This window comes from Strix uralensis, chromosome 33 (assembly GCF_047716275.1).
Source record: "Strix uralensis isolate ZFMK-TIS-50842 chromosome 33, bStrUra1, whole genome shotgun sequence".
NCBI classification, from domain to species: Eukaryota; Metazoa; Chordata; class Aves; order Strigiformes; family Strigidae; genus Strix; species Strix uralensis.
The window spans coordinates 550,700-617,875 of record NC_134004.1 but is presented as its reverse complement, the minus strand read 5'-3'; the positions used below and the strand labels follow the sequence as shown (position 1 = coordinate 617,875).

Sequence of the window (67,176 nt, the reverse complement as noted above, 5' to 3'; positions counted from 1 at the left end):
CGACATTTTAAAACAAAAACGCGCTTCTATATTGCTCTAAGATTTCTTTGGGGCTCCTAAAGATTGCTCATCTGAACTCCCCTGTCATCCTCTCCCTGCGTCATCATGAATTCAGGAGAGCATCCTGCCCCGCAGCCTGACGTTGTCCCAAAGCAAGGCCTTCACAAAGCATTTGGAATAGGAGCTTCTCCCATCCCTGCAGCCCAGAGTGGGCTGGGGGTGGGGTCATCTCTTGCAGCCCCTTACCTTCAGCCTGTGCTCCTTCCTGTTCACAATAACGGCAGTGATCTGCTGGTCCATGAAGATCAAGATGGTGCAGAGCAGAGCTGGGATGAGCGCAGCCAACACTGTCCACCAAGGGTTGGGTCCTATGGGGTTGATGAACCACCCACGGTCGTCTCTGGTAGGCTGCAACAAAGCTCACACCTCAGCATCATCTCCCAGCCCAGCCCCTTCGCTGGCTTTGATTTTCCCTCCCTGCCTGTGTCAGAGCATCTCCCAGCCCTGGCTTCACGTCACCCTCTCCCGGGGGGTTCAGCAGCGCCAGCGTCCTCTGCTGTGCAAGCACCTACAGATACTTCTGCTGTAGGTATCTAGTCTGGGGATGTCTTCTCATTTCCAGAAGGAAACGATGCGTTCGGGGGTGGAAGAAGAGATGGTCACACCACCAGCACCTCCTCCAGACTCAGCCCTGTCCTGCCCCGGCATCCCCTTGGGGCATCCCCAAGAGCTGAAACCAGCTCCGTGCCAAACCCCCCCGTTACCTTGAACATATGGGGAACGTGGAGCTTCGGGGACGGGATCCCAACCATGAAGTCCATGAGCACCATGACGACGATGGTGAGGAAAACAGCAAAGTCACTTACTGTGGACCGTACCTGGGGCAAGAAACCAGAGCTGAGAGAGGCATCGCAAACGGGGCCCTAACATGAGGTGGAAGAGTTGGGGACATCAACAACGTGAGGGCTGGTTAACAAACCCCCCCCCCCTCTGCAGACATGCAGCCAAATCCCTTGGTCAGGTGCTGCTGCTGTGCTTGTCCCTGGGAGATCTGGCGTTTAATTGGGTGGAAAAGGGCTGTTTGGATTCAGACCTTTAAAAAACTAAATTAAGAAATAAGGAAACAGATGTCTGCCACTACAGCCACGCTCACTGCTAAAATGGGAATAAGGCACCGAGGCACCGCTTGTTCCTCATTTGAACCAACTTTCCCCTTGAGCATATGATGTACAGAAGCAGATCTCCTGCAGGTGACTCAGCTTCTCCAGAGCCTTGTAGATGAAGATGAGGCAGATGAGGGAGGCGAAGGCTTCATCGGTGAAGCGGGTGATGTAGCACACCAGAGAGCTGGTGTCAGTGGCCACCAGCGCTATGCAGAAGAGGCCTCTGTGTGCTGCCTCCTCCAGGCATGGCCCTAAAAACACGGACTTGTAGGAGCTTTTTCTTCCCATACCCAAATAAAACAGCTCATAACATCACCTATATTGTACACAACGTGAGGCGGGAAGTATTTACTACAGGGAGAGAGAGATGAGGGTTTCAGACCAGAAAAACAAACCTCCTGCTTCCTTCCTGTTGTTCCTTTCTAAAAACGAAGAGGGATTTCTAAACTGGGTGAGGAAAAAAAAAAACCCAAACCCTGCACTTCTTATCACAGCCAGTTTCGGTCTCCAAACGCGATACCTGCAGGACTCACTAGATGGCACTTGGCCACAAGACATGGCCACCAACAACCTCCAAAGGCCCTCAGCAGCCTGCAAGGGCAAAGCTTCATCTTCAGCCCTTCCAGGCTCCAGCTTCCCTTGGTGCAAGGGCACTTCCCACCAAACACACCGTTTTTCTCCTTGCAAAAGCCAAGGGCTGAGAGCTGACGCCCTCCTCGCCTGAAGTACCACCGCCGGCGCTGCACCAAGAGCAGCTGTGCCTTAAAAGCCGAAGGAGAACTACAGGGGCAAACAGAAAAAAGTCCTTTGGCTTCTCTTTTCCCCTTGCCACCGGGGCTGCGGAAGGGCATTGCCAGGATTACTGTGTTCAAAGCAAGAAAATCCCAGCCACTGGGTCTCACACTTGGGTCACAACTGCGACTGTGAAAGGGCCTCCTGGAAGCACTTGGTGGCACCGGTTAACTTGGTGGGCAAGAGGATAAAATGCTCCTGTCTGGAGATGAGTTTGCTGGTCCCCGAGTACTCATTTCAGACTGTGCACTAGATTCACAGACTTTAATCATTATATCTCCTTTAAAACAAAATAGGCCCCCAGGTGACTTGTGCGGGCAGAGATGATTACAGCTACAGCACAGACACAGCGCTGAGGTCAGAGAAACGACAGCCCATCTCTGCTCTACCCAGTCTGACTCAACCGGTGAATTTACACCTCCCTCATGCCCAGAACAGCTCCTGTAACCCCCAGAAGAAGGGAAATGGCAGATTCACCTGTTAAAGCTCTTCCCCTTCCTGTGAGCAATGGGACCAGTCACTGGACCAGAGACAGAGAGCCTGTCCCTGCTGCAGCCCCCAGCTCCTGAAGGTCATCTAAGGAGACCTGGGGGTCCAAATTTTGCCTCTTCTGAATCACAAGTACCGAGGGATTTCTGCCAGGCCGAGCAGCTCCCACCGCATCTCCTGGCTGTGCTGGGTCCATTGACCTAACTGGGAGGGACTGTTCAAAACCTGCCCCAGGGACCCAGAGATTCCCCAGCGGGCAGGGGCGGGGCTGTGCAAATGAGGGACCCCAACAGCTGCTGTCACCCCGCTGCCATCCCTCAGCCCTCACAGCACCGACTGCTGCAACACACCAACCCCTTGCGGGGTGACGCCCCTCCCTGCTCACCTCGAGGACACGAGCTCTGGGGACAGCATGGGCTGGAACCTGGATGTGGCGTCCTGGCTCCTAGAGGGTGAGATGTGCACGGTCATCTCTGCTGAGAGAGAAAAAAACGGCATTAGAAACCCTCCACCTGACACAACAAGAGCTTTAACTCAGTTAAACCAGACACAGATGCTTCTATGAACTTCTGACCGTAGGTTTTAAGAACAATACACACTTTACACTGCTATGATTAATTGGAAGAAATCACACTAGATAATCTGAATGGCACTTGAAAGAGGGTTTAATGTTTAAGCAAGCTGGGAGGGGATTTTGTCAGCCAGGAATCCATCAGCAAGCATGTGGATCTTCAAGGGAACCCCTTTTTGTAACATTGAATGGAGATTTTTAATTATAAAGCCATTCACTCCAAAAAGGAGGAGATTATTCACTGTATCTAGCACACAGCTATTCACACACATCCTATTTTTTAATTTTTCTTTTTAATTAAAAAAACCCCAAGTGCCACTGAACAGTATTCCAGATGGAAGGCAAGTGTGGGTAATCCTTCCAGAAATACTGGCAGCTCAAAGCAATTGTCCTCCTGCCTCACAGAGCATCCCCAAAGAAGACTGAGCTCCCCAACAGGTCTTGCCCGGCTGCAGTCCCTCCCCAGGAAGCCCAAAGACAAACATGATGCTGTGATGACACACAGGGACACCGTGGGACACGGGGGGGACATGGGGACGGCCTCACATGGGGACACTGGGAGAGCTGGGGGCTCCCGACGCATGTTGTGATGATGGGGATGAGCTGGTGGAGACTGGGGACATGGAGGGACACAGAGAAGGACACAGGGGGTTTACAGCAGCCCTGGGTGACCAGGACAGGCTGGTGACATCCCCCAGAGGAAGGGACACCACCCCCCAGACTCACATATTTCTCCAGGGAGAGGGTGGGGTTGTCCATCAGAGCCTTCACCATCCCCATGAGGTAAATGAGCAGCACCAGGTTGTTCTGCACTATGTTAACATGGACCTGGGGGAAAGGGGGGCACCAAAAAGTGTGTGTGGGTGTCACAAGGGCCACCCCACCTTTGGGACACACCTGTGTCACCCTACATGTTGGGGACACCCCTGGGACTCACCCCCTACCAGATGAAGGTGCTGAAACGTGGAAGCATCCGATAGAGACCGGGGTCAGCGGCGATGCTCTGGAGGAGAGCTTGATGGGGGGGGGGGGGACACATGGGGATGTCACCCCAAGGGACAAGGGGACACCCCAAGTGACGAGGCAGGGGGGTGGGGACATGGTGGGGGGGCAACAGGGATCCATAAATACGATATTGAAGGTGGGAGGAGAGCGAGAGGCCACCAACCCAAGAGGTCAGTGTTCAGTTGGGGACACCAGGATGTCCCCAAAAAAGGGGTTGGGGACCCCCTGAGATTTTGGGGACACGGGGGGGGACACTGATGGCGCGTTTGGCCTGGCAGGAGCCCACGCAGGCCTCGGGGATCTCCTTGTAGCAGAGCTGCTGCTCTACCCAGAGCTCGTGGGCTCGGGGCTTGGGGTTTGAGGCGCAGCGGGGTCCCCTCCAGCAAGGGCCCCTCCTTCTCCTGCCCTGCAGTACGGCTCGGCCAGCGGTGAGTGAGGCCGGCGGGGGGGAAGGCTGGGCCGGACAAGGGCCGGGGCAGAAGCTCTGGCTCCTGAGGGGGGTTTCTACAGCCGGGGCGAGGGCACAGCTGCTGCGGGGAGCGCCTGGGGCAGGGCAGGTGCTGCCCTCGGGGCTGGGCACAGGGGTGTCGGGGCTGCCAGCCACGGCCAGTGCCCGGGGGCTGTGGGGAGATGTCCCTGTCCCTGCAGCGCTCACCACCCTCCCCCTTACTGCCTCTCAGCTCCCTTGGCCCCTTTCCCACCGGGCCCCAGCCCTGGCATATTCTCCCCTGCTGCTCCAGCCACCACCTCCCTCCCACCCAGCCCCACTGAGCCCCTCTCCCCCTCCTCCTCCAGACCATGGTTGTGGGACTCACACGCATCCTGACCCTGCTGAGCATCGCGCAATACGCCCTGAGAGCTGGTGACCGGGAAGATGCGGCCACACAAGAGCTCCTGCGGCAGCGCAAGGAGCAGCAGGAGATGACCTGGCTGATGGAGAAGATGGAGCAGAGCAGCCAGGAGCGGCGCGGCCTCGCTCCGGAAGGCCTGCTCCTCGCTGCCTGCCAGCACTGGTGGTTCTGGGCCTCTGCCGACGCCCTGCTCGTGCTTTTTGGGCTCTACTGGCTGCCCAGGCAGAGCAGCGCTGACGGTGACAGCGGCAGCCAGTGGGGAAGCTCCAGCGGTGCCGAGGAGCAGAGAGAGGAGGATGAGGCCTGGGAGGGCAAAGCAGAGCCCAGTGACACCTTGGGTGGAGACAAGCCTCTGGATAAGGCAGGGACCTCTGCTGCACCTGCCAAGCCCTCCCCAAGAACTTTCTGACGGGGCCGCATCCAGCCTTGGGACAGGGCAGCGCCTACGAGTGCCCCCAGAACAACATCCCCAAGCGCCTCCTGCTCGCGCCCCTGAGACCACCCCTCGGGCACCCCACGCTCACAGTTGTGGTGCTCCTCCTGCTTGGAGGCGCAGGATCTACCCCAAGTAAATACCGAATAAATGAGCTTGTTTTAAGAAATCCTGTGTCTGTGAGCATCCGGGCAGCACTTTGTTGGGGAATGTCACCCCTTGGCTCCATCTCTGCTCTGTAACAAACAGATGAAGTTTGTTCTTGAACTTACGTTTGCAGTGGTTACACTTAGACATTTAGTGCCTCCTTCTCTTCTCTCTCTTCTGGTGGTCTCCACATCCCCTCCTCCCCACTTCCTTTCTCACGGTGCCAACCACCCCTGTCCTTGCTCCAAAGGCCGCCGCTGAAATCAGCTGTTCCATCCCTGGGTCTGGCTTTTTCTGGCTGCCGGGCATCTGGCTGAGATCAGCCCACCACAAGTGGTTCCCTTCTTTTCCTCAGGGAAAGAGCACAGAAGGCACAAACAAAAGTAATCGTATTAGTAGTGAGCAGAGTACCAGTAGGCAAGGATCTCTGAAATTCCGTGATGTGCTGAGAATCTAGAAAATGTCTCTTCATCCTCAAAAAGAGAATTAATGAGCTGTGTAGTGCTGGAGGGACAGGACAAAGCCTGCAGAAGCACCTTCCACTGCCTTGGGCTGCAGCAGGGGTGACAGCTCGGCACCCACAGGCTCTTCGTCCTCACACCCGGAGAGGCAGGTGATGGAGATGGCTTGTGCCAGCTTCAGCGATCTCTGCCTGGAGGGGACAGTCTGTGACGTGACCATCAGTATGGACGGCGTCGAGTCCGAGGCTCACAAGATTGTCCCCTGTAGCTGCAGCGACTATTTCAGGCCAGTGCTGGACGCAGGAGGGGATGGGGACAGACGGCATTTCCTGGCCTGGGTCACAGTGCCTGGGGGTATCTCCAGCGCTTCCCCCAGCACTAAGCTCTCACCCAGCAGCTCCCGTGGTCCTGGTCCCTCCCTGGGCACCAGAATTCATCCCAGCCCAGGACCTCCCAGCAGCTCTGAGGCAGTGCCTGACGAGCCCCGAGGCGGTGCCGGGCTCACCCGCCCTCGGGCTCCAGGTTTTCCTTCCCCACACGACGCCGTTACTCGCTGCTGCTCTTGCTGAAGTGAGGGGACCCCTTGCCCTGTCGCTCTCTGGCCGCAGCTGGACGTTGTGACTCCTTTTTCAGCCCCCAGCTCGTCAAACAGGCACTAACCCACTCCCCGGCCTCCAGCATGGCTACATTGCCCACGCTGGTGCCCAGGGAAGGCAGCTCAGGGGATCATGGGGTCCAGGCTTAACCCAGCAAAGCTGTTTTTTCCCCCATCGCTGCTTTGGTTTTTCAGGGCTTTGTTCAACGCCGAGAAGACAGTATATAAAATCCCCGGCACATCACCCGACACGATGAGGCTCATCATCGCCTACGCCTACACCGGGACAGCGCCGGTCACGGCCGACAGCATGGAAGCTTTGCTGATCGCAGCAGAGCGGTTCAATGACACGGGCATCGTCGGGCTGTGCTGCGAGTTCCTCCAATCCCAGCTCTGCTTGGAAAATTGCATCAGCATCTGGAGGCTCACGGGGTGTTACCGCTGCCCCGCCCTGCGAGACGCGGCTGACGTGTTCATCCTCTGTCACTTCGCGGAGATGACCCGGGGGTCCGCGGAGCTGCTCGACCTCTCCGTCCCCGGGATCAGGCTCCTCGTCGAGCAGGCCGAGCGCGGCAGGACACGAGCCGAGGCTGTCGAGAGGTGGGTCGCTCACGACCCGCCGAGCCGCCGGCAGTGCTGCACACCGCCACAGCGCCGCTCCCCAGTGCTGCCATAACGTGGCAGCGATCCCAGACAACGTCTTTTCTCCTGTTTTTCTCTACTTTGCTGAATTTCACCTCTTTGACCCACACTGGAACATGACATGATAAGTCCATATGGTGGTTTCTGTTGTGTGGGATTTTTTTCCCTTCTTTTAAATCAACTAGAACACACCCCATGAGAGGAATAATTGCTTGGAGGTTTGGTAGGTTGTTCTTGTGTATTTGTGCCATGACGAGCAGCACCTTCCACTAACAGGTTACAGCCCTTTCTCCACTGGTGCCTCTGGTAGCAACCACAGCAATCCTCACTGCACACAGCCTGAGCTTTCTCCTGAAAAGCCCGTGGGGTAACACAGGGAAAACACAACGATAACGGCTTGAACACTCCTCACTGGCCGAGAATCCGGTCGCAGTCTCAAGAGATGGTCTGTATTTCCTTTTCTCAGAGTGTTTACAAACCCCTGAATCTCCAGTGTCGCCGTCAGTCAAAGCCGGCGAGAGGCCCCACTGCCGGCCCTTGGAGAAAGCCAGAGCAGGGACCAAACCCAGCCCAGGTCAGCAGGGGAAGCCCAGGAGATCACAACAGACCCAGATGCTGAGTTACTAACAGACCTGGCAAACCCATCACTGCCCTGTCATAGAGTCACAGGGTGGTTTGGGCTGGAAGGGACCTCAAAGCCCATCCAGTCCCACCCCCTGCCCCGGGCAGGGCCACCTTCCACTAGCCCAGGTTGCCCAAAGCCCCGTCCAACCTGGCCTTGAACCCTTCCAGGGAGGGGGCAGCCACAGCTTCTCTGGGCAACCTGTGCCAGGGCCTCCCCACCCTCACAGGGAAGAATTTCTGCCTTAGATCTCATCTAAATCTCCCCTCTTTCAGTTTAAAACTGTCACCCCTCATCCTATCCCTACACTCCTGATAACGAGTCCCTCCCCCCTTTCCTGTAGCCCCTTTCAGCCCTGGGAGGCCGCTCTAAGGTCTCCCCGGAGCCTTCCCTTCTCCAGCTGAACCCCCCAACTCTCTCAGCCTGTCCTCACAGGGGGGTGCTCCAGCCCCCCCGAGCATCTTCGTGGCCTCCTCTGGCCCCACTTGAGCTGGGGGACCCCCTCTGGGGGCCCAGAGCTGGACCCAGCACTGCAGGGGGGTCTCCCCAGAGCGGAGCAGAGGGGGAGAATCCCCCCCCTCGCCCTGCTGCCCACACTGCTCTGGGTGCAGCCCAGCACACGGGTGGCTTTCTGGGCTGCGAGTGCACATTGCTGGCTCACAGTCACTGTCCATGACAAGCTCGGTTTCTTACATGAAATGTGTCTTTAAGTCATTTAATCTTTCTATAGTCATTTCCCCATCTACAAAGGCACATAACAAACCTTACTGTCCTTTATAAAGTGCTTTGCCCTCTATGGATGAGAAGGACTGTATGAAAAAAGTCACATTTTTATCACTATTTTTCCTATTAACCTAAGATCAGCAAGACGATTTGTCAAATGATGTGTTTAATGACACATACTTATCAAAAGTAAGTAGTGCCGCTGGCAGAAAAGCCCCGTATACTGCTTGCTACAGTTGATCATACTGACAAAAACAAGGCTTGTTTAATACAGAAATGTTCCTGATAAATTCTGGAACTTCCCCACAGAGCAAAAGCTTTGTATAATCCCTTAAGGAGGAGCAGAAGAGCAACCCAGGACGGACACTACCCAATTTAAAGTTGATACGATTCAGGGCTCACCCATCACGAGCGTGAAAACACATCCGACACGTTTTCCCTGCAGGAGCTCCATGAGCACAGACAGCACCAACAACCTCTTCCACTGCTTTCAGCACATGGAGAAAGAAACACCCAGATTTGGATAAATCCATCAGCAGCCCAGCTGTTCAGGAAAAGCCAGGCTGCCAAACTCACTGTCGAGAGAAGCAACGGGCTAAGGCAGTCAGAGGGTGAGCGTGGACGTTACAAACTGCTGCTATGAACCGCTCCGCTGTGAAATCCAGTCGATGTACAGCCTGTGACTGGGTTCATCACGCTGTGTTTGTGCCACATCGAAGAGAGGAGCTGAGAAGATGTAAAACCAAGGGAGGAGGTGTTGCTTTCACAGCTAAGCTGCTGAATTGGGGAAGATACATGGACCTTCGGTGCCCTTAATCTGTGAGCAGAGCAAATTTTTACACTTACTGAATCAAACCGTACACACCACACAGCTTTATACCTTGAGCTCAGTTTCTGACCGAGTCATGTTCACCACTAAGTGCAGCCAGATTTCTTTATCATCAGGCACGATGGACAGCACTTGCCATCTTCAAAGCACACACCGATGTGAAGGGATGTTGCCTGCAGGAAACGAGACCAGGGACACCCAGCACAGTGACTGCAACGCCAAAACAAGCAGTGACACGGGGTGGGAACAGCTGGCCAGGGAGCAGCCCTGCAGGAACAGGCCTGGGAGCTGCAGGGAATCAGGAGCTGGGTGTACACCGTGTCTCATTAAATGACAGCAAAGGTCCACGGGATGTCCGAGCCGGTGCAGAGCCTCCAAGGCACGAGCAGCCACCCCTCAGCTCTGCCCAGCACTGAGGAGGCCGCTGGGCACTCGGCTCCACAGGAGCGAGCTCACGGGCTGAATGACCAGCAATCTAGGAAGTACCATGGACACGTAGAAGTTTGGAGCCAACGGAGCCATCCAGCCTTTGGAGGAACTGGGCTCTGCATTTCTGCAGCAGAGGACCAAAGAGATGGAACACAGCACAAAGACAGCCAGAAAGCTGAGGAGCAGCAGCTCTGCTGAACGTCGGCCGTGAGCGAGACGGGAAACAGCAGATTTCAACAGCAGCAGGGATGCTGCAGGTTAGAGCTCAGGGCAAACTTTCTGGTGTAAAGGCTGATGAAGCACTGGCAGAGGGTGCTTACAGGAGAGGTGGAGACTTTTGAGGATTTAACAACACCTTGCAAGAACACGAGCAGATCTGACCCTGCTTGAGGCCAGGAGGCCAGACGAGGGGACAGCCCACGGCCCCGTCCAAGCCCACGGAGCTGCGTGTGGCAGCCCTGAGCCTCCCCACGGGGCCCTGCAGAGACACTGCAGAAGGACAGAGCTCAGATTTTGCCAGCACGCTGGAAGAATGTTCTGTCCTTCATACAGTGATCTCTTTGCTGTCTTCCCAGTGGTTTCTCAAGGATGAGGGAAGGGCCTGTTCATCACATCACGGGCCTCGTGCCTCCCTCTGCTGCGCAACCCAGAGAAAGGCACGGGTGTGCAGAAACCGTTTCCCGAGATCCTGCTGCTCTGAAACATTCCTGTGGGCCGACCTGGAGTACTGCCCCAGCATCCATACTGTTTATAAGACAGAACTTATAAAGAGATTCATTTCAGGTGGATGAGACAATTACTACTGAAGAAAAGCCCAACCTGATGGTGACTGAGGCAGCGATGTTTTGGGAGAGGCCCCTGCCGTGAGCTGGAGGCGTCTGGGGAAGGAACGAAGAGTATGGACAGAGTGACGCCCTGCAGCCTCTCCCCGCTGCTCCAGTGCCCGTGGACAGTCAGCAGCAGGCGGGGGCCACCACGGTGGGGCACAGGGTGGGGCAGGGAAAGGCACCAGGAGAAGGGGGAGAAAGCAGCACCTGGAGACAGGGTCAGGGAAACAGGAATTTATTTTCTTGGACTTGAATAAAGCCCTGCTGCAGCCCTGCTAGTGCTGCCGGCGGGGCGGCCTCTTGCAGGGCTGGGGAGAGTCCTGGGGGCCGGGGGCCCTCCTCTTCAGGGGACGCCTGGGCCTCCCGCTCGAGCAGTTCCTGCGCTGCCTGGGAGCAGAGGGACCTGCCGCCACCGCCTGCCCCGGCTCCTCCTGGGGCTGCTCCTGCTCTGCCGGGACGGGCGCAGATGGGGGGCGGCCGGGACCCCCACAGAGGGTGGCTTCCTCCTCCCTGTCAGATCTCTCAGGGCTGCTGGAGGAGGTCGCGTAGGTGTTGGCAGTCCCGCAGCGGGAGCTGCTGCAGCCAGAGTTGGTGGCGCTGGAGCTGCCCTCGGAGCTGTCGTCCTCCTCCCCCAGAGCCGGGGAGCACGGCAGGGTCCAGATGTCCTCGCTGCAGCTCTCGATGGCGTCGATGATGCCACGGACCAGAGGGGCTGCGTGTTCCCCGAGGACAGGCTGCAGCTCCCGGACCATGGCCTCCGCAGCCGGGCCGTGGACGCACAGGGCGTGCAGGATGTTGCCCTCTGAACGCTGTACCTGCCACCACTGGGACCCATAGATCGCCTGAAGCTCCCGGCGCAGCCAGAACAGCACGGGATCGAGGAAATATTCTTGTGTTTGGAAGAATCCTGCCCAGCCCTCGGGCAGGATGCCACCCACAGCCTCTGGCTCTGCAGCCCCCTGCTCATCTGGGGACAGTGTCCCCTGCGGAGAGGATGGAGGGGAAGCCACAGGGCGATGGGGGCTGTTTTCGGCCAGGCGGCTGGGAGCTGTGTCGGCCTGGCTGCTGGCTTCGGGCGATCCTTGGAGGAGCGTGATGGCACACTCTCGATAGCCATTGCCTCCCGGCACAGCGAACCGCACCGACTCTACCGGTCTCCTGCAGAGCGGGCACTCTGCCTTCACATCTGCCCACTGCAGGATGCAGCCCAGGCAGAACCGGTGGCAGCAGGGAATCACATAAGCGGCGTCATCTCGCTCATCGCGGCAGATGGGGCAGATCTGCTCTGACTCCATGGCCACGTTCACGTGCTGCAGCGGGGTGGGGAGTGCTGAGGACGAGGAGCTGCTCCCGCTCACTGGTGCCGGCGCCGCCAAAAGGTGTCCTGTGCTGCCAAAGTGAGAGTGGCCCCGGTCACTGGCTGTCCCAGCGAGGGGAGGGAGGGGAGGAAGAAATGCCCAGGCCCCTGGCGAAGGACACCCTCCCGGCTCCCCAAGTCCAATCACCTGCCCCAGGGCCGCCCCGGGGGGACGCTCCCCCACACAGCTCACCTCCGCTGCCGCGAGCGCGCCCGGCGGTGCCCGGCTGCCTGACCCAGGCAGGGCTGGGGAAACACAGGGGATGGCTCCGGGACGGGCACTGAGAGCTGCCGCCGGCAGCCCCCAGAGCACAACCCAGCACCCGGAGCAGCCTGGCTCGACCCTCCAGACCTCGCAGACACGCTCGGCAGGAGTCCAGGCAGGAGCCAGACTGGGCCGGGCGCAGGCAGAGCCTGCAGGGAGGGATGTGAGGTCACATTCCATTGCTTGCTGACGTCACAGCCCACTGCACAGTGACGTGACAGTGGGTTGCCTGCCAGTATTCTGGAAGAATACTTTTTTTAAAAAAATGGTGGATTTGAACAGGATTATTGGATTGGCCAAGTTATGCCAAGCTTTGAAAAACAGTTAAAGCCTGGCTTTAACACCCTGCTTTGTGCATTTCCAACCTCTGACCCGTGGATCACACCACCCACCTCCAGCTCGCAGAGGGAGAGATCCTGGTGCTCCTTTTTGTGATAACACTGGCTACGAAACCAGTGCTGGCACCTGTGAGATCTGAAACCTTGCCACGGTACCACATTCAATAAACAGATTAAAGTCTTTGTTTAACCAGGCAGCAACGCTTCGACTTACCATTTCCCCCACACCTCGAATTAACCCCCTCCAGAATTTGCTCTGCTTTCCTGCATTTTCTGCATTGGTCACGATTTGCTCCTGTCCCAGAGCAGGCAGAAACCCCCAGCAGAGACACAGTCCCGGTGCTGTGAGCTAACGGCATGCCAGCCGGGCCAGGAACGTTTGGATCACAGATTTCCCCGAACGGCCCGCGCCTCCGCTCCCTTTCTCCCCACGCGCTGCCCTCTGACCCACACTCGCTGCTGCCGCGTCTCCCACACGTGGCACTTGCCTCACCTCAGCCACCTACGGCCGATTCGGCTTTCCCGTGTGGGCCAAAACGCAGCGCGCAGAGTAATGAGGTGAAGGACAGCACGAGTGTGTGCACCTGGAGTCGTGTGCCACAGCAGCTCTGAGCTGATATGCCAGCAGATGTCACAGCCTCCCCTAACATTCTTGGTCATCCCCAGGATTTTCCTCCAACTTCTCCTTCCTTTAGCTTCCATTTCTTTGCTCTTAGAAAAACACTTTGTGCAGCACAACCAGAGCTCCTGACTAGTTTTTCCTTTATTCGACCTATATCACTCTACAGGAGATCAACCCTGACTTCTGAGCTCTCCTTACCTTCGTGAAGACCCACAGTAAGAACGTCGTTGTCTGAACAGGGAAAAGTGCTCCACAATGACACATCCTTTGCAATGCTGTGAAAGAGTTGGGTTCAGCCAGAGCATTTGTGAGCACCAAAGGACACTGCAGTATAGAAAATGTCCTTCTAGGTAATAAGGAAAGAGTTATTTCCTTACGGGGGAGCCGTGTTCCCCCATCTGGCTGTGCCTGCAGCACCCCCAGCTTACCCCAGCGATGTGCGCACCCACAGCTCCTTCAGCGCCCGGGAGCTGCAGCAAGAGAAGAAACAGCGTCAGGCCCCGCTGCCCCCCAGCCCCTGGGCAGAGGCAGGTGCCTGCACAGTGTGGAGCAGTTTGCTAACAACTGGCTACGTGAGAAAGGGCACAGCACCGCTGACAACGGCGACGTGATGGGAAAATACCGAAAAGTATCAAAGAAGAACAAAGAACAGAAGCAAGACTATGTAGAAGGCCTTGCAGAAATCATAAGGGGTGGGATTGGTATTTAACCTTAGCAACCAAGGTATCTAACCTTAGCAACCTATAGGGAGCTCGCTTTTGCAATATGTATGAACTGATTATTGTAGATATAAAAGAAGTGTGAGTACTAATAAAGTTGAGCCTTTGTGCATTAAATGATGGCTGGGCTCCCTCTGCGTTCTTTCAACAAATGGTGACCCCGACGTGATACGTGCCAAAGGACGTATAAGGCGCCACGAAGGATAAAGACCAGTGAAGGTGGTTCAGGTCCTTAAGCAGCGAGGACGGCGAAAGGCGACTGAAATAAGAGAAAAGGCCCGCGCCCTGGGTGTCATAAGAGGTGAACCCTGCTGATACGTGCTGCCGAGACCTGGAAAGGCTGCAACGGAAAAAATTCAGGTATGGACAGGCAAGCAGCATATGATTTATTTGCATCCTGGCTGACACAACGCCGGGTTGAGGGAATAGATGTAAAAAAGGATCTTCAGGGGCTTTTAGCTTATGGGGTAGAGCAAGGTTGTTTTATTAATCCACATGCAGTTCATGAGTTATCGGAATGGCGAAAATTTGGAGATAAATTATGGGAATTAACATTGAACGATGATAAGACAGCAAAAAGGTTGGGAAAGTTATGGAGGGTGGTTCATAATGAATTGCTAAGGTATCAGGCTGAAAAAAGAGCTGCACAGGGCGCAGTTGCGGCAAAAGAGAAAAACACCAGATATGGGGAGGAGGAAACTAGGTGGCCATTTCGGGCATCCAACCAACCCACATGGCAACGGCAAGTTGTTGCTCCTTGCAAACGGGTGGGGAAAAGAAAATGTAAGCTTGCTCTGTAAGGATGAAAGTTGCACAGCCCCAAGTGGGGCTAAAATCAGACAGCTTTTACGGGATGGGGTTTTGGAAACTGTAGTTGGACTGTTGCCAGCGTGGCATGGGGACTGTCGGGGGGGGAGACTGGTTTAGCTCTTTAAAAAGGAGGGGAGGCAAAAACAAAAGGCTTGGAGGAAGGGAAAGGTGCCAAGCCTGGGTTTTCTTGCTGCTGTTCCTCTGTGATGCCCCTGTACGTCCCGTCCACGCTGCCTTCCCGTGCCTGGCCCTGAGCATGGGCCTGTGCTTGCTGCTCCAACGTGCCGTCTCCTCCTCCCCAGAGAGAAAATGTCCCAGTGGAGGAGAGCCCCGACCTCCCCATTGAAAATAAACTTTGATTCCCGTGGAGGTATAAGCATTAAGCCAGTGAACCGCAATGGGTGTGGAGCTGGGTGGCTGTGGTACCAGTCCTATTGCTGCCCTGCCCCTAAAATGCAATTATTTGCCTTCTAATACAGGACAAGTTTGGTTTTTTCCTTTTTATTTTCCTCTATGTGAGAGGAGAGAGCCGGGCTGGACTCCACGGCCTCCTGGCAGGGACCAGGACCAGGGGCTGGGGTTGTTTTCAGCACGTGCCTGGCATCTCTCCAGTTTAGAAAGAAAGAAAGAAACCCACCCTGGGAGGAAAATGGTGCCAGGTTTAATGAAGAGGGGCTGGGTCCCACTCCACGGGGCTCTGCGTCTCCCCTGGCCTCGGGGAGCTGCAAAATGTTGGCAGCTGCCTTGTCAGCAAACCAGGCTTCCCCAGCGTGCCCCAGCACAGCCGTCTTCTCCCTTTGAAGCTTTGTTTTAGCTATTTACAGGGCTAGCATTTTTAATTTGTTTATTTATTTAAAAAATTAAAGGCAAGCTGAAGTCTTGCTCAGTACCGTGCCTGCGGGCCATCTAAAAGGTATTTGTACCCCCTGGGGCTGGCGGGGAGACCCAGCGCTTGGCTGCCCCCTTCACCCACCAGAAACCCACGGCTGGCTCCTTATTTTGGGAGGATTTAGTATTTCCCTGTGCAGAGGAAAATTCTGTTGGGGGAAACCCCCAGTGCCTGGCGCTGCTTTAGGACTCAAACCCAAACTGTCCTTGCAGTGACCTGCGCTGCTTTAGTGGGCAGCAACCCCCCTTCCCAGCGATGCGGGATGGGTGCTGGGTGTTTTCCTCATCTTTGGTGCCTTAAAACAGCTCCCCCAGTCTCCCGTGGGCCCCTTCCCAAAGTGCATGGGAATCCCAAAGGGGTGTAAAAGGATAATAAATAAGGTGCTGGCCCATTTTTTTTTAATTATTATTTTATTTTCTCCCAGTGCGCTACATTTAGAAATATAGGAATTATTTTTGTTTTGGAGATGCTGAAATAAATATATTTTATTGTAAGAGATGATCTAGTTTGGAAATGCTCCATGTTGTAAATAAAACTGAGGGGAAAAAAAAAAATCCGTTAAGCAAACCTGTGTTATTTATCACTTTGAATCTTTGTGTGAGTTTTTTTGGTTGGGTTTGTTGTTGGTTTTTTTTTTTTGTAAATTGATTTATTTTGGGTTCATTCTGTGGAACTCAAATAACATAAATTGGTGTCGTCACCTCGTGGGTCCTGACCGTGAAGTGTTGCTGTTGACTGACGGGTTCCACCCGCCACAGCCGTGACTGTCTGATTTCTCTCTTGTCACCATTGACCATAATTGGAAAATAAAACAATAAAAGTCTTTGTTTGTCTCGCTGTGCCGCTCCGGTGTCTTTTGAAGGGTGGAGTCGGAGGCATTTTTGGAGCTTTTGAAGGGGGTTTTGGAGGTGCTGCTGTGGGGTCATTCATCTCCCTGGGGTCTGGGTCAGGAACTCCGCTCGGGGGAGAGGAGGTTTGGGGAAGAAAACGTGGTTTCAGGCAGAGGGCGGCATCCCGGACCCTCCCGGCTGCAGGTGCCCAGAGCTGGGGCTGTGTCCCGGGTGAAATGTCGCCAGCAGCCGCACGGCCGGCGCTGCCCTGTCACAGGGACCCCCGGCGGCGGGAGCGAAGGGCTGAGGGGGGACGGGCGCGGGACCGGGCTCCTCTGAGGGCAATGGCGCATCCCGACGGTTTTCCCGCCTGGGCCGGCAAGGCCGAGCAACCGACACCCGGGGCCGGGGGGTTCCCGCGGGGAGGGAGGGCCCTTGTGACAACCACCCCTCGCACGAGGGTCCTGCACAGCCACCCCCGTCCCCCGGGTCCCCGCACACCCGCCGCCATAACACGGCGGTCCCCGCTCGGCCCCGCCTGGCGGGAGGCGCCGTGCGCATGCGCGCCCCGAGGCGGGACTACAACTCCCGGCGTGCCCCGCGCGGGCGGCCAGTGGAGCCGCGCGCTGATTGGCCGCGGCGAATATTTGAAAAGGGCGGGAACCGCCCCCAGGCGGTGGCCGCGGAGCAGCGTGAGGGTGAGTGCTGGGGGCTGTGGGCTCTGAGGGGATCGGGGAGTGGGATTGGGGGGGCTGTGGGCACTGAGGGGATCGGGAAGTGGGGCTGGAGGGGCTGTGAACCTTGAGGGGATTGGGGGGGGGCTGTGGGCTCTGAGGGGATCGGGGAGTCGGGCCGGGGGGGGCCTGCGAACCTTGAGGGGATCGGGGAGTGGAGCTGGGGGGGCTGTGAGCCTTGCGTGGATTGGGGAGTGGGGCTGGGGGGGGCTGTGAGCCTTGAGGGGATCGGGGAGTGGGATTGGGGGGGCTGTGGCCTCTGAGGGGATCGGGGAGTGGAGCTGGGGGGGCTGTGAGCCTTGCGGGGATTGGGGAGTGGGGCTGGGGGGGGGCTGTGAGCCCTGAGGGGATCGGGGAGTGGGATTGGGGGCGCTGTGGTCTCTGAGGGAATCGGGGTGTGGGGCTGGGGGCCGCTGTGAGCCTTGAGGGGATTGGGGAGTCGGGTTGGGGGGGTGCTGTGAGCCTTGAGGTGATTGGGGAGTGTGGCTGGGGGGGCTGCGAACCTTGAGAGAATCGAGGTGTGGGGCTGGGGGGAGCTGTGAGCCTTGAGGGAATCGAGGTGTGGGGCTGGGGGGAGCTGTGAGCCCTGAGGGGATCGGGGAGTGGGCCCGGGGGGGGCTGTGAGCCCTGAGGGGATCGGGGAGTGGGCCCGGGGGGGGCTGTGAGCCTTGAGGGGATCGGGGAGGGGGGCTGGGGGGGGCTGTGAGCCCTGAGGGGAGTGGGGCTGGGGGGGGCTGTGAGCCTTGAGGGGATCGAGGAATGGGGCTGGGGGGCGCTGTGAGCCTTGAGGGGATCGGGGAGTGGGGTTGGGGGCGCTGTGAGCCTTGAGGGGATGGGGGAGTGGGATTGGGGGGGCTGTGAGCCTTGAGGGGATCAGGGAGTGGGGCCGGGGGGGGCTGTGAGCCCTGAGGGGATCGGGGAGTGGGACTGGGGGGGCTGTGGCCTCTGAGGGGATCGGGGAGTGGGGCTGGGGGGGCTGTGAGCCTTGTGGGGATCGAGGAGTGGGATTGGGGGGGCTGTGGTCTCTGAGGGAATCGGGGTGTGGGGCTGGGGGCCACTGTGAGCCTTGAGGGGACTGGGGAGTCGGGTTGGGGGGGTGCTGTGAGCCTTGAGGTGATTGGGGAGTGGGGCTGGGGGGGGCTGTGAGCCCTGAGGGGATTGGGGAGTGGGGCGGGGGGGGGGCTGCGAACCTTGAGGGAATCGAGGTGTGGGGCTGGGGGGAGCTGTGAGCCTTGAGGGAATCGGGGAGTGGGCCCGGGGGGGGGGCTGTGAGCCTTGAGGGGATCAGGGAGTGGGATTGGGGGGGGCTCTGGTCCCTCTCGGGGTTGGGGAGTGGATCTTCGGGTCCTGGGTGCACTGGGGAGTGGGGCTGGGGGTTCCCAGGGAGCTGGAGAATGGGGGGGGGGGGGCACGCTGTGAGCACTGAGGGGGAGCCTGGGGAGTGGCTCTGGGAGTTTCCTGTGAGCTGTGGGGGGGGGGTCTCACACCTTTCCTTTCCTGCCCCAGTCGCCAGCCTGGTGTCACACCTGAAGCTCCTCTGAGGAGCTGATTTTGCTGCTGCGATGCAGAGCTGGGAGGGCACAGAGGAGCTGCTGGCCGAGCTGGGGGTGAGCCGGGGACCGGGGGGGAGCTCTGCTGGGGGGGGGGAATCCCTCCCCCGGGGCGCCCTGACACCCTCCCCTCCCCAGGAACGCCTCTCGTGCTCCCTGGAAGATGCCTCCGACAGCAGCCAGGCCTCCCGCCTGCGGAAGAGCCAGGTCTGTGACCAAGTCCTGCGGATTTGCATCGAGCAGATGGCCCAGCCCGGGGGCTGCCCGCCCCAGGTCACCAGCCTGGTGGCCGTAGCCGAGGCAGCATGCCAGGGCTACCTGAGAGCCGTGCCACAGCCTGCTCCCTTCTGTCTGGAGAAGATCCGCTACCACCTGCTGAGGACCACGGCCGGCCAGGGCAGCGGCGATGCCTGCTGGAGCAGCAGGTACCAGAGCTTGGGTTGAGCTCCCCTGCGACCCCTTCCCTCCCTGCCAGACCTCCCTGGGTGTAGCTGGGGCCCTGCAGCTGAAACTGCAGCTCGGTGACCTGGCCCAGGGCACCGGCCGTGCCCAGGCTGTCCCCCAGCGCTGCACAGGGCTCTGCCCAGGAGGCAGCTCTCCAGGGCTGGCAAGGGAGCATTGAGGGGGTTGGGACAGGGGGATGCTCCGGGATGTGCTGGGGAAGGCCGGGGGAGCTGTCCCCGGGCGCCCTGGGGAGGGGGGGGGGCAGGCAGTGGGGTGGGGATGGGGGATGTCCTGGGGGTATTGGGGTGGGGGCTGGGGGATGCACTGGGGACACTGGGGAGGGGGCCGGGGATGAGCCCAGCAGATGCTGGAGGAAGCAGCGAGGATGCACTGGGGGGGCACTGGGAGGGTCTGGGTGGTTCCTCCCCCGTGCACCTTGGAATGTCCCCTGGTCCCTGTCCCAGTGTGTCCCTGTGCTGTCATCGTTCCTGGGTGCTGGCCCTGCCTGGCCCCTGGCCCTGCAGCGGTGATGAGCTTCAGGCCACTGCTGGGGACCCTCCTGGTCACCCTCCCCCTGTGCTGGCTGCCACCAGGGACAGGGACATCTCCCCCCATGCACAGGGGGGTGCAGGTCCACAGGCCACCCCCCTCAGGGGACACAGGCAGTCCCCAGCCCTGTCCCCGTGTGGCCGTGGGTCGCTTCTGCCACTGCCTGGCCAGGGGCCAGGAGGCCACAGCTCACACCAGGGGGGACCTGGCAGCCTGGGGACCCCCGGGAAGGGTGGCAGGGGTGGGGGATCACCCCCTCAGGGCCTGCAGCACCCCAGAGACCCTACAACAAGGTGTAGCATCAACTGTTTTATTACTGGTGCGGTGTCTGTGGGTGTGTCCCCATCATCCCCATCCTGCTCCCCCGGCCGGTCAGGGTCCTGCCTGCCCCTGGGGATGTAACATGGTTGTTTCCAACGTCTCATCCCAGGTATCAAATCCAGAAGGAGCTGGCCTGCAAGAAACATTTCACACAGCAACCCGTGAGGACAGGAACTGATGCCACCAAGCGCACCAGCACAAGGCACAGGGGGGCCGGGGAACCAAAGCTCAGCGTAAGCACGAGAGGTTGTGCTGGCTGATGAGTTTTGGGAGGCAAACCTGAGAGCTGCAGAGCAACAGCTCCAAGCAAAGGCTCCTGATGGTGCTTCCAGCCCCGAGCCCCCAGCAAGCGTTACCTCTTCCCCTTCGGCTTCATTCTTGGCACCGTCCAAGAACTTCCCTTCTGGCATAAGGTCATCCAGAAAGCTGAGCTCCCGCTTCGAGAAGCAGAAATCCATCACTTTCCGGACAAAAACGAGAGCCAAAACCTTCACGAGGAAGAGGGAAGATGCGGTGAGGCCAGAGATGAGGCTACATCTCCCTCCAGCGCTGCAAACATCCCGCTGCCAAGCGGCACTGGCTCTTACCATCATGGGGAAGATGATGGCGGCACGGGACACCTTGATGGCCCAGAGCAGGACGAGGCAGATCAGCTGGATCACGGTGAATAAATGCACCTTTCGCAAGGGGACGTGCCGCAGGTAGATGAAATCCGGCTGGTGTTTTGCCGGCATCCAAAACAGCTTCAGGCGGTCAAAGAACTGCAAAATAAAAGTGAGAAGTGGCCACCTTGGGACTGCGGGAAGTTTCTGGCCCTGTTGAGATGTGGGGGCAGTTTTCAGGACCTCACGTGCCATGAGAAATCCTGGATCCCACTATGTTCCTCCTGGGAGCAGCACCCACTTCCCCTTCACTCCATCTATAAACCAGCTTCCCATGAGGGCTGCCCACCAAATTGCCATTATTCCACGCTGGTCTATTAACAGCCTTTTGTGGCCCACGGAATCCCCCCCAGCAAGGATTTCCACCAGTGGGAGAAACTGCCTTCCCTTTGCACTGAATTCCCCCATTTTCACGGAGGTGAAATACCAGGGAGCCGACACGCCGCACAAGAGTCCGTACCTGAATTCCTCTGAGCGACGACACACCCATGTAGAGAAAGACGCCATAAAGCACCGGCATTGGTATAAACTGAAAACAAAGAATGCAGTCATTTGGGGGTTTAAATTGCATTTTCAGTATTACCCCTCTCTTCTACAGGCACTGCCTAAAATTGCCTAAAGCTTTCCACTTTCCACAGGGTTAGAGGTGTGTCGGATTCTCCCCATCGGATCACAAAGATCATCAAGCCCGTGACCCTCTGCTCTCGTATCCCCAGAAACTTGGGTTGTTCTCCCGGAGCTGAGCACTCGGACTCTACTTTGAGGCTGTTCACGTGGGTGATGGACAGGACGGTCGCAGCCACAAACCAGGGCAGCCCCATCACGGAGCAGACCCCGAGCATCACGGCCACGATGAAAAGGTCCAGGTGGTACCCGCATCCTTTCTGCAGGGAGCAAAACAAGAGATACAGCATCCCGCGGCACAAGAGCCAGGACAACATCGCAAGTCAGGCTCAAACCCTACTTGAGCACAAGCCAACTGCTTGAAAGTTTAAAACAAGAATTGGAAACCACTAAGGATGTAGCCAGCCTCTGCGCAAGCACCTTGCAGCCAGATCTGGCAGGAGTTCAGACAAAGTGGGTTTGGAGAGACTGGTTTTTTCATTCATAAAGAAATTTCCGCCACTTGCAAGTACGATGTGACTCTGAGTTACCCCCGGCAGCGCATCAAAGCAATTCCTTCCCCCAGCCGCTGCCGACATTTTAAAACAAAAACGCGCTTCTATATTGCTCTAAGATTTCTTTGGGGCTCCAAAAGATTGCTCATCTGAACTCCCCTGTCATTCTCTCCCTGCATCATCATGAATTCAGGAGAGCATCCTGCCCCGCAGCCTGACGTTGTCCCAAAGCAAGGCCTTCACAAAGCATTTGGAATAGGAGCTTCTCCCATCCCTGCAGCCCAGAGTGGGCTGGGGGTGGGGTCATCTCTTGCAGCCCCTTACCTTCAGCCTGTGCTCCTTCCTGTTCACAGTAACGGCAGTGGCCTGCTGGTCCATGAAGATCAAGATGGTGCAGAGCAGAGCTGGGATGAGCGCAGCCAACACCGTCCACCAAGGGTTGGGTCCTATGGGGTTGATGAACCACCCACGGTCGTCTCTGGTAGGCTGCAACAAAGCTCACACCTCAGCATCATCTCCCAGCCCAGCCCCTTCGCTGGCTTTGATTTTCCCTCCCTGCCTGTGTCAGAGCATCTCCCAGCCCTGGCTTCACGTCACCCTCTCCCGGGGGGTTCAGCAGCGCCAGCGTCCTCTGCTGTGCAAGCACCTACAGATACTTCTGCTGTAGGTATCTAGTCTGGGGATGTCTTCTCATTTCCAGAAGGAAACGATGCGTTCGGGGGTGGAAGAAGAGATGGTCACACCACCAGCACCTCCTCCAGACTCAGCCCTGTCCTGCCCCGACATCCCCTTGGGGCATCCCCAAGAGCTGAAACCAGCTCCGTGCCAAACCCCCCCGTTACCTTGAACATATGGGGAACGTGGAGCTTCGGGGACGGGATCCCAACCATGAAGTCCATGAGCACCATGACGACGATGGTGAGGAAAACAGCAAAGTCACTTACTGTGGACCGTACCTGGGGCAAGAAACCAGAGCTGAGAGAGGCATCGCAAACGGGGCCCTAACATGAGGTGGAAGAGTTGGGGACATCAACAACGTGAGGGCTGGTTAACAAACCCCCCCCCCCTCTGCAGACATGCAGCCAAATCCCTTGGTCAGGTGCTGCTGCTGTGCTTGTCCCTGGGAGATCTGGCGTTTAATTGGGTGGAAAAGGGCTGTTTGGATTCAGACCTTTAAAAAACTAAATTAAGAAATAAGGAAACAGATGTCTGCCACTACAGCCACGCTCACTGCTAAAATGGGAATAAGGCACCGAGGCACCGCTTGTTCCTCATTTGAACCAACTTTCCCCTTGAGCATATGATGTACAGAAGCAGATCTCCTGCAGGTGACTCAGCTTCTCCAGAGCCTTGTAGATGAAGATGAGGCAGATGAGGGAGGCGAAGGCTTCATCGGTGAAGCGGGTGATGTAGCACACCAGAGAGCTGGTGTCAGTGGCCACCAGCACTATGCAGAAGAGGCCTCTGTGTGCTGCCTCCTCCAGGCATGGCCCTAAAAACACGGACTTGTAGGAGCTTTTTCTTCCCATACCCAAATAAAACAGCTCATAACATCACCTATATTGTACACAACGTGAGGCGGGAAGTATTTACTACAGGGAGAGAGAGATGAGGGTTTCAGACCAGAAAAACAAACCTCCTGCTTCCTTCCTGTTGTTCCTTTCTAAAAACGAAGAGGGATTTCTAAACTGGGTGAGGAAAAAAAAAAACCCAAACCCTGCACTTCTTATCACAGCCAGTTTCGGTCTCCAAACGCGATACCTGCAGGACTCACTAGATGGCACTTGGCCACAAGACATGGCCACCAACAACCTCCAAAGGCCCTCAGCAGCCTGCAAGGGCAAAGCTTCATCTTCAGCCCTTCCAGGCTCCAGCTTCCCTTGGTGCAAGGGCACTTCCCACCAAACACACCGTTTTTCTCCTTGCAAAAGCCAAGGGCTGAGAGCTGACGCCCTCCTCGCCTGAAGTACCACCGCCGGCGCTGCACCAAGAGCAGCTGTGCCTTAAAAGCCGAAGGAGAACTACAGGGGCAAACAGAAAAAAGTCCTTTGGCTTCTCTTTTCCCCTTGCCACCGGGGCTGCGGAAGGGCATTGCCAGGATTACTGTGTTCAAAGCAAGAAAATCCCAGCCACTGGGTCTCACACTTGGGTCACAACTGCGACTGTGAAAGGGCCTCCTGGAAGCACTTGGTGGCACCGGTTAACTTGGTGGGCAAGAGGATAAAATGCTCCTGTCTGGAGATGAGTTTGCTGGTCCCCGAGTACTCATTTCAGACTGTGCACTAGATTCACAGACTTTAATCATTATATCTCCTTTAAAACAAAATAGGCCCCCAGGTGACTTGTGCGGGCAGAGATGATTACAGCTACAGCACAGACACAGCGCTGAGGTCAGAGAAACGACAGCCCATCTCTGCTCTACCCAGTCTGACTCAACCGGTGAATTTACACCTCCCTCATGCCCAGAACAGCTCCTGTAACCCCCAGAAGAAGGGAAATGGCAGATTCACCTGTTAAAGCTCTTCCCCTTCCTGTGAGCAATGGGACCAGTCACTGGACCAGAGACAGAGAGCCTGTCCCTGCTGCAGCCCCCAGCTCCTGAAGGTCATCTAAGGAGACCTGGGGGTCCAAATTTTGCCTCTTCTGAATCACAAGTACCGAGGGATTTCTGCCAGGCCGAGCAGCTCCCACCGCATCTCCTGGCTGTGCTGGGTCCATTGACCTAACTGGGAGGGACTGTTCAAAACCTGCCCCAGGGACCCAGAGATTCCCCAGCGGGCAGGGGCGGGGCTGTGCAAATGAGGGACCCCAACAGCTGCTGTCACCCCGCTGCCATCCCTCAGCCCTCACAGCACCGACTGCTGCAACACACCAACCCCTTGCGGGGTGACGCCCCTCCCTGCTCACCTCGAGGACACGAGCTCTGGGGACAGCATGGGCTGGAACCTGGATGTGGCGTCCTGGCTCCTAGAGGGTGAGATGTGCACGGTCATCTCTGCTGAGAGAGAAAAAAACGGCATTAGAAACCCTCCACCTGACACAACAAGAGCTTTAACTCAGTTAAACCAGACACAGATGCTTCTATGAACTTCTGACCGTAGGTTTTAAGAACAATACACACTTTACACTGCTATGATTAATTGGAAGAAATCACACTAGATAATCTGAATGGCACTTGAAAGAGGGTTTAATGTTTAAGCAAGCTGGGAGGGGATTTTGTCAGCCAGGAATCCATCAGCAAGCATGTGGATCTTCAAGGGAACCCCTTTTTGTAACATTGAATGGAGATTTTTAATTATAAAGCCATTCACTCCAAAAAGGAGGAGATTATTCACTGTATCTAGCACACAGCTATTCACACACATCCTATTTTTTAATTTTTCTTTTTAATTAAAAAAACCCCAAGTGCCACTGAACAGTATTCCAGATGGAAGGCAAGTGTGGGTAATCCTTCCAGAAATACTGGCAGCTCAAAGCAATTGTCCTCCTGCCTCACAGAGCATCCCCAAAGAAGACTGAGCTCCCCAACAGGTCTTGCCCGGCTGCAGTCCCTCCCCAGGAAGCCCAAAGACAAACATGATGCTGTGATGACACACAGGGACACCGTGGGACACGGGGGGGACATGGGGACGGCCTCACATGGGGACACTGGGAGAGCTGGGGGCTCCCGACGCATGTTGTGATGATGGGGATGAGCTGGTGGAGACTGGGGACATGGAGGGACACAGAGAAGGACACAGGGGGTTTACAGCAGCCCTGGGTGACCAGGACAGGCTGGTGACATCCCCCAGAGGAAGGGACACCACCCCCCAGACTCACATATTTCTCCAGGGAGAGGGTGGGGTTGTCCATCAGAGCCTTCACCATCCCCATGAGGTAAATGAGCAGCACCAGGTTGTTCTGCACTATGTTAACATGGACCTGGGGGAAAGGGGGGCACCAAAAAGTGTGTGTGGGTGTCACAAGGGCCACCCCACCTTTGGGACACACCTGTGTCACCCTACATGTTGGGGACACCCCTGGGACTCACCCCCTACCAGATGAAGGTGCTGAAACGTGGAAGCATCCGATAGAGACCGGGGTCAGCGGCGATGCTCTGGAGGAGAGCTTGATGGGGGGGGGGGGGACACATGGGGATGTCACCCCAAGGGACAAGGGGACACCCCAAGTGACGAGGCAGGGGGGTGGGGACATGGTGGGGGGGCAACAGGGATCCATAAATACGATATTGAAGGTGGGAGGAGAGCGAGAGGCCACCAACCCAAGAGGTCAGTGTTCAGTTGGGGACACCAGGATGTCCCCAAAAAAGGGGTTGGGGACCCCCTGAGATTTTGGGGACACGGGGGGGGACACTGATGGCGCGTTTGGCCTGGCAGGAGCCCACGCAGGCCTCGGGGATCTCCTTGTAGCAGAGCTGCTGCTCTACCCAGAGCTCGTGGGCTCGGGGCTTGGGGTTTGAGGCGCAGCGGGGTCCCCTCCAGCAAGGGCCCCTCCTTCTCCTGCCCTGCAGTACGGCTCGGCCAGCGGTGAGTGAGGCCGGCGGGGGGGAAGGCTGGGCCGGACAAGGGCCGGGGCAGAAGCTCTGGCTCCTGAGGGGGGTTTCTACAGCCGGGGCGAGGGCACAGCTGCTGCGGGGAGCGCCTGGGGCAGGGCAGGTGCTGCCCTCGGGGCTGGGCACAGGGGTGTCGGGGCTGCCAGCCACGGCCAGTGCCCGGGGGCTGTGGGGAGATGTCCCTGTCCCTGCAGCGCTCACCACCCTCCCCCTTACTGCCTCTCAGCTCCCTTGGCCCCTTTCCCACCGGGCCCCAGCCCTGGCATATTCTCCCCTGCTGCTCCAGCCACCACCTCCCTCCCACCCAGCCCCACTGAGCCCCTCTCCCCCTCCTCCTCCAGACCATGGTTGTGGGACTCACACGCATCCTGACCCTGCTGAGCATCGCGCAATACGCCCTGAGAGCTGGTGACCGGGAAGATGCGGCCACACAAGAGCTCCTGCGGCAGCGCAAGGAGCAGCAGGAGATGACCTGGCTGATGGAGAAGATGGAGCAGAGCAGCCAGGAGCGGCGCGGCCTCGCTCCGGAAGGCCTGCTCCTCGCTGCCTGCCAGCACTGGTGGTTCTGGGCCTCTGCCGACGCCCTGCTCGTGCTTTTTGGGCTCTACTGGCTGCCCAGGCAGAGCAGCGCTGACGGTGACAGCGGCAGCCAGTGGGGAAGCTCCAGCGGTGCCGAGGAGCAGAGAGAGGAGGATGAGGCCTGGGAGGGCAAAGCAGAGCCCAGTGACACCTTGGGTGGAGACAAGCCTCTGGATAAGGCAGGGACCTCTGCTGCACCTGCCAAGCCCTCCCCAAGAACTTTCTGACGGGGCCGCATCCAGCCTTGGGACAGGGCAGCGCCTACGAGTGCCCCCAGAACAACATCCCCAAGCGCCTCCTGCTCGCGCCCCTGAGACCACCCCTCGGGCACCCCACGCTCACAGTTGTGGTGCTCCTCCTGCTTGGAGGCGCAGGATCTACCCCAAGTAAATACCGAATAAATGAGCTTGTTTTAAGAAATCCTGTGTCTGTGAGCATCCGGGCAGCACTTTGTTGGGGAATGTCACCCCTTGGCTCCATCTCTGCTCTGTAACAAACAGATGAAGTTTGTTCTTGAACTTACGTTTGCAGTGGTTACACTTAGACATTTAGTGCCTCCTTCTCTTCTCTCTCTTCTGGTGGTCTCCACATCCCCTCCTCCCCACTTCCTTTCTCACGGTGCCAACCACCCCTGTCCTTGCTCCAAAGGCCGCCGCTGAAATCAGCTGTTCCATCCCTGGGTCTGGCTTTTTCTGGCTGCCGGGCATCTGGCTGAGATCAGCCCACCACAAGTGGTTCCCTTCTTTTCCTCAGGGAAAGAGCACAGAAGGCACAAACAAAAGTAATCGTATTAGTAGTGAGCAGAGTACCAGTAGGCAAGGATCTCTGAAATTCCGTGATGTGCTGAGAATCTAGAAAATGTCTCTTCATCCTCAAAAAGAGAATTAATGAGCTGTGTAGTGCTGGAGGGACAGGACAAAGCCTGCAGAAGCACCTTCCACTGCCTTGGGCTGCAGCAGGGGTGACAGCTCGGCACCCACAGGCTCTTCGTCCTCACACCCGGAGAGGCAGGTGATGGAGATGGCTTGTGCCAGCTTCAGCGATCTCTGCCTGGAGGGGACAGTCTGTGACGTGACCATCAGTATGGACGGCGTCGAGTCCGAGGCTCACAAGATTGTCCCCTGTAGCTGCAGCGACTATTTCAGGCCAGTGCTGGACGCAGGAGGGGATGGGGACAGACGGCATTTCCTGGCCTGGGTCACAGTGCCTGGGGGTATCTCCAGCGCTTCCCCCAGCACTAAGCTCTCACCCAGCAGCTCCCGTGGTCCTGGTCCCTCCCTGGGCACCAGAATTCATCCCAGCCCAGGACCTCCCAGCAGCTCTGAGGCAGTGCCTGACGAGCCCCGAGGCGGTGCCGGGCTCACCCGCCCTCGGGCTCCAGGTTTTCCTTCCCCACACGACGCCGTTACTCGCTGCTGCTCTTGCTGAAGTGAGGGGACCCCTTGCCCTGTCGCTCTCTGGCCGCAGCTGGACGTTGTGACTCCTTTTTCAGCCCCCAGCTCGTCAAACAGGCACTAACCCACTCCCCGGCCTCCAGCATGGCTACATTGCCCACGCTGGTGCCCAGGGAAGGCAGCTCAGGGGATCATGGGGTCCAGGCTTAACCCAGCAAAGCTGTTTTTTCCCCCATCGCTGCTTTGGTTTTTCAGGGCTTTGTTCAACGCCGAGAAGACAGTATATAAAATCCCCGGCACATCACCCGACACGATGAGGCTCATCATCGCCTACGCCTACACCGGGACAGCGCCGGTCACGGCCGACAGCATGGAAGCTTTGCTGATCGCAGCAGAGCGGTTCAATGACACGGGCATCGTCGGGCTGTGCTGCGAGTTCCTCCAATCCCAGCTCTGCTTGGAAAATTGCATCAGCATCTGGAGGCTCACGGGGTGTTACCGCTGCCCCGCCCTGCGAGACGCGGCTGACGTGTTCATCCTCTGTCACTTCGCGGAGATGACCCGGGGGTCCGCGGAGCTGCTCGACCTCTCCGTCCCCGGGATCAGGCTCCTCGTCGAGCAGGCCGAGCGCGGCAGGACACGAGCCGAGGCTGTCGAGAGGTGGGTCGCTCACGACCCGCCGAGCCGCCGGCAGTGCTGCACACCGCCACAGCGCCGCTCCCCAGTGCTGCCATAACGTGGCAGCGATCCCAGACAACGTCTTTTCTCCTGTTTTTCTCTACTTTGCTGAATTTCACCTCTTTGACCCACACTGGAACATGACATGATAAGTCCATATGGTGGTTTCTGTTGTGTGGGATTTTTTTCCCTTCTTTTAAATCAACTAGAACACACCCCATGAGAGGAATAATTGCTTGGAGGTTTGGTAGGTTGTTCTTGTGTATTTGTGCCATGACGAGCAGCACCTTCCACTAACAGGTTACAGCCCTTTCTCCACTGGTGCCTCTGGTAGCAACCACAGCAATCCTCACTGCACACAGCCTGAGCTTTCTCCTGAAAAGCCCGTGGGGTAACACAGGGAAAACACAACGATAACGGCTTGAACACTCCTCACTGGCCGAGAATCCGGTCGCAGTCTCAAGAGATGGTCTGTATTTCCTTTTCTCAGAGTGTTTACAAACCCCTGAATCTCCAGTGTCGCCGTCAGTCAAAGCCGGCGAGAGGCCCCACTGCCGGCCCTTGGAGAAAGCCAGAGCAGGGACCAAACCCAGCCCAGGTCAGCAGGGGAAGCCCAGGAGATCACAACAGACCCAGATGCTGAGTTACTAACAGACCTGGCAAACCCATCACTGCCCTGTCATAGAGTCACAGGGTGGTTTGGGCTGGAAGGGACCTCAAAGCCCATCCAGTCCCACCCCCTGCCCCGGGCAGGGCCACCTTCCACTAGCCCAGGTTGCCCAAAGCCCCGTCCAACCTGGCCTTGAACCCTTCCAGGGAGGGGGCAGCCACAGCTTCTCTGGGCAACCTGTGCCAGGGCCTCCCCACCCTCACAGGGAAGAATTTCTGCCTTAGATCTCATCTAAATCTCCCCTCTTTCAGTTTAAAACTGTCACCCCTCATCCTATCCCTACACTCCTGATAACGAGTCCCTCCCCCCTTTCCTGTAGCCCCTTTCAGCCCTGGGAGGCCGCTCTAAGGTCTCCCCGGAGCCTTCCCTTCTCCAGCTGAACCCCCCAACTCTCTCAGCCTGTCCTCACAGGGGGGTGCTCCAGCCCCCCCGAGCATCTTCGTGGCCTCCTCTGGCCCCACTTGAGCTGGGGGACCCCCTCTGGGGGCCCAGAGCTGGACCCAGCACTGCAGGGGGGTCTCCCCAGAGCGGAGCAGAGGGGGAGAATCCCCCCCCTCGCCCTGCTGCCCACACTGCTCTGGGTGCAGCCCAGCACACGGGTGGCTTTCTGGGCTGCGAGTGCACATTGCTGGCTCACAGTCACTGTCCATGACAAGCTCGGTTTCTTACATGAAATGTGTCTTTAAGTCATTTAATCTTTCTATAGTCATTTCCCCATCTACAAAGGCACATAACAAACCTTACTGTCCTTTATAAAGTGCTTTGCCCTCTATGGATGAGAAGGACTGTATGAAAAAAGTCACATTTTTATCACTATTTTTCCTATTAACCTAAGATCAGCAAGACGATTTGTCAAATGATGTGTTTAATGACACATACTTATCAAAAGTAAGTAGTGCCGCTGGCAGAAAAGCCCCGTATACTGCTTGCTACAGTTGATCATACTGACAAAAACAAGGCTTGTTTAATACAGAAATGTTCCTGATAAATTCTGGAACTTCCCCACAGAGCAAAAGCTTTGTATAATCCCTTAAGGAGGAGCAGAAGAGCAACCCAGGACGGACACTACCCAATTTAAAGTTGATACGATTCAGGGCTCACCCATCACGAGCGTGAAAACACATCCGACACGTTTTCCCTGCAGGAGCTCCATGAGCACAGACAGCACCAACAACCTCTTCCACTGCTTTCAGCACATGGAGAAAGAAACACCCAGATTTGGATAAATCCATCAGCAGCCCAGCTGTTCAGGAAAAGCCAGGCTGCCAAACTCACTGTCGAGAGAAGCAACGGGCTAAGGCAGTCAGAGGGTGAGCGTGGACGTTACAAACTGCTGCTATGAACCGCTCCGCTGTGAAATCCAGTCGATGTACAGCCTGTGACTGGGTTCATCACGCTGTGTTTGTGCCACATCGAAGAGAGGAGCTGAGAAGATGTAAAACCAAGGGAGGAGGTGTTGCTTTCACAGCTAAGCTGCTGAATTGGGGAAGATACATGGACCTTCGGTGCCCTTAATCTGTGAGCAGAGCAAATTTTTACACTTACTGAATCAAACCGTACACACCACACAGCTTTATACCTTGAGCTCAGTTTCTGACCGAGTCATGTTCACCACTAAGTGCAGCCAGATTTCTTTATCATCAGGCACGATGGACAGCACTTGCCATCTTCAAAGCACACACCGATGTGAAGGGATGTTGCCTGCAGGAAACGAGACCAGGGACACCCAGCACAGTGACTGCAACGCCAAAACAAGCAGTGACACGGGGTGGGAACAGCTGGCCAGGGAGCAGCCCTGCAGGAACAGGCCTGGGAGCTGCAGGGAATCAGGAGCTGGGTGTACACCGTGTCTCATTAAATGACAGCAAAGGTCCACGGGATGTCCGAGCCGGTGCAGAGCCTCCAAGGCACGAGCAGCCACCCCTCAGCTCTGCCCAGCACTGAGGAGGCCGCTGGGCACTCGGCTCCACAGGAGCGAGCTCACGGGCTGAATGACCAGCAATCTAGGAAGTACCATGGACACGTAGAAGTTTGGAGCCAACGGAGCCATCCAGCCTTTGGAGGAACTGGGCTCTGCATTTCTGCAGCAGAGGACCAAAGAGATGGAACACAGCACAAAGACAGCCAGAAAGCTGAGGAGCAGCAGCTCTGCTGAACGTCGGCCGTGAGCGAGACGGGAAACAGCAGATTTCAACAGCAGCAGGGATGCTGCAGGTTAGAGCTCAGGGCAAACTTTCTGGTGTAAAGGCTGATGAAGCACTGGCAGAGGGTGCTTACAGGAGAGGTGGAGACTTTTGAGGATTTAACAACACCTTGCAAGAACACGAGCAGATCTGACCCTGCTTGAGGCCAGGAGGCCAGACGAGGGGACAGCCCACGGCCCCGTCCAAGCCCACGGAGCTGCGTGTGGCAGCCCTGAGCCTCCCCACGGGGCCCTGCAGAGACACTGCAGAAGGACAGAGCTCAGATTTTGCCAGCACGCTGGAAGAATGTTCTGTCCTTCATACAGTGATCTCTTTGCTGTCTTCCCAGTGGTTTCTCAAGGATGAGGGAAGGGCCTGTTCATCACATCACGGGCCTCGTGCCTCCTCTGCTGCGCAACCCAGAGAAAGGCACGGGTGTGCAGAAACCGTTTCCCGAGATCCTGCTGCTCTGAAACATTCCTGTGGGCCGACCTGGAGTACTGCCCCAGCATCCATACTGTTTATAAGACAGAACTTATAAAGAGATTCATTTCAGGTGGATGAGACAATTACTACTGAAGAAAAGCCCAACCTGATGGTGACTGAGGCAGCGATGTTTTGGGAGAGGCCCCTGCCGTGAGCTGGAGGCGTCTGGGGAAGGAACGAAGAGTATGGACAGAGTGACGCCCTGCAGCCTCTCCCCGCTGCTCCAGTGCCCGTGGACAGTCAGCAGCAGGCGGGGGCCACCACGGTGGGGCACAGGGTGGGGCAGGGAAAGGCACCAGGAGAAGGGGGAGAAAGCAGCACCTGGAGACAGGGTCAGGGAAACAGGAATTTATTTTCTTGGACTTGAATAAAGCCCTGCTGCAGCCCTGCTAGTGCTGCCGGCGGGGCGGCCTCTTGCAGGGCTGGGGAGAGTCCTGGGGGCCGGGGGCCCTCCTCTTCAGGGGACGCCTGGGCCTCCCGCTCGAGCAGTTCCTGCGCTGCCTGGGAGCAGAGGGACCTGCCGCCACCGCCTGCCCCGGCTCCTCCTGGGGCTGCTCCTGCTCTGCCGGGACGGGCGCAGATGGGGGGCGGCCGGGACCCCCACAGAGGGTGGCTTCCTCCTCCCTGTCAGATCTCTCAGGGCTGCTGGAGGAGGTCGCGTAGGTGTTGGCAGTCCCGCAGCGGGAGCTGCTGCAGCCAGAGTTGGTGGCGCTGGAGCTGCCCTCGGAGCTGTCGTCCTCCTCCCCCAGAGCCGGGGAGCACGGCAGGGTCCAGATGTCCTCGCTGCAGCTCTCGATGGCGTCGATGATGCCACGGACCAGAGGGGCTGCGTGTTCCCCGAGGACAGGCTGCAGCTCCCGGACCATGGCCTCCGCAGCCGGGCCGTGGACGCACAGGGCGTGCAGGATGTTGCCCTCTGAACGCTGTACCTGCCACCACTGGGACCCATAGATCGCCTCCAGCTCCCGGCGCAGCCAGAACAGCACGGGATCGAGGAAATATTCTTGTGTTTGGAAGAATCCTGCCCAGCCCTCGGGCAGGATGCCACCCACAGCCTCTGGCTCTGCAGCCCCCTGCTCATCTGGGGACAGTGTCCCCTGCGGAGAGGATGGAGGGGAAGCCACAGGGCGATGGGGGCTGTTTTCGGCCAGGCGGCTGGGAGCTGTGTCGGCCTGGCTGCTGGCTTCGGGCGATCCTTGGAGGAGCGTGATGGCACACTCTCGATAGCCATTGCCTCCCGGCACAGCGAACCGCACCGACTCTACCGGTCTCCTGCAGAGCGGGCACTCTGCCTTCACATCTGCCCACTGCAGGATGCAGCCCAGGCAGAACCGGTGGCAGCAGGGAATCACATAAGCGGCGTCATCTCGCTCATCGCGGCAGATGGGGCAGATCTGCTCTGACTCCATGGCCACGTTCACGTGCTGCAGCGGGGTGGGGAGTGCTGAGGACGAGGAGCTGCTCCCGCTCACTGGTGCCGGCGCCGCCAAAAGGTGTCCTGTGCTGCCAAAGTGAGAGTGGCCCCGGTCACTGGCTGTCCCAGCGAGGGGAGGGAGGGGAGGAAGAAATGCCCAGGCCCCTGGCGAAGGACACCCTCCCGGCTCCCCAAGTCCAATCACCTGCCCCAGGGCCGCCCCGGGGGGACGCTCCCCCACACAGCTCACCTCCGCTGCCGCGAGCGCGCCCGGCGGTGCCCGGCTGCCTGACCCAGGCAGGGCTGGGGAAACACAGGGGATGGCTCCGGGACGGGCACTGAGAGCTGCCGCCGGCAGCCCCCAGAGCACAACCCAGCACCCGGAGCAGCCTGGCTCGACCCTCCAGACCTCGCAGACACGCTCGGCAGGAGTCCAGGCAGGAGCCAGACTGGGCCGGGCGCAGGCAGAGCCTGCAGGGAGGGATGTGAGGTCACATTCCATTGCTTGCTGACGTCACAGCCCACTGCACAGTGACGTGACAGTGGGTTGCCTGCCAGTATTCTGGAAGAATACTTTTTTTAAAAAAATGGTGGATTTGAACAGGATTATTGGATTGGCCAAGTTATGCCAAGCTTTGAAAAACAGTTAAAGCCTGGCTTTAACACCCTGCTTTGTGCATTTCCAACCTCTGACCCGTGGATCACACCACCCACCTCCAGCTCGCAGAGGGAGAGATCCTGGTGCTCCTTTTTGTGATAACACTGGCTACGAAACCAGTGCTGGCACCTGTGAGATCTGAAACCTTGCCACGGTACCACATTCAATAAACAGATTAAAGTCTTTGTTTAACCAGGCAGCAACGCTTCGACTTACCATTTCCCCCACACCTCGAATTAACCCCCTCCAGAATTTGCTCTGCTTTCCTGCATTTTCTGCATTGGTCACGATTTGCTCCTGTCCCAGAGCAGGCAGAAACCCCCAGCAGAGACACAGTCCCGGTGCTGTGAGCTAACGGCATGCCAGCCGGGCCAGGAACGTTTGGATCACAGATTTCCCCGAACGGCCCGCGCCTCCGCTCCCTTTCTCCCCACGCGCTGCCCTCTGACCCACACTCGCTGCTGCCGCGTCTCCCACACGTGGCACTTGCCTCACCTCAGCCACCTACGGCCGATTCGGCTTTCCCGTGTGGGCCAAAACGCAGCGCGCAGAGTAATGAGGTGAAGGACAGCACGAGTGTGTGCACCTGGAGTCGTGTGCCACAGCAGCTCTGAGCTGATATGCCAGCAGATGTCACAGCCTCCCCTGACATTCTTGGTCATCCCCAGGATTTTCCTCCAACTTCTCCTTCCTTTAGCTTCCATTTCTTTGCTCTTAGAAAAACACTTTGTGCAGCACAACCAGAGCTCCTGACTAGTTTTTCCTTTATTCGACCTATATCACTCTACAGGAGATCAACCCTGACTTCTGAGCTCTCCTTACCTTCGTGAAGACCCACAGTAAGAACGTCGTTGTCTGAACAGGGAAAAGTGCTCCACAATGACACATCCTTTGCAATGCTGTGAAAGAGTTGGGTTCAGCCAGAGCATTTGTGAGCACCAAAGGACACTGCAGTATAGAAAATGTCCTTCTAGGTAATAAGGAAAGAGTTATTTCCTTACGGGGGAGCCGTGTTCCCCCATCTGGCTGTGCCTGCAGCACCCCCAGCTTACCCCAGCGATGTGCGCACCCACAGCTCCTTCAGCGCCCGGGAGCTGCAGCAAGAGAAGAAACAGCGTCAGGCCCCGCTGCCCCCCAGCCCCTGGGCAGAGGCAGGTGCCTGCACAGTGTGGAGCAGTTTGCTAACAACTGGCTACGTGAGAAAGGGCACAGCACCGCTGACAACGGCGACGTGATGGGAAAATACCGAAAAGTATCAAAGAAGAACAAAGAACAGAAGCAAGACTATGTAGAAGGCCTTGCAGAAATCATAAGGGGTGGGATTGGTATTTAACCTTAGCAACCAAGGTATCTAACCTTAGCAACCTATAGGGAGCTCGCTTTTGCAATATGTATGAACTGATTATTGTAGATATAAAAGAAGTGTGAGTACTAATAAAGTTGAGCCTTTGTGCATTAAATGATGGCTGGGCTCCCTCTGCGTTCTTTCAACAAATGGTGACCCCGACGTGATACGTGCCAAAGGACGTATAAGGCGCCACGAAGGATAAAGACCAGTGAAGGTGGTTCAGGTCCTTAAGCAGCGAGGACGGCGAAAGGCGACTGAAATAAGAGAAAAGGCCCGCGCCCTGGGTGTCATAAGAGGTGAACCCTGCTGATACGTGCTGCCGAGACCTGGAAAGGCTGCAACGGAAAAAATTCAGGTATGGACAGGCAAGCAGCATATGATTTATTTGCATCCTGGCTGACACAACGCCAGGTTGAGGGAATAGATGTAAAAAAGGATCTTCAGGGGCTTTTAGCTTATGGGGTAGAGCAAGGTTGTTTTATTAATCCACATGCAGTTCATGAGTTATCGGAATGGCGAAAATTTGGAGATAAATTATGGGAATTAACATTGAACGATGATAAGACAGCAAAAAGGTTGGGAAAGTTATGGAGGGTGGTTCATAATGAATTGCTAAGGTATCAGGCTGAAAAAAGAGCTGCACAGGGCGCAGTTGCGGCAAAAGAGAAAAACACCAGATATGGGGAGGAGGAAACTAGGTGGCCATTTCGGGCATCCAACCAACCCACATGGCAACGGCAAGTTGTTGCTCCTTGCAAACGGGTGGGGAAAAGAAAATGTAAGCTTGCTCTGTAAGGATGAAAGTTGCACAGCCCCAAGTGGGGCTAAAATCAGACAGCTTTTACGGGATGGGGTTTTGGAAACTGTAGTTGGACTGTTGCCAGCGTGGCATGGGGACTGTCGGGGGGGGAGACTGGTTTAGCTCTTTAAAAAGGAGGGGAGGCAAAAACAAAAGGCTTGGAGGAAGGGAAAGGTGCCAAGCCTGGGTTTTCTTGCTGCTGTTCCTCTGTGATGCCCCTGTACGTCCCGTCCACGCTGCCTTCCCGTGCCTGGCCCTGAGCATGGGCCTGTGCTTGCTGCTCCAACGTGCCGTCTCCTCCTCCCCAGAGAGAAAATGTCCCAGTGGAGGAGAGCCCCGACCTCCCCATTGAAAATAAACTTTGATTCCCGTGGAGGTATAAGCATTAAGCCAGTGAACCGCAATGGGTGTGGAGCTGGGTGGCTGTGGTACCAGTCCTATTGCTGCCCTGCCCCTAAAATGCAATTATTTGCCTTCTAATACAGGACAAGTTTGGTTTTTTCCTTTTTATTTTCCTCTATGTGAGAGGAGAGAGCCGGGCTGGACTCCACGGCCTCCTGGCAGGGACCAGGACCAGGGGCTGGGGTTGTTTTCAGCACGTGCCTGGCATCTCTCCAGTTTAGAAAGAAAGAAAGAAACCCACCCTGGGAGGAAAATGGTGCCAGGTTTAATGAAGAGGGGCTGGGTCCCACTCCACGGGGCTCTGCGTCTCCCCTGGCCTCGGGGAGCTGCAAAATGTTGGCAGCTGCCTTGTCAGCAAACCAGGCTTCCCCAGCGTGCCCCAGCACAGCCGTCTTCTCCCTTTGAAGCTTTGTTTTAGCTATTTACAGGGCTAGCATTTTTAATTTGTTTATTTATTTAAAAAATTAAAGGCAAGCTGAAGTCTTGCTCAGTACCGTGCCTGCGGGCCATCTAAAAGGTATTTGTACCCCCTGGGGCTGGCGGGGAGACCCAGCGCTTGGCTGCCCCCTTCACCCACCAGAAACCCACGGCTGGCTCCTTATTTTGGGAGGATTTAGTATTTCCCTGTGCAGAGGAAAATTCTGTTGGGGGAAACCCCCAGTGCCTGGCGCTGCTTTAGGACTCAAACCCAAACTGTCCTTGCAGTGACCTGCGCTGCTTTAGTGGGCAGCAACCCCCCTTCCCAGCGATGCGGGATGGGTGCTGGGTGTTTTCCTCATCTTTGGTGCCTTAAAACAGCTCCCCCAGTCTCCCGTGGGCCCCTTCCCAAAGTGCATGGGAATCCCAAAGGGGTGTAAAAGGATAATAAATAAGGTGCTGGCCCATTTTTTTTTAATTATTATTTTATTTTCTCCCAGTGCGCTACATTTAGAAATATAGGAATTATTTTTGTTTTGGAGATGCTGAAATAAATATATTTTATTGTAAGAGATGATCTAGTTTGGAAATGCTCCATGTTGTAAATAAAACTGAGGGGAAAAAAAAAAATCCGTTAAGCAAACCTGTGTTATTTATCACTTTGAATCTTTGTGTGAGTTTTTTTGGTTGGGTTTGTTGTTGGTTTTTTTTTTTTGTAAATTGATTTATTTTGGGTTCATTCTGTGGAACTCAAATAACATAAATTGGTGTCGTCACCTCGTGGGTCCTGACCGTGAAGTGTTGCTGTTGACTGACGGGTTCCACCCGCCACAGCCGTGACTGTCTGATTTCTCTCTTGTCACCATTGACCATAATTGGAAAATAAAACAATAAAAGTCTTTGTTTGTCTCGCTGTGCCGCTCCGGTGTCTTTTGAAGGGTGGAGTCGGAGGCATTTTTGGAGCTTTTGAAGGGGGTTTTGGAGGTGCTGCTGTGGGGTCATTCATCTCCCTGGGGTCTGGGTCAGGAACTCCGCTCGGGGGAGAGGAGGTTTGGGGAAGAAAACGTGGTTTCAGGCAGAGGGCGGCATCCCGGACCCTCCCGGCTGCAGGTGCCCAGAGCTGGGGCTGTGTCCCGGGTGAAATGTCGCCAGCAGCCGCACGGCCGGCGCTGCCCTGTCACAGGGACCCCCGGCGGCGGGAGCGAAGGGCTGAGGGGGGACGGGCGCGGGACCGGGCTCCTCTGAGGGCAATGGCGCATCCCGACGGTTTTCCCGCCTGGGCCGGCAAGGCCGAGCAACCGACACCCGGGGCCGGGGGGTTCCCGCGGGGAGGGAGGGCCCTTGTGACAACCACCCCTCGCACGAGGGTCCTGCACAGCCACCCCCGTCCCCCGGGTCCCCGCACACCCGCCGCCATAACACGGCGGTCCCCGCTCGGCCCCGCCTGGCGGGAGGCGCCGTGCGCATGCGCGCCCCGAGGCGGGACTACAACTCCCGGCGTGCCCCGCGCGGGCGGCCAGTGGAGCCGCGCGCTGATTGGCCGCGGCGAATATTTGAAAAGGGCGGGAACCGCCCCCAGGCGGTGGCCGCGGAGCAGCGTGAGGGTGAGTGCTGGGGGCTGTGGGCTCTGAGGGGATCGGGGAGTGGGATTGGGGGGGCTGTGGGCACTGAGGGGATCGGGAAGTGGGGCTGGAGGGGCTGTGAACCTTGAGGGGATTGGGGGGGGGCTGTGGGCTCTGAGGGGATCGGGGAGTCGGGCCGGGGGGGGCCTGCGAACCTTGAGGGGATCGGGGAGTGGAGCTGGGGGGGCTGTGAGCCTTGCGTGGATTGGGGAGTGGGGCTGGGGGGGGCTGTGAGCCTTGAGGGGATCGGGGAGTGGGATTGGGGGGGCTGTGGCCTCTGAGGGGATCGGGGAGTGGAGCTGGGGGGGCTGTGAGCCTTGCGGGGATTGGGGAGTGGGGCTGGGGGGGGGCTGTGAGCCCTGAGGGGATCGGGGAGTGGGATTGGGGGCGCTGTGGTCTCTGAGGGAATCGGGGTGTGGGGCTGGGGGCCGCTGTGAGCCTTGAGGGGATTGGGGAGTCGGGTTGGGGGGGTGCTGTGAGCCTTGAGGTGATTGGGGAGTGTGGCTGGGGGGGCTGCGAACCTTGAGAGAATCGAGGTGTGGGGCTGGGGGGAGCTGTGAGCCTTGAGGGAATCGAGGTGTGGGGCTGGGGGGAGCTGTGAGCCCTGAGGGGATCGGGGAGTGGGCCCGGGGGGGGCTGTGAGCCCTGAGGGGATCGGGGAGTGGGCCCGGGGGGGGCTGTGAGCCTTGAGGGGATCGGGGAGGGGGGCTGGGGGGGGCTGTGAGCCCTGAGGGGAGTGGGGCTGGGGGGGGCTGTGAGCCTTGAGGGGATCGAGGAATGGGGCTGGGGGGCGCTGTGAGCCTTGAGGGGATGGGGGAGTGGGGTTGGGGGCGCTGTGAGCCTTGAGGGGATGGGGGAGTGGGATTGGGGGGGCTGTGAGCCTTGAGGGGATCAGGGAGTGGGGCCGGGGGGGGCTGTGAGCCCTGAGGGGATCGGGGAGTGGGACTGGGGGGGCTGTGGCCTCTGAGGGGATCGGGGAGTGGGGCTGGGGGGGCTGTGAGCCTTGTGGGGATCGAGGAGTGGGATTGGGGGGGCTGTGGTCTCTGAGGGAATCGGGGTGTGGGGCTGGGGGCCACTGTGAGCCTTGAGGGGACTGGGGAGTCGGGTTGGGGGGGTGCTGTGAGCCTTGAGGTGATTGGGGAGTGGGGCTGGGGGGGGCTGTGAGCCCTGAGGGGATTGGGGAGTGGGGCGGGGGGGGGGCTGCGAACCTTGAGGGAATCGAGGTGTGGGGCTGGGGGGAGCTGTGAGCCTTGAGGGAATCGGGGAGTGGGCCCGGGGGGGGGGCTGTGAGCCTTGAGGGGATCAGGGAGTGGGATTGGGGGGGGCTCTGGTCCCTCTCGGGGTTGGGGAGTGGATCTTCGGGTCCTGGGTGCACTGGGGAGTGGGGCTGGGGGTTCCCAGGGAGCTGGAGAATGGGGGGGGGGGGGCACGCTGTGAGCACTGAGGGGGAGCCTGGGGAGTGGCTCTGGGAGTTTCCTGTGAGCTGTGGGGGGGGGGTCTCACACCTTTCCTTTCCTGCCCCAGTCGCCAGCCTGGTGTCACACCTGAAGCTCCTCTGAGGAGCTGATTTTGCTGCTGCGATGCAGAGCTGGGAGGGCACAGAGGAGCTGCTGGCCGAGCTGGGGGTGAGCCGGGGACCGGGGGGGAGCTCTGCTGGGGGGGGGGAATCCCTCCCCCGGGGCGCCCTGACACCCTCCCCTCCCCAGGAACGCCTCTCGTGCTCCCTGGAAGATGCCTCCGACAGCAGCCAGGCCTCCCGCCTGCGGAAGAGCCAGGTCTGTGACCAAGTCCTGCGGATTTGCATCGAGCAGATGGCCCAGCCCGGGGGCTGCCCGCCCCAGGTCACCAGCCTGGTGGCCGTAGCCGAGGCAGCATGCCAGGGCTACCTGAGAGCCGTGCCACAGCCTGCTCCCTTCTGTCTGGAGAAGATCCGCTACCACCTGCTGAGGACCACGGCCGGCCAGGGCAGCGGCGATGCCTGCTGGAGCAGCAGGTACCAGAGCTTGGGTTGAGCTCCCCTGCGACCCCTTCCCTCCCTGCCAGACCTCCCTGGGTGTAGCTGGGGCCCTGCAGCTGAAACTGCAGCTCGGTGACCTGGCCCAGGGCACCGGCCGTGCCCAGGCTGTCCCCCAGCGCTGCACAGGGCTCTGCCCAGGAGGCAGCTCTCCAGGGCTGGCAAGGGAGCATTGAGGGGGTTGGGACAGGGGGATGCTCCGGGATGTGCTGGGGAAGGCCGGGGGAGCTGTCCCCGGGCGCCCTGGGGAGGGGGGGGGGCAGGCAGTGGGGTGGGGATGGGGGATGTCCTGGGGGTATTGGGGTGGGGGCTGGGGGATGCACTGGGGACACTGGGGAGGGGGCCGGGGATGAGCCCAGCAGATGCTGGAGGAAGCAGCGAGGATGCACTGGGGGGGCACTGGGAGGGTCTGGGTGGTTCCTCCCCTGTGCACCTTGGAATGTCCCCTGGTCCCTGTCCCAGTGTGTCCCTGTGCTGTCATCGTTCCTGGGTGCTGGCCCTGCCTGGCCCCTGGCCCTGCAGCGGTGATGAGCTTCAGGCCACTGCTGGGGACCCTCCTGGTCACCCTCCCCCTGTGCTGGCTGCCACCAGGGACAGGGACATCTCCCCCCATGCACAGGGGGGTGCAGGTCCACAGGCCACCCCCCTCAGGGGACACAGGCAGTCCCCAGCCCTGTCCCCGTGTGGCCGTGGGTCGCTTCTGCCACTGCCTGGCCAGGGGCCAGGAGGCCACAGCTCACACCAGGGGGGACCTGGCAGCCTGGGGACCCCCGGGAAGGGTGGCAGGGGTGGGGGATCACCCCCTCAGGGCCTGCAGCACCCCAGAGACCCTACAACAAGGTGTAGCATCAACTGTTTTATTACTGGTGCGGTGTCTGTGGGTGTGTCCCCATCATCCCCATCCTGCTCCCCCGGCCGGTCAGGGTCCTGCCTGCCCCTGGGGATGTAACATGGTTGTTTCCAACGTCTCATCCCAGGTATCAAATCCAGAAGGAGCTGGCCTGCAAGAAACATTTCACACAGCAACCCGTGAGGACAGGAACTGATGCCACCAAGCGCACCAGCACAAGGCACAGGGGGGCCGGGGAACCAAAGCTCAGCGTAAGCACGAGAGGTTGTGCTGGCTGATGAGTTTTGGGAGGCAAACCTGAGAGCTGCAGAGCAACAGCTCCAAGCAAAGGCTCCTGATGGTGCTTCCAGCCCCGAGCCCCCAGCAAGCGTTACCTCTTCCCCTTCGGCTTCATTCTTGGCACCGTCCAAGAACTTCCCTTCTGGCATAAGGTCATCCAGAAAGCTGAGCTCCCGCTTCGAGAAGCAGAAATCCATCACTTTCCGGACAAAAACGAGAGCCAAAACCTTCACGAGGAAGAGGGAAGATGCGGTGAGGCCAGAGATGAGGCTACATCTCCCTCCAGCGCTGCAAACATCCCGCTGCCAAGCGGCACCGGCTCTTACCATCATGGGGAAGATGATGGCGGCACGGGACACCTTGATGGCCCAGAGCAGGACGAGGCAGATCAGCTGGATCACGGTGAATAAATGCACCTTTCGCAAGGGGACGTGCCGCAGGTAGATGAAATCCGGCTGGTGTTTTGCCGGCATCCAAAACAGCTTCAGGCGGTCAAAGAACTGCAAAATAAAAGTGAGAAGTGGCCACCTTGGGACTGCGGGAAGTTTCTGGCCCTGTTGAGATGTGGGGGCAGTTTTCAGGACCTCACGTGCCATGAGAAATCCTGGATCCCACTATGTTCCTCCTGGGAGCAGCACCCACTTCCCCTTCACTCCATCTATAAACCAGCTTCCCATGAGGGCTGCCCACCAAATTGCCATTATTCCACGCTGGTCTATTAACAGCCTTTTGTGGCCCACGGAATCCCCCCCAGCAAGGATTTCCACCAGTGGGAGAAACTGCCTTCCCTTTGCACTGAATTCCCCCATTTTCACGGAGGTGAAATACCAGGGAGCCGACACGCCGCACAAGAGTCCGTACCTGAATTCCTCTGAGCGACGACACACCCATGTAGAGAAAGACGCCATAAAGCACCGGCATTGGTATAAACTGAAAACAAAGAATGCAGTCATTTGGGGGTTTAAATTGCATTTTCAGTATTACCCCTCTCTTCTACAGGCACTGCCTAAAATTGCCTAAAGCTTTCCACTTTCCACAGGGTTAGAGGTGTGTCGGATTCTCCCCATCGGATCACAAAGATCATCAAGCCCGTGACCCTCTGCTCTCGTATCCCCAGAAACTTGGGTTGTTCTCCCGGAGCTGAGCACTCGGACTCTACTTTGAGGCTGTTCACGTGGGTGATGGACAGGACGGTCGCAGCCACAAACCAGGGCAGCCCCATCACGGAGCAGACCCCGAGCATCACGGCCACAATGAAAAGGTCCAGGTGGTACCCGCATCCTTTCTGCAGGGAGCAAAACAAGAGATACAGCATCCCGCGGCACAAGAGCCAGGACAACATCGCAAGTCAGGCTCAAACCCTACTTGAGCACAAGCCAACTGCTTGAAAGTTTAAAACAAGAATTGGAAACCACTAAGGATGTAGCCAGCCTCTGCGCAAGCACCTTGCAGCCAGATCTGGCAGGAGTTCAGACAAAGTGGGTTTGGAGAGACTGGTTTTTTCATTCATAAAGAAATTTCCGCCACTTGCAAGTACGATGTGACTCTGAGTTACCCCCGGCAGCGCATCAAAACAATTCCTTCCCCCAGCCGCTGCCGACATTTTAAAACAAAAACGCGCTTCTATATTGCTCTAAGATTTCTTTGGGGCTCCAAAAGATTGCTCATCTGAACTCCCCTGTCATTCTCTCCCTGCATCATCATGAATTCAGGAGAGCATCCTGCCCCGCAGCCTGACGTTGTCCCAAAGCAAGGCCTTCACAAAGCATTTGGAATAGGAGCTTCTCCCATCCCTGCAGCCCAGAGTGGGCTGGGGGTGGGGTCATCTCTTGCAGCCCCTTACCTTCAGCCTGTGCTCCTTCCTGTTCACAGTAACGGCAGTGGCCTGCTGGTCCATGAAGATCAAGATGGTGCAGAGCAGAGCTGGGATGAGCGCAGCCAACACCGTCCACCAAGGGTTGGGTCCTATGGGGTTGATGAACCACCCACGGTCGTCTCTGGTAGGCTGCAACAAAGCTCACACCTCAGCATCATCTCCCAGCCCAGCCCCTTCGCTGGCTTTGATTTTCCCTCCCTGCCTGTGTCAGAGCATCTCCCAGCCCTGGCTTCACGTCACCCTCTCCCGGGGGGTTCAGCAGCGCCAGCGTCCTCTGCTGTGCAAGCACCTACAGATACTTCTGCTGTAGGTATCTAGTCTGGGGATGTCTTCTCATTTCCAGAAGGAAACGATGCGTTCGGGGGTGGAAGAAGAGATGGTCACACCACCAGCACCTCCTCCAGACTCAGCCCTGTCCTGCCCCGACATCCCCTTGGGGCATCCCCAAGAGCTGAAACCAGCTCCGTGCCAAACCCCCCCGTTACCTTGAACATATGGGGAACGTGGAGCTTCGGGGACGGGATCCCAACCATGAAGTCCATGAGCACCATGACGACGATGGTGAGGAAAACAGCAAAGTCACTTACTGTGGACCGTACCTGGGGCAAGAAACCAGAGCTGAGAGAGGCATCGCAAACGGGGCCCTAACATGAGGTGGAAGAGTTGGGGACATCAACAACGTGAGGGCTGGTTAACAAACCCCCCCCCCCTCTGCAGACATGCAGCCAAATCCCTTGGTCAGGTGCTGCTGCTGTGCTTGTCCCTGGGAGATCTGGCGTTTAATTGGGTGGAAAAGGGCTGTTTGGATTCAGACCTTTAAAAAACTAAATTAAGAAATAAGGAAACAGATGTCTGCCACTACAGCCACGCTCACTGCTAAAATGGGAATAAGGCACCGAGGCACCGCTTGTTCCTCATTTGAACCAACTTTCCCCTTGAGCATATGATGTACAGAAGCAGATCTCCTGCAGGTGACTCAGCTTCTCCAGAGCCTTGTAGATGAAGATGAGGCAGATGAGGGAGGCGAAGGCTTCATCGGTGAAGCGGGTGATGTAGCACACCAGAGAGCTGGTGTCAGTGGCCACCAGCACTATGCAGAAGAGGCCTCTGTGTGCTGCCTCCTCCAGGCATGGCCCTAAAAACACGGACTTGTAGGAGCTTTTTCTTCCCATACCCAAATAAAACAGCTCATAACATCACCTATATTGTACACAACGTGAGGCGGGAAGTATTTACTACAGGGAGAGAGAGATGAGGGTTTCAGACCAGAAAAACAAACCTCCTGCTTCCTTCCTGTTGTTCCTTTCTAAAAACGAAGAGGGATTTCTAAACTGGGTGAGGAAAAAAAAAAACCCAAACCCTGCACTTCTTATCACAGCCAGTTTCGGTCTCCAAACGCGATACCTGCAGGACTCACTAGATGGCACTTGGCCACAAGACATGGCCACCAACAACCTCCAAAGGCCCTCAGCAGCCTGCAAGGGCAAAGCTTCATCTTCAGCCCTTCCAGGCTCCAGCTTCCCTTGGTGCAAGGGCACTTCCCACCAAACACACCGTTTTTCTCCTTGCAAAAGCCAAGGGCTGAGAGCTGACGCCCTCCTCGCCTGAAGTACCACCGCCGGCGCTGCACCAAGAGCAGCTGTGCCTTAAAAGCCGAAGGAGAACTACAGGGGCAAACAGAAAAAAGTCCTTTGGCTTCTCTTTTCCCCTTGCCACCGGGGCTGCGGAAGGGCATTGCCAGGATTACTGTGTTCAAAGCAAGAAAATCCCAGCCACTGGGTCTCACACTTGGGTCACAACTGCGACTGTGAAAGGGCCTCCTGGAAGCACTTGGTGGCACCGGTTAACTTGGTGGGCAAGAGGATAAAATGCTCCTGTCTGGAGATGAGTTTGCTGGTCCCCGAGTACTCATTTCAGACTGTGCACTAGATTCACAGACTTTAATCATTATATCTCCTTTAAAACAAAATAGGCCCCCAGGTGACTTGTGCGGGCAGAGATGATTACAGCTACAGCACAGACACAGCGCTGAGGTCAGAGAAACGACAGCCCATCTCTGCTCTACCCAGTCTGACTCAACCGGTGAATTTACACCTCCCTCATGCCCAGAACAGCTCCTGTAACCCCCAGAAGAAGGGAAATGGCAGATTCACCTGTTAAAGCTCTTCCCCTTCCTGTGAGCAATGGGACCAGTCACTGGACCAGAGACAGAGAGCCTGTCCCTGCTGCAGCCCCCAGCTCCTGAAGGTCATCTAAGGAGACCTGGGGGTCCAAATTTTGCCTCTTCTGAATCACAAGTACCGAGGGATTTCTGCCAGGCCGAGCAGCTCCCACCGCATCTCCTGGCTGTGCTGGGTCCATTGACCTAACTGGGAGGGACTGTTCAAAACCTGCCCCAGGGACCCAGAGATTCCCCAGCGGGCAGGGGCGGGGCTGTGCAAATGAGGGACCCCAACAGCTGCTGTCACCCCGCTGCCATCCCTCAGCCCTCACAGCACCGACTGCTGCAACACACCAACCCCTTGCGGGGTGACGCCCCTCCCTGCTCACCTCGAGGACACGAGCTCTGGGGACAGCATGGGCTGGAACCTGGATGTGGCGTCCTGGCTCCTAGAGGGTGAGATGTGCACGGTCATCTCTGCTGAGAGAGAAAAAAACGGCATTAGAAACCCTCCACCTGACACAACAAGAGCTTTAACTCAGTTAAACCAGACACAGATGCTTCTATGAACTTCTGACCGTAGGTTTTAAGAACAATACACACTTTACACTGCTATGATTAATTGGAAGAAATCACACTAGATAATCTGAATGGCACTTGAAAGAGGGTTTAATGTTTAAGCAAGCTGGGAGGGGATTTTGTCAGCCAGGAATCCATCAGCAAGCATGTGGATCTTCAAGGGAACCCCTTTTTGTAACATTGAATGGAGATTTTTAATTATAAAGCCATTCACTCCAAAAAGGAGGAGATTATTCACTGTATCTAGCACACAGCTATTCACACACATCCTATTTTTTAATTTTTCTTTTTAATTAAAAAAACCCCAAGTGCCACTGAACAGTATTCCAGATGGAAGGCAAGTGTGGGTAATCCTTCCAGAAATACTGGCAGCTCAAAGCAATTGTCCTCCTGCCTCACAGAGCATCCCCAAAGAAGACTGAGCTCCCCAACAGGTCTTGCCCGGCTGCAGTCCCTCCCCAGGAAGCCCAAAGACAAACATGATGCTGTGATGACACACAGGGACACCGTGGGACACGGGGGGGACATGGGGACGGCCTCACATGGGGACACTGGGAGAGCTGGGGGCTCCCGACGCATGTTGTGATGATGGGGATGAGCTGGTGGAGACTGGGGACATGGAGGGACACAGAGAAGGACACAGGGGGTTTACAGCAGCCCTGGGTGACCAGGACAGGCTGGTGACATCCCCCAGAGGAAGGGACACCACCCCCCAGACTCACATATTTCTCCAGGGAGAGGGTGGGGTTGTCCATCAGAGCCTTCACCATCCCCATGAGGTAGATGAGCAGCACCAGGTTGTTCTGCACTATGTTAACATGGACCTGGGGGAAAGGGGGGCACCAAAAAGTGTGTGTGGGTGTCACAAGGGCCACCCCACCTTTGGGACACACCTGTGTCACCCTACATGTTGGGGACACCCCTGGGACTCACCCCCTACCAGATGAAGGTGCTGAAACGTGGAAGCATCCGATAGAGACCGGGGTCAGCGGCGATGCTCTGGAGGAGAGCTTGATGGGGGGGGGGGGGACACATGGGGATGTCACCCCAAGGGACAAGGGGACACCCCAAGTGACGAGGCAGGGGGGTGGGGACATGGTGGGGGGGCAACAGGGATCCATAAATACGATATTGAAGGTGGGAGGAGAGCGAGAGGCCACCAACCCAAGAGGTCAGTGTTCAGTTGGGGACACCAGGATGTCCCCAAAAAAGGGGTTGGGGACCCCCTGAGATTTTGGGGACACGGGGGGGGACACTGATGGCGCGTTTGGCCTGGCAGGAGCCCACGCAGGCCTCGGGGATCTCCTTGTAGCAGAGCTGCTGCTCTACCCAGAGCTCGTGGGCTCGGGGCTTGGGGTTTGAGGCGCAGCGGGGTCCCCTCCAGCAAGGGCCCCTCCTTCTCCTGCCCTGCAGTACGGCTCGGCCAGCGGTGAGTGAGGCCGGCGGGGGGGAAGGCTGGGCCGGACAAGGGCCGGGGCAGAAGCTCTGGCTCCTGAGGGGGGTTTCTACAGCCGGGGCGAGGGCACAGCTGCTGCGGGGAGCGCCTGGGGCAGGGCAGGTGCTGCCCTCGGGGCTGGGCACAGGGGTGTCGGGGCTGCCAGCCACGGCCAGTGCCCGGGGGCTGTGGGGAGATGTCCCTGTCCCTGCAGCGCTCACCACCCTCCCCCTTACTGCCTCTCAGCTCCCTTGGCCCCTTTCCCACCGGGCCCCAGCCCTGGCATATTCTCCCCTGCTGCTCCAGCCACCACCTCCCTCCCACCCAGCCCCACTGAGCCCCTCTCCCCCTCCTCCTCCAGACCATGGTTGTGGGACTCACACGCATCCTGACCCTGCTGAGCATCGCGCAATACGCCCTGAGAGCTGGTGACCGGGAAGATGCGGCCACACAAGAGCTCCTGCGGCAGCGCAAGGAGCAGCAGGAGATGACCTGGCTGATGGAGAAGATGGAGCAGAGCAGCCAGGAGCGGCGCGGCCTCGCTCCGGAAGGCCTGCTCCTCGCTGCCTGCCAGCACTGGTGGTTCTGGGCCTCTGCCGACGCCCTGCTCGTGCTTTTTGGGCTCTACTGGCTGCCCAGGCAGAGCAGCGCTGACGGTGACAGCGGCAGCCAGTGGGGAAGCTCCAGCGGTGCCGAGGAGCAGAGAGAGGAGGATGAGGCCTGGGAGGGCAAAGCAGAGCCCAGTGACACCTTGGGTGGAGACAAGCCTCTGGATAAGGCAGGGACCTCTGCTGCACCTGCCAAGCCCTCCCCAAGAACTTTCTGACGGGGCCGCATCCAGCCTTGGGACAGGGCAGCGCCTACGAGTGCCCCCAGAACAACATCCCCAAGCGCCTCCTGCTCGCGCCCCTGAGACCACCCCTCGGGCACCCCACGCTCACAGTTGTGGTGCTCCTCCTGCTTGGAGGCGCAGGATCTACCCCAAGTAAATACCGAATAAATGAGCTTGTTTTAAGAAATCCTGTGTCTGTGAGCATCCGGGCAGCACTTTGTTGGGGAATGTCACCCCTTGGCTCCATCTCTGCTCTGTAACAAACAGATGAAGTTTGTTCTTGAACTTACGTTTGCAGTGGTTACACTTAGACATTTAGTGCCTCCTTCTCTTCTCTCTCTTCTGGTGGTCTCCACATCCCCTCCTCCCCACTTCCTTTCTCACGGTGCCAACCACCCCTGTCCTTGCTCCAAAGGCCGCCGCTGAAATCAGCTGTTCCATCCCTGGGTCTGGCTTTTTCTGGCTGCCGGGCATCTGGCTGAGATCAGCCCACCACAAGTGGTTCCCTTCTTTTCCTCAGGGAAAGAGCACAGAAGGCACAAACAAAAGTAATCGTATTAGTAGTGAGCAGAGTACCAGTAGGCAAGGATCTCTGAAATTCCGTGATGTGCTGAGAATCTAGAAAATGTCTCTTCATCCTCAAAAAGAGAATTAATGAGCTGTGTAGTGCTGGAGGGACAGGACAAAGCCTGCAGAAGCACCTTCCACTGCCTTGGGCTGCAGCAGGGGTGACAGCTCGGCACCCACAGGCTCTTCGTCCTCACACCCGGAGAGGCAGGTGATGGAGATGGCTTGTGCCAGCTTCAGCGATCTCTGCCTGGAGGGGACAGTCTGTGACGTGACCATCAGTATGGACGGCGTCGAGTCCGAGGCTCACAAGATTGTCCCCTGTAGCTGCAGCGACTATTTCAGGCCAGTGCTGGACGCAGGAGGGGATGGGGACAGACGGCATTTCCTGGCCTGGGTCACAGTGCCTGGGGGTATCTCCAGCGCTTCCCCCAGCACTAAGCTCTCACCCAGCAGCTCCCGTGGTCCTGGTCCCTCCCTGGGCACCAGAATTCATCCCAGCCCAGGACCTCCCAGCAGCTCTGAGGCAGTGCCTGACGAGCCCCGAGGCGGTGCCGGGCTCACCCGCCCTCGGGCTCCAGGTTTTCCTTCCCCACACGACGCCGTTACTCGCTGCTGCTCTTGCTGAAGTGAGGGGACCCCTTGCCCTGTCGCTCTCTGGCCGCAGCTGGACGTTGTGACTCCTTTTTCAGCCCCCAGCTCGTCAAACAGGCACTAACCCACTCCCCGGCCTCCAGCATGGCTACATTGCCCACGCTGGTGCCCAGGGAAGGCAGCTCAGGGGATCATGGGGTCCAGGCTTAACCCAGCAAAGCTGTTTTTTCCCCCATCGCTGCTTTGGTTTTTCAGGGCTTTGTTCAACGCCGAGAAGACAGTATATAAAATCCCCGGCACATCACCCGACACGATGAGGCTCATCATCGCCTACGCCTACACCGGGACAGCGCCGGTCACGGCCGACAGCATGGAAGCTTTGCTGATCGCAGCAGAGCGGTTCAATGACACGGGCATCGTCGGGCTGTGCTGCGAGTTCCTCCAATCCCAGCTCTGCTTGGAAAATTGCATCAGCATCTGGAGGCTCACGGGGTGTTACCGCTGCCCCGCCCTGCGAGACGCGGCTGACGTGTTCATCCTCTGTCACTTCGCGGAGATGACCCGGGGGTCCGCGGAGCTGCTCGACCTCTCCGTCCCCGGGATCAGGCTCCTCGTCGAGCAGGCCGAGCGCGGCAGGACACGAGCCGAGGCTGTCGAGAGGTGGGTCGCTCACGACCCGCCGAGCCGCCGGCAGTGCTGCACACCGCCACAGCGCCGCTCCCCAGTGCTGCCATAACGTGGCAGCGATCCCAGACAACGTCTTTTCTCCTGTTTTTCTCTACTTTGCTGAATTTCACCTCTTTGACCCACACTGGAACATGACATGATAAGTCCATATGGTGGTTTCTGTTGTGTGGGATTTTTTTCCCTTCTTTTAAATCAACTAGAACACACCCCATGAGAGGAATAATTGCTTGGAGGTTTGGTAGGTTGTTCTTGTGTATTTGTGCCATGACGAGCAGCACCTTCCACTAACAGGTTACAGCCCTTTCTCCACTGGTGCCTCTGGTAGCAACCACAGCAATCCTCACTGCACACAGCCTGAGCTTTCTCCTGAAAAGCCCGTGGGGTAACACAGGGAAAACACAACGATAACGGCTTGAACACTCCTCACTGGCCGAGAATCCGGTCGCAGTCTCAAGAGATGGTCTGTATTTCCTTTTCTCAGAGTGTTTACAAACCCCTGAATCTCCAGTGTCGCCGTCAGTCAAAGCCGGCGAGAGGCCCCACTGCCGGCCCTTGGAGAAAGCCAGAGCAGGGACCAAACCCAGCCCAGGTCAGCAGGGGAAGCCCAGGAGATCACAACAGACCCAGATGCTGAGTTACTAACAGACCTGGCAAACCCATCACTGCCCTGTCATAGAGTCACAGGGTGGTTTGGGCTGGAAGGGACCTCAAAGCCCATCCAGTCCCACCCCCTGCCCCGGGCAGGGCCACCTTCCACTAGCCCAGGTTGCCCAAAGCCCCGTCCAACCTGGCCTTGAACCCTTCCAGGGAGGGGGCAGCCACAGCTTCTCTGGGCAACCTGTGCCAGGGCCTCCCCACCCTCACAGGGAAGAATTTCTGCCTTAGATCTCATCTAAATCTCCCCTCTTTCAGTTTAAAACTGTCACCCCTCATCCTATCCCTACACTCCTGATAACGAGTCCCTCCCCCCTTTCCTGTAGCCCCTTTCAGCCCTGGGAGGCCGCTCTAAGGTCTCCCCGGAGCCTTCCCTTCTCCAGCTGAACCCCCCAACTCTCTCAGCCTGTCCTCACAGGGGGGTGCTCCAGCCCCCCCGAGCATCTTCGTGGCCTCCTCTGGCCCCACTTGAGCTGGGGGACCCCCTCTGGGGGCCCAGAGCTGGACCCAGCACTGCAGGGGGGTCTCCCCAGAGCGGAGCAGAGGGGGAGAATCCCCCCCCTCGCCCTGCTGCCCACACTGCTCTGGGTGCAGCCCAGCACACGGGTGGCTTTCTGGGCTGCGAGTGCACATTGCTGGCTCACAGTCACTGTCCATGACAAGCTCGGTTTCTTACATGAAATGTGTCTTTAAGTCATTTAATCTTTCTATAGTCATTTCCCCATCTACAAAGGCACATAACAAACCTTACTGTCCTTTATAAAGTGCTTTGCCCTCTATGGATGAGAAGGACTGTATGAAAAAAGTCACATTTTTATCACTATTTTTCCTATTAACCTAAGATCAGCAAGACGATTTGTCAAATGATGTGTTTAATGACACATACTTATCAAAAGTAAGTAGTGCCGCTGGCAGAAAAGCCCCGTATACTGCTTGCTACAGTTGATCATACTGACAAAAACAAGGCTTGTTTAATACAGAAATGTTCCTGATAAATTCTGGAACTTCCCCACAGAGCAAAAGCTTTGTATAATCCCTTAAGGAGGAGCAGAAGAGCAACCCAGGACGGACACTACCCAATTTAAAGTTGATACGATTCAGGGGTCACCCATCACGAGCGTGAAAACACATCCGACACGTTTTCCCCGCAGGAGCTCCATGAGCACAGACAGCACCAACAACCTCTTCCACTGCTTTCAGCACGTGGAGAAAGAAACACCCAGATTTGGATAAATCCATCAGCAGCCCGGCTGTTCAGGAAAAGCCAGGCTGCCAAACTCACTGTCAAGAGAAGCAACGGGCTAAGGCAGTCAGAGGGTGAGCGTGGACGTTACAAACTGCTGCTATGAACCGCTCCGCTGTGAAATCCAGTCGATGTACAGCCTGTGACTGGGTTCATCACGCTGTGTTTGTGCCACATCGAAGAGAGGAGCTGAGAAGATGTAAAACCAAGGGAGGAGGTGTTGCTTTCACAGCTAAGCTGCTGAATTGGGGAAGATACATGGACCTTCGGTGCCCTTAATCTGTGAGCAGAGCAAATTTTTACACTTACTGAATCAAACCGTACACACCACACAGCTTTATACCTTGAGCTCAGTTTCTGACCGAGTCATGTTCACCACTAAGTGCAGCCAGATTTCTTTATCATCAGGCACGATGGACAGCACTTGCCATCTTCAAAGCACACACCGATGTGAAGGGATGTTGCCTGCAGGAAACGAGACCAGGGACACCCAGCACAGTGACTGCAACGCCAAAACAAGCAGTGACACGGGGTGGGAACAGCTGGCCAGGGAGCAGCCCTGCAGGAACAGGCCTGGGAGCTGCAGGGAATCAGGAGCTGGGTGTACACCGTGTCTCATTAAATGACAGCAAAGGTCCACGGGATGTCCGAGCCGGTGCAGAGCCTCCAAGGCACGAGCAGCCACCCCTCAGCTCTGCCCAGCACTGAGGAGGCCGCTGGGCACTCGGCTCCACAGGAGCGAGCTCACGGGCTGAATGACCAGCAATCTAGGAAGTACCATGGACACGTAGAAGTTTGGAGCCAACGGAGCCATCCAGCCTTTGGAGGAACTGGGCTCTGCATTTCTGCAGCAGAGGACCAAAGAGATGGAACACAGCACAAAGACAGCCAGAAAGCTGAGGAGCAGCAGCTCTGCTGAACGTCGGCCGTGAGCGAGACGGGAAACAGCAGATTTCAACAGCAGCAGGGATGCTGCAGGTTAGAGCTCAGGGCAAACTTTCTGGTGTAAAGGCTGATGAAGCACTGGCAGAGGGTGCTTACAGGAGAGGTGGAGACTTTTGAGGATTTAACAACACCTTGCAAGAACACGAGCAGATCTGACCCTGCTTGAGGCCAGGAGGCCAGACGAGGGGACAGCCCACGGCCCCGTCCAAGCCCACGGAGCTGCGTGTGGCAGCCCTGAGCCTCCCCACGGGGCCCTGCAGAGACACTGCAGAAGGACAGAGCTCAGATTTTGCCAGCACGCTGGAAGAATGTTCTGTCCTTCATACAGTGATCTCTTTGCTGTCTTCCCAGTGGTTTCTCAAGGATGAGGGAAGGGCCTGTTCATCACATCACGGGCCTCGTGCCTCCCTCTGCTGCGCAACCCAGAGAAAGGCACGGGTGTGCAGAAACCGTTTCCCGAGATCCTGCTGCTCTGAAACATTCCTGTGGGCTGACCTGGAGTACTGCCCTAGCATCCATACTGTTTATAAGACAGAACTTATAAAGAGATTCATTTCAGGTGGATGAGACAATTACTACTGAAGAAAAGCCCAACCTGATGGTGACTGAGGCAGCGATGTTTTGGGAGAGGCCCCTGCCGTGAGCTGGAGGCGTCTGGGGAAGGAATGAAGAGTATGGACAGAGTGACGCCCTGCAGCCTCTCCCCGCTGCTCCAGTGCCCGTGGGCAGTCAGCAGCAGGCGGGGGCCACCACGGTGGGGCACAGGGTGGGGCAGGGAAAGGCACCAGGAGAAGGGGGAGAAAGCAGCACCTGGAGACAGGGTCAGGGAAACAGGAATTTATTTTCTTGGACTTGAATAAAGCCCTGCTGCAGCCCTGCTAGTGCTGCCGGCGGGGCGGCCTCTTGCAGGGCTGGGGAGAGTCCTGGGGGCCGGGGGCCCTCCTCTTCAGGGGACGCCTGGGCCTCCCGCTCGAGCAGTTCCTGCGCTGCCTGGGAGCAGAGGGACCTGCCGCCACCGCCTGCCCCGGCTCCTCCTGGGGCTGCTCCTGCTCTGCCGGGACGGGCGCAGATGGGGGGCGGCCGGGACCCCCACAGAGGGTGGCTTCCTCCTCCCTGTCAGATCTCTCAGGGCTGCTGGAGGAGGTCGCGTAGGTGTTGGCAGTCCCGCAGCGGGAGCTGCTGCAGCCAGAGTTGGTGGCGCTGGAGCTGCCCTCGGAGCTGTCGTCCTCCTCCCCCAGAGCCGGGGAGCACGGCAGGGTCCAGATGTCCTCGCTGCAGCTCTCGATGGCGTCGATGATGCCACGGACCAGAGGGGCTGCGTGTTCCCCGAGGACAGGCTGCAGCTCCCGGACCATGGCCTCCGCAGCCGGGCCGTGGACGCACAGGGCGTGCAGGATGTTGCCCTCTGAACGCTGTACCTGCCACCACTGGGACCCATAGATCGCCTCCAGCTCCCGGCGCAGCCAGAACAGCACGGGATCGAGGAAATATTCTTGTGTTTGGAAGAATCCTGCCCAGCCCTCGGGCAGGATGCCACCCACGGCCTCTGGCTCTGCAGCGTCCTGCTCATCTGGGGACAGTGTCCCCTGCGGAGAGGATGGAGGGGAAGCCACAGGGCGATGGGGGCTGTTTTCGGCCAGGCGGCTGGGAGCTGTGTCGGCCTGGCTGCTGGCTTCGGGCGATCCTTGGAGGAGCGTGATGGCACACTCTCGATAGCCATTGCCTCCCGGCACAGCGAACCGCACCGACTCTACCGGTCCCCTGCAGAGCGGGCACTCTGCCTTCACATCTGCCCACTGCAGGATGCAGCCCAGGCAGAACCGGTGGCAGCAGGGAATCACATAAGCGGCGTCATCTCGCTCATCGCGGCAGATGGGGCAGATCTGCTCTGACTCCATGGCCACGTTCACGTGCTGCAGCGGGGTGGGGAGTGCTGAGGACGAGGAGCTGCTCCCGCTCACTGGTGCCGGCGCCGCCAAAAGGTGTCCTGTGCTGCCAAAGTGAGAGTGGCCCCGGTCACTGGCTGTCCCAGCGAGGGGAGGGAGGGGAGGAAGAAATGCCCAGGCCCCTGGCGAAGGACACCCTCCCGGCTCCCCAAGTCCAATCACCTGCCCCAGGGCCGCCCCGGGGGGACGCTCCCCCACACAGCTCACCTCCGCTGCCGCGAGTGCGCCCGGCGGTGCCCGGCTGCCTGACCCAGGCAGGGCTGGGGAAACACAGGGGATGGCTCCGGGACGGGCACTGAGAGCTGCCGCTGGCAGCCCCCAGAGCACAACCCAGCACCCGGAGCAGCCTGGCTCGACCCTCCAGACCTCGCAGACACGCTCGGCAGGAGTCCAGGCAGGAGCCAGACTGGGCCGGGCGCAGGCAGAGCCTGCAGGGAGGGATGTGAGGTCACATTCCATTGCTTGCTGACGTCACAGCCCACTGCACAGTGACGTGACAGTGGGTTGCCTGCCAGTATTCTGGAAGAATACTTTTTTAAAAAAAATGGTGGATTTGAACAGGATTATTGGATTGGCCAAGTTATGCCAAGCTTTGAAAAACAGTTAAAGCCTGGCTTTAACACCCTGCCTTGTGCATTTCCAACCTCTGACCCGTGGATCACACCACCCACCTCCAGCTCGCAGAGGGAGAGATCCTGGTGCTCCTTTTTGTGATAACACTGGCTACGAAACCAGTGCTGGCACCTGTGAGATCTGAAACCTTGCCACGGTACCACATTCAATAAACAGATTAAAGTCTTTGTTTAACCAGGCAGCAACGCTTCGACTTACCATTTCCCCCACACCTCGAATTAACCCCCTCCAGAATTTGCTCTGCTTTCCTGCATTTTCTGCATTGGTCACGATTTGCTCCTGTCCCAGAGCAGGCAGAAACCCCCAGCAGAGACACAGTCCCGGTGCTGTGAGCTAACAGCATGCCAGCCGGGCCAGGAACGTTTGGATCACAGATTTCCCCGAACGGCCCGCGCCTCCGCTCCCTTCCTCCCCACGCGCTGCCCTCTGACCCACGCTCGCTGCTGCCGCGTCTCCCACACGTGGCACTTGCCTCACCTCAGCCACCTACGGCCGATTCGGCTTTCCCGTGTGGGCCAAAACGCAGCGCGCAGAGTAATGAGGTGAAGGACAGCACGAGTGTGTGCACCTGGAGTCGTGTGCCACAGCAGCTCTGAGCTGATATGCCAGCAGATGTCACAGCCTCCCCTGACATTCTTGGTCATCCCCAGGATTTTCCTCCAACTTCTCCTTCCTTTAGCTTCCATTTCTTTGCTCTTAGAAAAACACTTTGTGCAGCACAGCCAGAGCTCCTGACTAGTTTTTCCTTTATTCGACCTATATCACTCTACAGGAGATCAACCCTGACTTCTGAGCTCTCCTTACCTTCGTGAAGACCCACGGTAAGAACGTCGTTGTCTGAACAGGGAAAAGTGCTCCACAATGACACATCCTTTGCAATGCTGTGAAAGAGTTGGGTTCAGCCAGAGCATTTGTGAGCACCAAAGGACACTGCAGTATAGAAAATGTCCTTCTAGGTAATAAGGAAATAATAGAAGAGTTATTTCCTTACGGGGGAGCCGTGTTCCCCCATCTGGCTGTGCCTGCAGCACCCCCAGCTTACCCCAGCGATGTGCGCACCCACAGCTCCTTCAGCGCCCGGGAGCTGCAGCAAGAGAAGAAACAGCGTCAGGCCCCGCTGCCCCCCAGCCCCTGGGCAGAGGCAGGTGCCTGCACAGCCCTGCCCCGTGGGGAAGGACACAGGGGCAGGACGAAGCCCTGTGGGGCGGGACACAGCTGCTGCCCAAGCCCTGGCTCCCTCTGTCCTGCCAGAGCAGCTGCTTTGGCCCTTCCCTTCTGGGGCCCAAAAGGTGACCAGGGGATGCAGGACACAGAAATGCCCGCCATCCCTCCCTGCCGCCGTGCTGCCCGCTCCCTGCCCAGGTCTGCACGGGGGGCAGAGGCCCTTCACAGGAACCTCTCCTGCCCGGCTGTGGGACGTGGCACCACGACTCACCCGAAAGTGGCAGCGCAGGAGCCCCTGGGCCAGAGGAAGATGAGGGAGCTCCTCTCCTCGTGGCTGCCAACACCCTCCACCTCTTCCTCCCACGCCGCCTCCTTCCCGTCGCTCAGCACCCACAGCTGGTCCAGGGCCAGGCGGAGCTGTGGGCGCAGGGTGGTGCCACCTCTGCAGAGAGCAGAGGCAGGCAGTGAGCTGGAGGTGGCCTCCTTGGGGTGCCCCCCTGGGGCAGAGCCCTGCTCCCCCCCACCCTTGGGACGGGCATTGGTGCATCCAGCACCCAGGTCCCGGGGCCTGGGGTCAGGGTGTCCCAGCCCTTGTGCCAGGGCCAAGGATGGGGCAAGCGCAGCTGGGTCGGAGGGTCTTACCACAGCTTGGTGACCACCAGTTCCTCCTGGAGGAGGAGAAGGCACCTCTCACTCCTCTTGCAGCCCCGGGTCAGCTGCACTTGGTGCCGCTGCTCACCACCCTCTGGGCTTGGCCGGTCAGCCACTTTCTACCCACCTCCCCCTCTCCTCAGCCAGCCCACGCTGCTTCAGCGTCTCCACAGGGCTATTCTGGCAGACGCTGCGGAAAGCCTTCCTCACGTCTGGGGGGACAGTGGCCACCGCACTCCTCTCGTCTCCCCAGCCAGTCACTTCCCCACAGAAGGTTATTAGGTGGGGCCAGCAGGGTTTCTCCTGCTGACTCCATGCTGACGCCTGGTTCCAATGACCTTCGTTCCTTCCTGTTTCCAGGACACTGTGGCATTCCCAGCACCTCCATGAACACAGGAGCCCCTTTTCTTACCCAATATAATAACACGTTCAGGGTACCTGGTCCTATCTAAAACTGCTATGGAAATGCTTGTGTGCTTGGCCTTAATTCAGGCGAGGTTTTTTTCAAGCCTCTCCAAGAACGTGGCTGTGAACGCTATAGTAACTATTGAACAAGATGTGCAGGTTTGTCCTCATGAGTCTACACGAGAGGGGAGAAGCAGCTGTGGTGGGGCAATTCCCCCCCTACTTGCGGGGCCGCCTGGTGCTTGGTGTGATTCCAACCCCTCTCCTGGGCCACACACCAGCCGAGGGTGGTGTGGATTGTACATGGCAGGGGACTAAAGCTTGCAGCTCGTCGAGGCTGAACTGGAGTTCAACTGCCCGTTGGCCAGGATCCCGCAGCCCTCGTCATGATGGTGCCTGGGACACACACACGCACAGAGTGACAGAGGGGGGTGTCTTGGAAGGAACCAGGCACCTGGGGAGTCCCCAGCCCCACTCTGAGGGGACCCAGGTGTCCCGAGGGTACCCTGGTGTGTGTGTGGGTCACTGGAGTGGAGGTTGGTCACAGGGGTGTTTGGGGAAGTTTTGGGGTGATTTGGGCTACATGGGCTGATTTGGGATGAGAAGGGGGGCTTGGGGGCATACGAGGAGGTTTTGGGGGTGATTTAGGGTATATGGTTTTTTTTGGGGTGGTTTGGGGGGATATGGTGTTTTGAGGGGATATGAGGGTTTTGGGGGTGATTTGGGGGGTATGGTGTTTTGAGGGGATGGGGGGTGATTTGGGGGCTATGTGGGGGTTTGGGGGGATATGGGCAGGTTTTGAGGTGATTTGGGGGTATTTGGGGAGATATGGGAATTTAGGGGGGATTTGGGGGGTGATATGGGGGATATGGGGAGGTTTTGGGGGTGATTTAGTGGATATGGGGAATTTTGGGGTGATTTGTTGTGATATGGGTGGTTTTGGGGTCATATGGGGGATATGGGGGGATATGGGGGTGTTTTAGGTTTATTTGGGGGGTTATGGGGGTTTTGGGGGATGTGGGGGGTGATTTGGGGGGATATGGGTAGTTTTTGGGGTGATTTGCTGGGATATGTGGGGGTTTGGGAAGATATGGGGGGTATAAGGGGACTTTAGAAGGATATGGGGGTTTTGGTGTGTAATGGGCAGGTTTTGAGATGATTTGTGGGGATATGGGGAGATATGGAGGGTTTGGGGGGGTTGGGTGGATATGGGGGGTTTGGGGGCATATGGGGAGGTTTTGGGGGTCATTTAGGGGATATGGGGAGGTTTTGGGGTGATTTGTGGGATATAGAGGAGGTTTGGGGGGTATAGTGGGTTTGGTGTTGATATGGGGGTGTACGGGCTATGGAGAGTTTTTGGGGTGATCTGGGGGTTATGGAATGCTTTGCGGGAATATGGGGCTATATGGGAAAGTTTTGGAGTGATTTGGGGGGATATGGGGGGTTTTGGGGTGATTTGGGGGGATATGGGAGCAGTTGAGGGAGTTATGGAGGTGATTTGGGTCTATGGGGGGGTTTGGGGTGATATGGTGTGATATGGGGGGTTGGGATATGGGGTGTGATTTGCGGGGATATGGGGGATATAAGGGGTATTTTGAAGGATATGGGGGGTTTTGGGGTGATATGGGGAGGTTTTGAGGTGATCAGGGTGTATTTGGTGAGATATGGGGGTTTGGGGGGATATGGGGAAGTTTTGGGGTTGATTTAGGGGATATAGGGTGTTTTGGGGTGATTTGGTGGGATATGATGGTGTTTGGGTGGATATGGGGTGGTGATTTGGGGCATATGGGGGGATTTGGGGGAATATGGGGGGTTTTGGGGGCATATGGGTAGGTTTTGGGGGTGATTTAGGGGATATGGGGAATTTTGGGGTGATTTGTTGGGACATGGGTGGTTTTGGGGTCATATGGGGGATATGGGGGGATATGGGGGTGTTTTAGGGTTATTTGGGGGTTTGGGGGTTGTGGGGGGATATGGGGGGTGATTTGGGGGGATATGGTTTATTTTTGGGGGGTGATTTGGTGGGATATGTGGGGGTTTGGGGGGATATGGGGGATATAAGGGGGACTTTAGGAGGATATGGGGGTTTTGGTGTGTAATGGGCAGGTTTTGAGATGATTTGTGGGGATATGGGGAGATATGGAGGGTTTTGGGGGGGTTGGGTGGATATGGGGGTTTTGGGGGCATATGGGGAGGTTTTTGTGGTGATTTAGGGGATGTGGGGAGGTTTTGGGGTGATCTGGGGGATATAGAGGATGTTTGGGGGTAATATAGGGGATATGGGGAAGTTTTGGGGTGATTTAGGGGTTATTTGGATTTTGGGGTGATTTGGTGGGGTATGGGGGTGTTTGGTGGAGATATGGTGTGATTTGGGGGCATAAGGGGGGGTTTAGGGGTGATTTGGGGGGATATGGGGGTTTGGGGGGATATTGCAGGGTGATTTGGGGAGATATGAGTAGTTTTTGGGGTGATTTGGGGGGATATAGGTGGGTTTGGGGCCATATGGGGAGGTTTTGGGGGTGATCTGGGATATATGGGGGGCTTTGGGGGATATGGGGGTATATGGGAGGGGTTGGGGGGATATGGCGGGTGATTTGGGGGGATATGGGTGGTTTTGGGGGTGATTTGGTGGGCTATGGGGAGGTTTGGGGGGATATCGGGTGTTGATTTGGGGGTGATATGGGGGTGTTTGGCGGTATAGGGGGGATAGAAGTGGTATTTTGGAAGGATATGGGGGGTTTGGGGTGATATGGGAAGGTTTTGAGGTGATTTGGGTGTATTTGGGGAGATATGGGGGATTTAGGGGGGATTTGTTGAGATATGGGGGGGTTGGGGGGCATATGGGGAGGTTTGGGGGGTGATTTAGGGGATATGGGGGGTTGTGGGTTGATTTGGGGATATAGAGGAGGTTTAGGGGGTACAGTAAGTTGGGGGGTGATATGGGAGTGGTTGAGGGGATATGGGGGTGTTTCGGAGTGATTTGGGGTTTATGGGGGTTTATGGTCTGCAGTGAGGCGGCCTAGGCAGGAGGTCCTCCAGCTCTCTGTGGTCTGCACTGAGGGATGTTCCCTGCAGAGATCTGGTCAACACAGCAAGTGGGAATTCCTCCTTTTCAAACACTCGCTTTGTTCTGGATGGCTGAAGAAATTTTTCGCCTGCAAAGGTGGCCCCAGCCCCAGCCCCAGCCCCAGCCCCAGCGCTAGTGGTGGTGTCCCCGGCCTAGCAGTGGGTGAGCGCAGGGGCTGGGGCCGGTTTCCCTGGAGGGGGTGGTGGGATCGCCGGGGAAGGGAAAGCTTTCCTCTGAAAACCCAAACTGTTTCATGGTTCTGATTTTTTTTTTTCAAAACAAGGTTTGTTGTCACAGTTGGGGCTGTTCAGACGTTCTGATGTGTGACTGTGCTTGTCCTTTTACCTTGAACTTGGTGGGGTTTGCTGTCTGTAAGGGTCTGTTGTGTCTGCGGGGTTTATCTGTCAGGTTACCCCAGGGAAAGTGAATTTTAGCCCTTTATTTTTACTTCAAGTGTGAAAGAAGTGACGCATTTAATATTTTCTGCTCTCTGTGGTGCTTTGGGCTGGGTGGGTTCAGTCTGATGAAACCCCTCAGAGTGGTGCTTCAGAGGGTGCCAGTCACCAGAGCCAAGAGGTGCTGATCACAAACCGGCATTAAGCCGGAGGGCGAGAGCTGGCCCAGGCGGGCTCTTGCCTTCTGGCTGTGGGACAGTTTTTCCCAGCTCGGAGGTGCTGGGAGAGATGTGGGGGGGTGAGCAGGGGGGTGTGCTGGAGCCCAGCCCCTTTGCAGAGCCCTCCTGCTCCTCTGGCTTTCTGGACAAAGTTCAGTTTCTGTGCTGAGCTTCTAATTTGCACCTTTGCCAAAAGACAAATCCTGTTTGTTCCAAGTTGGAACAACCTGCTCTGCTTTCAGAAAAGAATCTCTTGACATCTGCAGGCAGAGCAGAAATCTCATGCAATGAAGGTACAAGAAGTAATTGAAAAGTAATTAAAGGACAAGTTTCTGTGTGCTGGGATCCTGGGAGTGCTTCTGGTTGGGAAATCCGGCAGCACCACCTGCTCTGAGGCTGCAAACAGCCGGCAGAGCTCCTGCCGTGGGTGGCACTGCTTCAGCCTCCCCCGTCAGCTGCTGCTCCACCTCCACCTCTCTGCTCTGCACCAGCTCTGCATGAAATAGTCGCTTTTCACTGCCTGTGGCTGTGGATTGCTGGAAACGTGATGTAACCGGTTGCCACCGTGTTTCTTTGCCAGCTTGTCCTGCCCGATGTGCTGTCAGTCTGCAGATCGTCACCTCGTTCCTAGGTGAGTGTTGGGGCTTCTCCTGGGGTCTCCTGTGCATCTTCTTAAATGTTGACAAAATGCCCATGTGAAAATAGAATTAATCATCAGAATAATTGATGAGGAAGAATTAATCAAGATTTAAACAAAGTAAGTTTCCTGTCCAGAACACCTGTGTAGTTCATCTTGCCTGTTTTTTCCTCCTGTCACCTTCAAGCTCCTGTTCAGTTCTGCTGTGCCCTGCATCTCTGCTTGTTCTCATCCCCATTTCATGTAGCCAGGCAGACCGACTTCCTCCTCCTCCTTCTCCCTGGTTTTGTCCCTGTGAAATCTCTTTTCTGTAACTGCCTGGTCTTTGTGGAAACACATTTAAAAACTGCTCTCGCAGGTTCCCCCCTTTCAGGAGGTGCCTGTGGCTGCAGGGATGCCGTGTGAAGCAGGTGGGACAGGGCTGGTGTCTGCTCCGGGTCGGGGTTTGCACCCCTCGGGTGCTGCGGAGAGGCAGGGTGCTGTGGGCTCGCGGCGGTAGCTCAAGTTCGGAGCAGAACCTGGTCTTTGGGGAAAACGTGAGTTTTCCTGAAGTGACTCCCTGTCCCTAAGGCTGGCTGGCAGCCTGCAGCTGGCGTGTGCCCTGTGCCGGGGAGCTGGCCGGGGAGCGGAGAGGTCTGACAGCACCTTCCTGGGGCGCTGGCTGGGACAGGCTGGGGAGGTCTTGAGCTTTGTGTGTGGTGGTCAGGGGAGGCCATGCAGCAGGTGGAGCCGGCTCGTCTGATCGACCTTTTGAGGCAATTCCTGTTGTTGTTTTACGTTTTAGGACAGTTAACTGAAATCTTGTTTTATAAGTTATTGCTGATCGATATGAAAAATGCAACACCTCAGAATGGCAGTACTCAGAGCGGGGCTGCATCTGGATCCAGGGGATGCTCCTCTGTCCTTAGAACTTAAGGAAGGAAGCTTGCAGGTGTCAGTAGTGCTGCTGCTGAGGGGATTGGGTTTTCCAGAGCTGGGGAGCAGATTCTTACCCCGTCTATACTGCGTCTGCACTGTGAAAGCTTGTGCACAGTAATGCCTTGCTGTCTGTGCCTTCTGTTTCAGAGCTCTGCTGTCAGTTCTTTCATACCCTGCTCTGGTTACTGTTGTCATGGTCCTGTTTTCCTTCATCCTTCACTGGCCGTGGTGAGCAGCGGGCATCTGAAGGTGGAGATGAAAATGTGATGGATCAGGAGAGGCAGCAGGACCACTGGCAGTGAGAGAGTTGTCAGGTGTTCAGTGTCACAGGAGAAGCAGCTGAGAGGTTTCAGAATGGTGATCTGTTTGAAGAGGGGTCACACAGGGTCACCAGGACATCATGAAGTTTAATTTTGTGTTATTAAGGGATTTTCCACTCTAAACCTCAGGCAAGTAGCAGTTATTTCTTGGCATATTAAAAGCAGTTAGAATTTCCTCTACTACTTCTGTCATTCCCAGGTGTTGAATTGGCAGCTGACAACCCCAGAGGTCTCGCCTCTGTCTCACCATCTTCCACCTCACACCAGCTGTTCCTGTGTGGTTTGGCCATGTGCATTGCTGAAGTGCCTGCACACATCCCTCTCTATCCCATTGTTTTCTACAGGAAAAATAGAATTGGGAACAGTCGCACTTTGGGGATTCCACCCTGGGCAGGCAATGGGATGTGCCTGAAACTGTAGTTTGACTGTGTGGGGAATTGTTGCAGAACCAGAGTGTAGGGCTGGGGACTCAAAATGTTTCAGCAGCAATGAAGAGAGAAGTATGCAAAGGTTTCAGCTGCCAGCCTGCACACACTGGGTGTGCATGTACTCGAATGCACGGCTGCATGGCCCCAGGCTGCAGAGGTTATTGTGTAGAAAAGCTCTTGGTTACTGGTGTGAAGAATGTGGTGGTGATTCGTGTTAAAATATGATGACTTTGTTAAGAATTTACCATGTACATAAGTTAAAGGAGATTTGTCATGGTTTTATTGTTAAAAGGAATTTGGAGGTTTTTTTCCTCAGTGACAGGTGCTAAGTAGGTGGAAAATTACTGGCGGGACCCCCATCAGAAGTCCCCAGCAACACCGGATTGCGCAAGTAAAATATGATTGAAGGAATCCCAGCCAGGAGCCCCAGCAACATCAGAAAGCCCGGGAAAGTTTAGGGGGCTCTGCTGATTGGAGGAATCCCTGCCAGGAGCCCCAGCAACATCAGAAAGCCCGGGAAAGTTTGAGGGACCCTGCTGCGCATGTGAAGGAGGGACTATAAAAGAGAGTGACGTAGCACCACCCGGTGCTCGTCGGTGCGGAGTGGGAAGCCCCCCCTGCCCCCCGGCGTGCCACATTTTTTTGCTTGTTCTTATTGCAAATAAATTTATTAAAGATATTTTCGCCTCTGCCTCGGCATTTATAACAATTTGGTGACCCCGACGTGATACTTCGGGACCCGTGGAGTGCTGGTTTTCAGGGGAGGCGCCCCACCTTTTAGGTGGCCCCTGGACTCTGGTACTTCCTCGGACCGACAGTATCACGAACAGAAGGCAATAAGAGCAAGCAAAAGAAAATCGGGATTCCCAGACGACGCTCCCCGGAGATTCCCCGCGAAGGATCCAGGCGAAGACCTCGGACTGTGAGTGACGCCTGGTGCGGGGGGGTTTTCTGCCTGAGTGAGTGCGGTGTGACTGAGACGTGACTGTGTCACGAAGCAAGTGCGGAGCCCTTCTAGCCGCGGTTCCAGAGTCTCGCGAGAGGCCTGGCCGGCGAAGGGGCGAAGCGAAAGAAAAAAAAAAGGTTTGAAAGGACTCAGGCAAGGGTTTTCAGGATAGGCATTATCCTAGGGTTGATACGGGATTAGTTTTATCCCAGGGTTGCCGGCAAAAGATTCGGGATAGGTTTTATCCCAGGGTTAAGAGATTCGGGATAGGTTTTATCTCAGGGTTATGGGCCAGAAAGGGAGTAAATCCCGTGGCTCAGGGAACCCACGGAGAGGTTCCCAGAAAGGGAGCGATTTGCCCGATATTTCTCAGGACAGTCCCCTGGGTTATATGCTAAAAAATTGGAATAATTGGCCTGAAACAAAAGGAAAAAGCAAAGAAAAAATGATTCAGTATTGCATGATCGAGTGGACTAAAGAACCTATTAAATTTGATCATTTATTTTGGCCAAAATTTGGAACTACTGACGATTGGACATGTCAGGCATTAAATTCGTATGTAAGCAATAAAAAACCTTATAATCAAGAAGAATGTGACTACGCCCAGGCGTGGAGAGGTTCCCGAATAACATCAAAAATCCTCTTACTAAAGAATAAAAATACAGACAAAAAACCCTTGAAAGATGAGGAATGGGAACCTTTAGAAAATCTTCCTCCTCCTTATGGGAGAAACTCAGAGGATGAGGAACCAAAACCTAGCGCTCCTTCCCCTCCACCAGCTAGCAGAACCCGTAATCGGGAAAAACAGAAACAGCTAGAAGATAATGAAGCAGATGTTTGGGGAGGTAATTTATACCCCTTACGAGAAGTGCCTATGGGGGGAGGCGCAGGAGGGATAGGATTTGTAAGCGTCCCCCTTAACACCGGAGACGTGAGAGCATTTAAGAAAGAGATGGGAAAACTTCTAGATGACCCATTAGGAGTGTCTGAAAGGCTTGATCAATTCCTGGGACCTAACACCTATACCTGGGATGAAATGCAGTCAATTATGGGCATCCTCTTTAGAACAGAGGAAAGGCAAATGATTAGACAAGCCGGAATGCGTTTGTGGGAGCAACAAAATCAAGCGGGGCCGCCGGCAGATCAGAAATGGCCCAATGTCCGCCCTAATTGGGATAATCAGCAAGAGCAGGGCAGACAGAATATGAGGGACCTTCGAAATTTAATAGTGGCTGGCATTAGAGAAGCGGTTCCTCGAGGACAGAATATTAACAAAGCATTTAGCGAACATCAAGGGAGAGATGAATCACCCACTGATTGGCTAGAAAGATTAAGAAAGAGTTTACAAATGTATTCGGGGGTAGACCCGACCTCCCCGGTGGGAGAGGCTTTACTAAAAACTCAATTCGTAGCCAAATCGTGGGGTGATATCAGAAAGAAATTAGAAAAGTTAGACGACTAGCAAGATCGGGGTCTGCAGGAGCTGTTGAGAGAAGCACAGAAGGTGTATGTTAGAAGGGACGAAGAAAAGCAGAAAGTGAAGGCGAAGATATTTGTTGCAGCCGTCAGAGAAACTCAGCGGAGAGAGGAGAAGCCTCAGAGATCTCGCTCTAATGAATCACCTGGAGCATTAGGTGGTGAAAAGAGAGGGACAGTAATTAGGGAAAACACATTAGCATGCTATTATTGTGGAAAGAAGGGACATTTACATCGGAATTGTAGAAAGCGAGAGCGGGATGAAAG

General features: G+C 56.9%; 5 protein-coding genes across 5 annotated transcripts in view; 2 read left to right on the top strand and 3 right to left on the bottom strand.

Annotated features, from left to right (window-relative positions):
• The window catches only part of LOC141936618 (electroneutral sodium bicarbonate exchanger 1-like), a 2,106-nt gene extending 1,830 nt beyond the window's left edge, over nt 1-276 (bottom strand). Inside the window, exon 1 of the mRNA XM_074853744.1 lies at nt 247-276. The gene's annotated coding sequence lies outside the window, so the exon portion shown is untranslated. The remainder of the gene's footprint in view (nt 1-246) is intronic.
• Nucleotides 277-18,651: 18,375 nt separating this feature from the next.
• On the top strand, nt 18,652-20,267 carry LOC141936581 (separin-like). Its single transcript, XM_074853647.1, has 3 exons — nt 18,652-18,750; nt 18,832-19,118; nt 20,117-20,267. Exons 1-3 carry the CDS (start codon nt 18,706-18,708, stop codon nt 20,265-20,267), a joined length of 483 nt encoding a protein of 160 aa, XP_074709748.1. The 5' UTR covers nt 18,652-18,705.
• LOC141936580 (sodium-driven chloride bicarbonate exchanger-like) lies at nt 20,036-24,896 on the bottom strand. Its single transcript, XM_074853646.1, has 6 exons — nt 24,695-24,896; nt 22,630-22,743; nt 22,112-22,273; nt 21,130-21,553; nt 20,364-20,768; nt 20,036-20,140 (listed from the first exon to the last, which is right to left on the bottom strand). Exons 4-6 carry the CDS (start codon nt 21,238-21,240, stop codon nt 20,120-20,122), a joined length of 537 nt encoding a protein of 178 aa, XP_074709747.1. The 5' UTR covers nt 21,241-21,553; nt 22,112-22,273; nt 22,630-22,743; nt 24,695-24,896; the 3' UTR covers nt 20,036-20,119.
• A 15,619-nt stretch (nt 24,897-40,515) lies between these two features.
• LOC141936630 (separin-like) lies at nt 40,516-42,236 on the top strand. The gene is made up of 3 exons (XM_074853764.1): nt 40,516-40,614; nt 40,696-40,982; nt 41,981-42,236. The coding sequence occupies exons 1-3, from the start codon at nt 40,570-40,572 to the stop codon at nt 42,129-42,131; spliced, it is 483 nt and encodes a 160-aa protein (XP_074709865.1). The 5' UTR covers nt 40,516-40,569; the 3' UTR covers nt 42,132-42,236.
• LOC141936631 (sodium-driven chloride bicarbonate exchanger-like) lies at nt 41,900-43,366 on the bottom strand. Its single transcript, XM_074853765.1, has 4 exons — nt 42,994-43,366; nt 42,459-42,632; nt 42,228-42,359; nt 41,900-42,004 (listed from the first exon to the last, which is right to left on the bottom strand). The coding sequence occupies exons 1-4, from the start codon at nt 43,102-43,104 to the stop codon at nt 41,984-41,986; spliced, it is 438 nt and encodes a 145-aa protein (XP_074709866.1). The 5' UTR covers nt 43,105-43,366; the 3' UTR covers nt 41,900-41,983.
• Between the last annotated feature and the right edge of the window lie 23,810 nt (nt 43,367-67,176).

Coding starts and splice junctions, on each gene's coding strand:
- LOC141936581 (XM_074853647.1), top strand. CDS start 18,706: ATGCAGAGCTGGGAGGGCACAGAGGAGCTGCTGGCCGAGCTGGGG. Junction 18,751..18,831: donor AGCTGCTGGCCGAGCTGGGG/GTGAGCCGGGGA, acceptor TCCCCTCCCCAG/GAACGCCTCTCGTGCTCCCT. Junction 19,119..20,116: donor GATGCCTGCTGGAGCAGCAG/GTACCAGAGCTT, acceptor GTCTCATCCCAG/GTATCAAATCCAGAAGGAGC.
- LOC141936580 (XM_074853646.1), bottom strand. CDS start 21,240: ATGCAATTTAAACCCCCAAATGACTGCATTCTTTGTTTTCAGTTTATA. Junction 20,769..21,129: donor CGTCGCTCAGAGGAATTCAG/GTACGGACTCTT, acceptor TTTATTTTGCAG/TTCTTTGACCGCCTGAAGCT. Junction 20,141..20,363: donor ATGAAGCCGAAGGGGAAGAG/GTAACGCTTGCT, acceptor TGTTTCTTGCAG/GCCAGCTCCTTCTGGATTTG.
- LOC141936630 (XM_074853764.1), top strand. CDS start 40,570: ATGCAGAGCTGGGAGGGCACAGAGGAGCTGCTGGCCGAGCTGGGG. Junction 40,615..40,695: donor AGCTGCTGGCCGAGCTGGGG/GTGAGCCGGGGA, acceptor TCCCCTCCCCAG/GAACGCCTCTCGTGCTCCCT. Junction 40,983..41,980: donor GATGCCTGCTGGAGCAGCAG/GTACCAGAGCTT, acceptor GTCTCATCCCAG/GTATCAAATCCAGAAGGAGC.
- LOC141936631 (XM_074853765.1), bottom strand. CDS start 43,104: ATGCAATTTAAACCCCCAAATGACTGCATTCTTTGTTTTCAGTTTATA. Junction 42,633..42,993: donor CGTCGCTCAGAGGAATTCAG/GTACGGACTCTT, acceptor TTTATTTTGCAG/TTCTTTGACCGCCTGAAGCT. Junction 42,360..42,458: donor CCATCATCTTCCCCATGATG/GTAAGAGCCGGT, acceptor TTCCTCGTGAAG/GTTTTGGCTCTCGTTTTTGT.